The sequence below is a fragment of the Palaemon carinicauda genome, chromosome 29 (genome assembly GCF_036898095.1).
Source record: "Palaemon carinicauda isolate YSFRI2023 chromosome 29, ASM3689809v2, whole genome shotgun sequence".
Taxonomy (NCBI): Eukaryota; Metazoa; Arthropoda; class Malacostraca; order Decapoda; family Palaemonidae; genus Palaemon; species Palaemon carinicauda.
Window position 1 is genome coordinate 66513201 of NC_090753.1, and position 67955 is coordinate 66581155.

The 67955-nt window shown below is 39.4% G+C and overlaps 1 long non-coding RNA gene and 1 pseudogene across 1 annotated transcript; one reads left to right on the plus strand and one right to left on the minus strand.

The window, feature by feature from the left end:
• Positions 1 to 17606: 17606 nt before the first annotated feature.
• On the plus strand, positions 17607 to 19270 carry LOC137622630 (S-phase kinase-associated protein 2-like; annotated as a pseudogene).
• Positions 19271 to 24416: 5146 nt separating this feature from the next.
• LOC137622808 (uncharacterized) lies at positions 24417 to 60516 on the minus strand. The gene is made up of 3 exons (XR_011040481.1): positions 60410 to 60516; positions 51174 to 51318; positions 24417 to 25484 (listed from the first exon to the last, which is right to left on the minus strand). It is a non-coding gene; the product is annotated as an uncharacterized lncRNA (long non-coding RNA).
• Positions 60517 to 67955: the final 7439 nt, after the last annotated feature.

Here is a 67955-nt window from a genome sequence, read left to right on the forward strand (position 1 = left end):
AATGTAAATTGTCCCACTGAGGATACATGAAGAGTTTAGGTACATTTTTTTTATATTGTGGATGGTAGAAACTCTTTAGAAAGGAGTCCGGTATCACCCTATACATGTCCCAAGTTAAATTGGTGTTTTGTTTCTTGAATGTGCAATTGACCAAAGAAAAGTGCAACATGCAAAATGCTATGTCATTTCACTAAGATGTGATGTAGGAACCTTTCATTTTATTGATATGCTGTACATGTGAATCTATTCTCTGCGTATCTGTACCAAAAGATAAAGAAAACTGACCTTGACAAATAAGAGTGCCAAAGGTACCAGTAACTGAAAGTGGTATTTTGTCCTAATAGATTGCCAACTATGTCACATAGACTTCTATGCTTTTTTTGTTGGTGTGTATTGAGGTATTTTTTGTGAACAGGCTGTGGTATGCCTTTTCCTTTGATGTTTATTGAGGTATTTTTATGAGCAGTCCGTGGAAGGCCATTTCAAAAGCCAAGTAGCTGTTCTTGATAGAATTGTTCACCGGATTGTTTCCCAAATGAATGCTTTGGTTTATATTGTGAGAATCACAGGAAGTGGAGATGTCTTTATTTAGATATTTGTTCTTTCAGTTCCTTTTCGCCAATGGTGTTCGATAACAGAATTTGACGACGGTTCTTAGTTTAAAAAGTATCGTCAGGTTTTGCCCTAGTTCAGTGATTGTTCTGAATAAATTGGTCTAGCTGTTTTGAAGCACATTTTCATATTTGGAGTTTATAGAGTTGTAGGCTACTACTGAAGTATAATTTGTTGCATAATTTGTTACACTTACTCAATTCAGATTAAAGGGTGTTTTCTTGATTAATCACCGATGTTTTTGGAGATTCTACTGTTGCATTATTTGATCGGTTTACCATGAAAGTGCACAGTGTTTTGGAATTTTGAAATAATAAGATTTTAGCATGGAGACTTCAAGTTGTGTTCTTAAGAGGAGTCATATCCTGTAGCTTGAAACCTTTAGAATCCTGTATGCCATTTCATCTGGTTTTCAAGTCTGGGAAGTTGGTTGATAGAATTCTATAACTAGTATATCATACAAAGATTGATATTTAAGATCTCAAAAGTCCAGAATTTATGACAAATGAAATGAAGAAAATTTCTACTAATTCATTACCATGATACAGAAAGTATTTTTCTTGTAATTGGTGCTGGAAGTTGATTGTGAATATTCATAATTACTCTCGTAAACTCTTAGGTCCACATGTTAGAGATTTAACTGCAGTTATCATTTGGTATTGAAAGCCAAGTTTGATAACAAGATTATTATTCATTGCAAATTTAGAATTAGTGGAAATCAATGGAATGTTATTGGCTTCATTAGTGAAATATCACTACATTCAAGAGCAGTTCAGGGATATTCCTTACAACATATTTTGGCATTACATGTTTTCATGGTTCCACTACACATTACTCATTGTTGTTACCTGTTTTTTTTTCATTAAGAATCAATCAAGAAAGAAGGCTTTTATTGTGATTCTGTCTTTAGATTCGTTTTGATACTGAATTAAAGTAATAGATTGACATGACTAGGAATTCTAATCGGTCAGATTCTTTAGAATTTTGAAGATTCAGTAATGGAAAGCACTGAAGTTTACTGAATAATTTAGCTCTACTGTTCAAAATATATCAGATCTAGAGACAGTTTTTGTACAAGGGAAATGAATTTTCTCAGTTTTATTTATTCCCTTATTAATTTAACCTAATGCTAAAGGATTTCAAAGTACATGTACACAGTTTTTCAGATGAAATTGAAGACTGGAAATGAACAATATTGTTGAGACAGAGTTGCAATTTTGGCTGGAACTTTGAAATTACATAATCCTTAGGTTATTCCTCTTCTGAGAAGTTATTTTGTAATATTGCATTAAAATCATTACACCTGTTAACTTCTACCCTTTGAATCTGTACATAAGGTTCCATGCTGGATTTCTTCTGCCTTAATTTGAAGGATTTATTTTTGTGCATTTTACTCCTACAGTTATCCAGGATTTGTTTCACTTTCGTCTATACGACTTATAGATTTATTTGGTTGTATTCCTTGGTGCAGGGATTCTTCAGTGTCTTTCTCTGTTTGTAGGGTATATATTTTGTGTTTTTTATTTCAACATGTTGTGTAGGAAATACAAATATTTCTTGCACTGTTAAATCCAACACAAGTTTTTTTTCCATGAAGATTAATAGATGAGAAATCCCTTATTCCTGCTTTTTTAAATCCAATGTGGAGTCAATTCTGTCTTGTATAAAGAATCTCTATAATCTTAGCAGTGTAGAATCTAATTCAAGATTTTTCTTGAAATATCTTAAGGATTCACTATTTACTTTGCCAGGCGAGTGGCTAAACTTTTCTTGGAAGAATTGATATGAATCATATTGGTGTTTTCTGTCTGCAGCTGCTTCTATAAATATTCATGGACATGACCCCTTCTTGTGTCAATGATTTTGTCTTCTGAAAATCCTGTTTTAAAAAAACATGAAGTGAAATGATTTTTATCATTTCTGGTCTTTGTTTAAGAATTGTTCTGAACAGCTGCTCTTTCTGTAAGTGTTTACTTTGAGTATTGCTGACATTAGTATTGCTGTGATCTGTGTATCCTTATTGTCTCTTATATGAATCATTAAGTTTAGCCATCTCAAGAAGGAAAGTAATTGTCTGTTTCGTTCCATTTTCTTTTCAGTCTGAAGAAAATGGCTTTCAGTAAAACTGAAGATACTGTACACTATAACAATTATTCGGAGGCTTTCTTCCACAGGCATTTGATTGCTGTACAATCAATATTTCCTTGTTTTGACATGTTCTCTTGGAATTTTAAGTACAGAAGCATTTTCTACTGTTCTAATTTGATTAGTGATTTCCTTAATGGAAGCCTCATCAGCTTTATGAGATGTGTGAACTTATTTCTTTAACTGATCATCACAGTTTATCATGCCGAACTGCCAACCATTGAAGCGTTCTTTCATGAACATTAACTAAGTCAGAGTTGTTCAAATTATGAGATAGCGGCCATGATCGGAGAATATGATTGATGGTCTGGGTATTTTGGTATTTTCTACACATTTACAGGACTGGTCAGTTTTAAGGCTACATTTGACCAGATTGTCACCTGTTCTGGCCACTCCAGCTCCAGCTCTGTTGAGGGCACCAATCACGTCTGGGAAGTAGTGCCCCATCAGCAATTTCTTCAGGAGGTCCTGCACTGTATTGTTGGGGTTAGTCTCCTATCAGAGTCCCTCCATAAGTCCATTCTACCATTCTGTGCTGGTATTTGGACTAGCAGTCCTTCCTCTATGGCAAAGGTCTTCCTTAACTTTGGTCTACTTGGAACTGGCATGTGAGGATGTAGTGGGTGTTTTGAGTCCAAGGTTTAAATTTTTGTTGTCTATGCCTCCATATTTTTAGGGGGTAATACCAGCAAATTTGTAGGTGTTGGTGGGAGTGGTGTTGTGTCCATGTGGTAACTGCATGCCTCATTGAGCTTAGGATCTATTTTCTTGGCATGCGATGATCTGCTCCACACTGGTGCACAGTACTCGGCTGGTACATAGCACAAGGCTGAGGCAGTTGTTCCTAGTGTGCGAGCATTAGCTCTCCACGTGGTTCCTGCTAGTTTTTTTAGTAGGGAATTGCGAGAGCCAACCTTCTCTCGGAGCTTTTGCAGATGGATGGCAAATGACAGAGTTCTATCCAGTGTTACCCGTAGCTTTACTGAAAACGGGTGATGTTCTAGCTTTTTTTTTTTTCCACACCAGAGGATCTTGATTCTGCAATTGGCTTCTCTGTTTCTCAGGTGAAAGGTACATACCTGGGTCTTGAGTGGGTTTGGATTCAAGGACCACTTATCATAGTACTGCCTTATCTGCCCTAGAGCAGCTGATAGTCGTGTTCGAACTTTTAGAAAAGTGATGGCCTGTGTGTTCAGATGCAGATTGCCTGCGATGAATCTTGGGGAGGGTTGAAGTAGGTCATTCTTTTATGCACTCCATTTGCCATCCGTCTCTACATAAAATTTTTTAGTTTTCTATGAGGCTTAAGATTATATCCACTATAGTGTTGTTTTTCAGAGTTTTGGGTAGCTTCAGAAGCAGGCCTCTGAGATTCACTGTGTCGGATGCAGCTGTTAGGTTTACGAACACTGCTCGAGTGATTTGTCGCTGTTCAGATCCGTCCTCAACCTACAGGGTTATTGAGGGCATCATCGGCGAGGAGCATCCTGCTTTGAACCCAGCTTGGTCTGGGGTGAGGAAGAAGTTGTCTACTGTATTGGAAATTCTGTTTAATATTAATCTCTCAAAGGGTTTATAGAGAGTACGTAATAATGATATGGGCCTATAGCTCTTTGGGTTTTTAGGATCTTTGTTCAGTTTTTGGAAAGCATCTACTTTATTTTTGGGGGTGTTTTCTTTGTTCTTATACATGAATTAAAAAGAACAACCACTGTTGTGCGTTTGGCCCCAGGGGTTTCAGAAACTCAATCAAAATCCTATTTATTCCTGCAACCTTGTTTGACTGTAGCAATATGACTTCTTTCTTCAGTTCATGTAAGATAAAGGGTGGGAAGATGTCTTTCCCATCTGATAGAGTTTCCTTCATCTCCATTTTCTGTCTTCCTTTAGCAACAGCCTTTGTTCTTTGGTCAGCCATTTGTAATCAGTTTGTGTGCAATGTCATTGGGTTTTGTGGCTGCTACTCGTTGTGGTGGTCTGTTCTCGAAATTGAGTTTATGATTTACTATTGTGAATCATATCCAGGTTTTGTAGGTCATGTTATCGATGCAAACTCTTGGCTCAGTAGTGTTAGAACATTTTCTCCCATTTCAATTGTGTAAGCTAAATGGGTCTTCATCGTATGAAGAAAAAAATATCCAATGACTGGGCCACTCATTGTTTGGTTTCAGTTTGGCAAATATCCCAATTATGAACTTTTGCATTCTTTACAGTGAGGGAAAAATTCTTCACATGGAATTCCTATTTCTTTTATACAAAACTAGTGTTTGGAAAAGTCTTCTTGAATAATAGATAATACAATGTATGCCCCTCAATACTTTTCATAAGTTGTTCAACTTTGGAATTGTTTTTTTTTACTGCTGTTTTTTCTCCAATGTATTTTGTTCAGCAGCTCTTTTATGCTACTCAGTGCGTATTCTTACGGTTTTATCTTCTTTTTATTGAATCAGACACTGCTACATAGCCATCAACTTTTGTGTTTGTTGGTGTCTTTTGTCAAGATCAAATTCCAGGTTACACATCTGGTAATTATGTTAAACATTTGAGGAATTCAACTTTATATTTCTACTGTACTTTTAGTGAATTGAATGTTCTTTTTCCATTGCTGGAATTTTGTCAGGAAAATCTATTTCTCCTTGCAGAGTGACTTATGTCATTTTTGGGGAAAAAGGATCAGGTCTTCCTAATAATAGATTAGAAAGTAGAGTACAGTATTGAGTGAAGGCACACACTCCATTATTCAACCCTGTTCCAAGTCTTAAAGAAAGTTTATAACAGCAAATTCCAGCTGAAATTTAAAGACAAGCAGAACAAGTATGAGTTCAATTGTCTAAACTAAACTACATGACATATGGTACTAAGTAGTTTCTCTGCATCTTGGTTTGAGACAGCATTAAGTTGTAAGTCTGGCTTGGTGGCTAAGGACTTAGTGTAGAGATGAGCATTTTAGTTTGGACAGACAGTGAAGATTGGTTCATGTAATTTTCCCATTAAGATGAGACTATTTCAGTCATTTGGCTTCATTGTAAAGATGGAAGAGTCGGATGCTGCGTATAATTGTTCTTGGGTTCATGTTGAGTCATATTTGTGTTAAGAAGGAAAGTGTATTGACACTGAAGGAAGTAACACATGAATGGGTCTTCCATGATTTGCCTGCTCTGTGTTATTTCGAAGTTTGACACAGCCCATTGTAAGCCAGTAATCTATTAATCCTATGAAATGTGACTGAAGGTTTTTGCCTTCTGTATATGACTTTGCAATCTTTCTTCTTATTGCAATTGTTGGAATTAAAGTTGTTTGTTTATTCACCCATAAAGAGAGTTTGTCTTGTATGCTAGTTGCCAAATAGTTAAACTTCCTCATGCCACTCTTACAGTTTTTCTAATGCTAAGAAAAAACCCAATTTACTCAAACTTTTGTATGTTTTGGTGTTAATTTCATGAACCTCAGATACATTTCAATGTACGCCTTCTTTATGTTGGTTTTTGAGACTATTTTAAATGCTCTATCAGTATCAAGCAAGAATTGTTTCATCATCTTATTTCCTGGCAAATTAGTTTCTATTAGTTCGTTCTGTTATGCATTCGAGAAATACTTGGTCACAATCCAGTTACCTTTAAGAAAGGAAAAATATGTCAGGAGTTTGCCATAGTTTTTCCTAATAGGTGTTATTCAATTTACCATTGCAATGCCTTTTGTCGGTGTTTTCATCTTCCCCAGGGGACACTTGTCTTGTTTCCTAGGAGTAAAGTATGCTTAATTGCTATAGGGATCTTTTCATTTAGTCAGAGATTTTGTCATATGGTATTTCAATATTTCTGTTGGATAACTTTAGTACAATTCAGTGTTACCTTTCACTGGTTGCAAAAGTGTCACCATGAGTTCTGGGAGATTTTAATTTTTCAGGCTGATCATCAAGTGGTAAACTTTTTATGTATCAGTGATTAGAGGCTCCTCTTGTTTTTGGCTGGCGTCTATTTCCGTGGGGTTTCTTCTTTCATGAGTACTCTCAACAGTTTTATTTCTCGTTGAACAGGGATATGCATATTTGGCATCCATGTTTCAAGAGTTTGTATTTCGTTATTTGATGTACAATTAGTTGTAAAAGTTCCAAAGTACAGTAGTTGAACTTTATTGTGTGAAGAATCACATAAGATGGATGTACTTTTGGGAATGTAGATATATCTTTGTGTAAGTTTGGCTTGGATTAACATAATACATATATCCTCAATAAAATTGTTTGCTGAAAAGAAAATAGCGGAGAATACTTCCTTGTGATTTCGTCTTGAGAACAAATGTATTCTTTGATTTTTGGCCTTCTTATTTCGATGCTAATTACAGTCTTTCGTTTCCTTAACACATTGGTGGATCAGTCAACATTATTTGCTGGTGAGTTGTCAGAGTGTAACAAGTGATAAGTTTGTGGATTTGATTTCCAGCAGTTGGAGCAGCTGTATTTTGTTTTTAAATGTGGATTTATCAGTGAGTTGAGACAGAGTGTAGGATCTTGAAATACCTTAGAATAAAAGTAGCAATCACTTTTATCTTTATGAATTAAAAACTAGATTTGGAGACATCCATTTGTACGAAGATGCAGTTAAACAGGCACTTTAAGAACTATCTTAAATATCTTTTGGTCTACAGAATATGCAGAAAATAAATTTACTATGTACAGACATTTTAATTTAATGCAAAGGTCAGGTAGTTACTCTCCAAGGGAGGTACTGACAGCTATATTTTGGTATTTAGGATGACCTTAGTACCAATGCTATGTCTTTCAGTCCCACCTTGAAGGGTGTTCTGCCTGAGCTAACTCGTCAGGTGTAGGGGAATGCGACGTCAGTCCGATCTGGCACATAACTGGCTGGGGTGAAGCCGGGGTGTCAGGGTAGTACCCTGCATTTGATGTCATCCCCTTTTCCGAAGTCTTTTGCGCATTTGAGGAGCATAGCATAATGTTAATCTTAGTTGTGTATATGGTCTTACTGCTTTCTTGGGAGCTTCTATCATCCAGGTATAATGAACTGTACTCGAAACAAGGACTCCTGTCTTCAGTGGTGACTTGCGACACTTAGGTAAACTATAAATATCTGAAGGTTAATGATAATTCATTCACATTCAGGGTTATATTAGGACATTTTTTTATGAGGGACAGCATTGACAAGTTGCAACTTTGATGCTGGCTATAACCAAGGTAACGTAAGAGACAAGTTGAAAAGCAGTTAAAGTTTTCAAGTTTGAATACAGTCCTGTAAATCTTAAGGGGATTGCAAGTGGTAATGTTCTTAACTGTAAATATACTATAGATTTACTTAATGAACTAATCATATCAGTCAATATGACATTACCAACTTCTTGAGTTCAATCGAGTTAATGCCCAAAGCTGTTCCTTCTCAGGTAGAATTAGAGAGATATATCTGCTAGTATAATATGGTGATAATTTCCTTCTAATCAAAACGATCTTAAATTCAGGTTAACAATTGCTTGACATGAAAAGTTGCATTTAAGATACATTCTTACTTTGACCAAATTTGCAATTAAATATGTTTCAAGCCATAATGTTAAGCAAGTTAATTAAAAAAATTAAGTTAAATAAAACCAATTTCAGATGTTCTCGGTCACCAAAATAATTGAAACCTTGATTCCATTCGTTTCTTTAGTCATGATTTTACAAAGAAAATTTGCTCTCAGAAAAATGGAACTGTCAAAAAGCTAATAATTGGTAGTTGCAACTCCAAAGAATTTTCTCAAGTCTGATGTCCAAAAATATCGTTCGGTACTGTGTTATATTGAAACACCTTTATGAATTGCCATAATAACTCTATCAGTAGAATATAAATTTCCAACAGCGAGAGTTCAAATTGTTATATTTCTAGACTTTATCATGTTTTTTCAAAGATAGCTATTTCAGTTATTAACCAAACGAGGTGTCTCAGTGACATGCTGCTTCTAGTCAGCAATCCGTTCTAACACCATTTCAACTTACCATTAAGGGACAATGGCCACCATACCAATCACATGAGAGATTCTGGGACTATTCAACTTCTATGTAGGTTCTCTGGTGAGCTGGGTAGTAGGAAAAGCACTCGTGGCCCAGAAAATGCGAGTTCTGAGGTCAGCCCCTTATTTGGGGGGGGACACTTGGATGTTAGGAAATAAAAAATTTTAAAATGTTGTTTTATGGGAAATAAAAGTTTGTTATAAAGTTTAGTTCTTTATTATTTTCCTCTTCAGTATGTCTTTAATACATGGCATAAGTTTTCTTGCATAGTACATTATTTAACAACGTGGAGTGCAAGACCTGTTCAGAATTTTTGTGTTGAAATGTCTAACCTCTCAAAAATAAATAAATACGAGTTTTACATACAAATTATACATAAATTGCAATGAAAATACAACCATACTTTTGAGGAATATATTTCCTTCACAAGAAAGTATTGAGACCACATCCCTCATGATTTACACCATAATGACTCAAAAATCCACTATATTCACATTCCTCAGACTAAATTTCACAGAAATTATAATACATTTTTTGGTCTGAAAATTACTAACCACCCATGCTTGATATCTCAAAATGCTTTCAACAATACTAGTATAAAAATTGCAGCCCTTAAAAACTTCTCAAGTTATTATTTGTGAGCACAAGTTCATCACTTAATCACACATGTTCTCTAACCTGTTTGAAAATCACTACATAAAACAAACAAAAAATTCAGTATAAAGCAATTTTTGTGAACACAAAAAGTTGGGACACAACCAAGTGTCTTCTAATAACATCACATTTTAGCAAAAAATTAAGGAAATTATATTTATATACATGGCTTAAAAATATTTAATAGTGCAGAAACCAATTTAATCTAAACTTTATACAATGAATAATTCACAGAACTAAATATGCAATATCACTAGATTGGATAAAAATGGTCCACCTTTGGTCAAAAATATGATCCCTCACAGGGTCTACACTACTTTTTCCATGACTAAATGCTTAGACTAAAAAATTATTTCAAAATGGAACTTTTATAACCATTACACTTTATATTTCATTTTATCTTTGCCCTGGATTCCTTATATTTGATGGTAAATGTCACTTGAAAAAACATAGTTTTAACATTGAATAACATAAAACACCACAAAATTACATTTGTTTAAAGTAATTGCTTCTTTAGGACTTTAAATGTTCAAGCTAAATGTATCTTTCCCTACCACCAAAATATACTTTTCAAGCTGAGAAAAGTGTATAAACCATGTCACATCCTTAGCTAACATCAGATTGAAAATTTGACAATTACAAAACAATGCAACTCTTTTTAGTTAAATCTACAGATAAATGGGAAGCATATATTCTGATACAGTCATAACTTCATAAGTTTTGAAAAGGATTTATTTCTATACTCATCTGATGTTCATATTACTTCTCTCTCAAAGCTCGGCTTACATTATTTACCCCGCCCAAGAATTTTTGTTTGCTTTCCTCAAGTTAGTATCGAGATAACCAAGCAGTTATTATTATTATTATTATTACTATCCAAGCTACAACCCTAATTGGAAAAGCAAGATGCTATAAGCCCAGGGGCTCCAATAGGGAAAAATAGCCCAGTGAGGAAAGGAAATAAGGAAATAAATAACTGAAGAGAACAAATTAACAATAAATCATTCTAAAAAAAGTAATGTCAAAAGAGATATGTCATATATAAACTATTAACAACGTCAAAAACAAATATGTCATATATAAACTATAAAAAGACTCATGTCCGCCTGGTCAACAAAAAAGCATTTGCTCCAACTTTGAACTTTTGAAGTTCTACAAATTCAACAACCTGATTAGGAAGATCATTCCACAAAGAAGCTGACGAGAGTACACCGTACACCATTTGTCCTAATTTAAAGTTGAAATTAATCTACCCTCTTGACATTACGAGTCAGTGGGAATGTATATGAAGATTTAGTAAATGATATTGCTGATTACCATACACTGCTGGAAATGGCCCAATAAAGTTAAGATGGGAAAAGTCCTAAATTAATCTAATACCTGAAAACTCTATTCTTAGTCTAGCAGTACTTCAATATAAAAAAAAGTGTGTTATAACTTGATTCCACAGAGTTCCAAAATACAAAACCAATATCCACCTAAACACAATACTGTAAATAATTTATCCAACAGTTTTCCAAATGAATTAATAAACAAAATGTATTAAATTTACTAAAAGAAAAGAATTCCTAATATAATTAAATCACCAGCAGCAACTGAAGCCTAGCAATCTTGATATGCAAAGGAGGATTCTTTAAGATTATGCTTAGCGATAACTGATTTAGAATGACACTGAGCTGCTGCTAAGACTTTCCAAAGAAAGGTTCCCACAAAAATTTAGAGGTAGCTACTCTCCTACCAGAAATCCTTGCTCGACTTTTATCCGACTTGGATTCATTTCCCTATGACCAACCTTCCAACAAGAAAGGGCACTATTTATGAACAGGACAATTTCAAATCATAACCCCACAAAGCAAATTAGGAACATTAACCCTTTTACCCCCAAAGGACGTACTGGTACGTTTCACAAAACTCATCCCTTTACCCCCATGGACGTACCGGTACGTCCTTGCAAAAAAAATGCTATAAAAATTTTTTTCTGCATATTTTTGATAATTTTTTGAGAAACTTGAGGCATTTTCTAAGAGAATGAGGCCAACCTGACCTCTCTATGACAAAAATTAAGGCAGTTAGAGCAATTTAAAAATATATACTGTACTGCAAAATGTGCTTGAAAAAAAAAATAAGCTCTGGGGGTTGAGAGTTGGAAATTTCCAAGTAGCCTGGGGGTAAAAGGGTTAACACTGATATCTACAAATCTTGTCAAAATAGCTCTTCAATAGTCCACAGGAAGAAACCTTTTCTCTATATAACATTAAAACTTCCTGTTACAAAAGAATATAAAAGAATTGAGGCAATCCTTACATCTTAAAATCATTCTTAGCTCTAAATGTAAGCAGAAGTGACAATATGATCCCATTTTCACCAAATTCCTAATTTATAAGCTTGTGGTTCAGTAACCCTTCACTTGATGGTACCTGCAATGGTCAAAGTATTAGCTGTGAGACCCCTACTCGAAATATCTTCCATAAGTTCACAGGGCCTAGTAATTATATTCTAATACAGTGATACCTCTGGATACGAAAGTTTCTGCTTACGAAAAATTCAGGATACGAAAAGCGATACAAAGATTTTAATGCCCCAGTATACGAAAAAATTTTCAGGATACGAAAAGCTTACGAGATCCTAACTCGTCGCCGAGAGTACAGTACCTTTTTTTTCAGGGTATCAACCCTTAATTTAGGTGTACAGGTAACAATACACCTTCACTGATCCAAATGCTTTACATACAGTACCGTAACTTTTAAACAGTAGTAAAGAAAATGGACCGTTTTTTTTAGGGCTTGGAGGGGATAACTAGGCTACAACTACATTATTGAATAATCTCATGGTGGTTTCTGGAATGGATTAGGCTGTTTTTAATGGTTGGGTTAATTACAGAATGATAGAAATGGCTGCATTGCATGTTTGTTACTACAGTTTAGTGTGTTTATGAAAGAAAAGGTGTCTTTTCGTAAGGCTTGGAACGGATTAGGCTATTTACATGTAAAACGCGACTCAGGATACGAAACGGTATCCTGAACGGATTACTTTCGTATCCTAAGGCATCACTGTACTGTACTAGGAAAGAAAGCTCCTGACTTCCTGGGGTTTCTCCATATTAAAAGTCCTAAATACACCCATACCTTAAAATAGGTGAATCAAATCTTAAGATTATGAAACCTAAATATATCTGTAACAATAGCTTGAATCAACTATTTCTACAGTTCAAGGTATTGTTACAGATATATTAGGATCATTAAGTTCAGAGTATAATTCTAAAGGTATTAAAAAACTAACAGTAATTACACTTTCAGTTTTATCAGGCTTAATAATGCGAACATTCTAACTAATGGCCAATAAGTTCTAGATTTGGAAGGTAATTTAAAGAGAGCAATTTCCCCTTCTTCCCACTTTCTTGGAGGCTGAAAAGATCTGTCCTTTTCTTTCAAACTTAATAGATATTCAGAAAGCCACCTTTCCTTGAAGCTTTCGTAAAGTTCATCCCTAGTTTCCAATGTACGAGCAAGGAGAGAAGAATACTCATCCTCCTCACCATACTCTCACTCAGGAACTTGTTCAGAATCACCAAACATTAAAGAAGGAATAAATCTGCCAACCAAGAAATGATTAGGACCAAACATTAAAGAAGGAATAAATCTGCCAACCAAGAAATGATTAGGAGAAATTATATCTAACTCATTTTCACAAGATCTATAAGTTAAAGGCCTATTATTCAAAATTTTCTGAATGTCAGAGAGGAAAGTGACAAATTCAGAGAATGAAGGAGTATATCTACCAAGAGTTTTAAAAAGGCAATACTTCACTGTTTTAATTAATCTTTCCCAAACAGCACCATACCACGCTGCATACACAGGGATAGTCTTATGAGCAATTGAAGCGCCCCTAAACTTCTCCTCAAACTCAGAAGAGGTAACTTCAATTATATTACCAGCCTGAACAAAGGATTTGGCATTGTCAGAATAAACAGCGACAGGAACACCAAACCTATTAGAAAATCTAATGAAAGCCAATATAAATTCTGAGGTTGACATAGACTGGACAACTTCCAAATGTATAGCTCTTGTATTGAAACAAGTGAAAATAAGAATGTACACCTTAAATTTTTCTCCTTCAACCATAAGTGGCCTGTATAATCCACACCAGTATGAGAAAAAGGCACACTCAAATTAACCCTGGAAGGAAGCGAAGAAGAAGGATACTTCACTGTTCTAGCATTATAACGCTTGCATACAATACAATCTTTAAGGACAGACAAAACTGCTTGCCTAGCCTTTACAATCCACAAACCATGCATGTGCAAAAAACTAAGAGTGGATTGCAAACCCATGTGCATAGACTTACAATGGGCATAATAAATCAACAACCGAGTCAAATGATGCTTCTTGTCTTACAATGGGCATAATAAATCAACAACTGAGTCAAATGATGCTTCTTGTCTTACAATGGGCATAATAAATCAACAACCGAGTCAAATGATGCTTCTTGTCTTACAATGGGCATAATAAATCAACAACAGAGTCAAATGATGCTTCTTGTCCACAAGAATAGGATTGACAATATCAAATTTTAAAGTAATATTTTTGTCAATCCAACCTTTAGTTCGCATTATACCATTATCATCCAAAAACAAATTGAACTGCCTAACTAAAGGTGGAACTTCAACTGAAGCATCTCTACTCTTTAGATAAGATAATTCAAGAGGAAAAGCTTCCTCTTGCATCAACCTTAGAAGGTAATTAGAAGCTGCCTCAACAGGGTCAGCTTGAATCTTAAGTGTTTGAGTGCATATATCAAACATGGATTTATAACCCTTAGTAGCCGAATTGTACCGGGTACTTTTATTCTCATCAAAAAAGGATATGAAAAATTTTAAAACATCCTCCAAAGTAGGTCTAGTGCGACACATTCCTCGTCTTACACCAATTAAAATAAACATGCCATTACCTTTGAAACAGATTATTAGTAGATTGTATTTTGGACAGACAATCTGCAGTACCTGCCTTCAAAATCCCTTTGTCTCGGAGAATACAGAGGACATTCAAAACCCCTTTGTCTCGGAGAATACAGTGGACATTCAAAACCCCTTTGTCTCGGAGAATACAGTGGACATTCAAAACCCCTTTGTCTCGGAGAATACAGTGGACATTCAAAACCCCTTTGTCTCGGAGAATACAGTGGACATTCAAAACCCCTTTGTCTCGGAGAATACAGTGGACATTCAAAACCCCTTTGTCTCGGAGAATACAGTGGACATTCAAAACCCCTTTGTCTCGGAGAATACAGTGGACATTCAAAACCCCTCTGTCTCAGAGAATACAGTGGACATTCAAAACCCCTTAGTCTCGGAGAATACAGTGGACATTCAAAACCCCTTTGTCTCGGAGAATACAGTGGTCAGTCTCCATGCGGTTAGATACAATGCCCTCCAGATTTGTAAACCACTTAGAGGGCAAAAGGCAGCCATCAGTCATCCTGCTATTTGTAGACACCCTGAACTTCAACCTTATCCAAGGTCAAATAATAGAGAATGGTGTTTAGATCCAGATTCGACCAACCTCTCAACAGGATTGGAAGCCAGTAAACAAAAACACCTCTATATTTTCGTTAAGAAATGTTGCAAACACATTCAAGTTTGGTCATCAAAAGAATCTATTTTCTCCTGCTTAAACGACATGCTGTGTTTGATTTCCTCACAATAAACTGAGGGAGAAAGAATATTCCTCTAAAACTTGTCGAAGTCAAAGGCACTTATACTACGCAGAAGAGGGATTCTGACCTGATTTCCTCATTTCTGGACAATCTAATACTGCCAAGTCAGAAAACACTTTCATATTACCAGCCATTCATGAAATTCCAGGCGACTGATAGAGCAGATTTTCACCATCCACTTCCCTGACAAATGGAGAGAATATTGTTGAAACTTTGAAGTATGAAATCCTTAATTTTAGGGAACCTCTGTGATAACCGACGCAGACTGTCCAAGGAGTTAAAGTTGGTTCTTCATCACTAAACCAAAAACTACTGTCTAGATTGCCTGTTCCAAATCAATCCATGATTATATTGGAACGCTCATCTTTAGGTGGTCCATTGAGATGAATTTCTCTAAGAAGTGAAGGTCCCTTGCAGTCACGTCCACATTTGAACAGAAAATGACTTTATCCTCTTAAATTTTTTCACAAAAGAATAATCCTAGAGTCAAGGACCTTAAGCAGATCAGACAGACTGCATTCTGTCTGGAGGGACTGGACGTGGTCGGTAGAGACAGTGTCATGTGAGGTGACAACGAGACAGGAGCTGGAAGTGTCACTACCAGAATCTTCACTAATAGACTCCTGTGATGATGACGTCATTTTGGGTATGGTTGGTCTGGTGGTGTCCTTGGCCTGGCATTTCCACTTTGAGATAGCCCCTGTCTGGGAAAGAACTGCCTCAACAGTAGCTGCTGGAGCCTTTTCTGGCCTACTGGCTTCACCCGTATTGTCCAGGAACTGCTCCCCGTCTACTGGCTGCAGGCTCTGGTGGACTAACGAGGTTAGTTGCCAGGAGAAGCGAGGAAGCAAGCAGTCCACTCACAGTTGGAGCCTCCCAGAAGCCTGGTACAGGGGGGAGTAACGGTGTGAACCCTGGAGGGGGCTGGAGACCTCCAGCCACTGGCTCTGCTCCAGTCACCGGGATTGCCAGACCATTGTAATTTGGCCAAGCAGGGGGCGTATATGGAGCACTGGTGGTCACTGTGGTTGTGACCCCAGTGGCAACGTGGCACGTTGGTGACAGCTCAATAGTCTTCAGGGCCGCCACTTGAAGTGTCAGGGACTGGACATGAGTTGTCAGGTCACCGAATATCTGGATAAGACTCGTCACATCCTGGCTCAGGCTCTTCTTAGTCTTTTGGCGCTTACTTGGTGATGATGATGCTATACCTACTAGAGGTTGGTGTTCTCGGGTCTGAGCACCAAAAATTATGTAGTGGTTTGTGGACTGTGGCCAGAGGTACCACCCAAACTGCATAGTGTCTGAATGCTGACCACAACCCAACGTTCACTGCACAACAAATATACTACAGTGGAATACCCAAAAACCTAAGCTACAGGTCAAGAGAACAGAACATTGGGCACCACCCCTTGATTTATACTTGGCAAGGGGACCCAGCTAGAATCCTAAAACCATCTTACCTAAAGAATATAGAGCTATATCTATTAATGCTGCTAACTTCCCAGAAATGAATTAACGATCATCTTACATTTTTATTCAGCCAGCCCAAGGCAAGGGAAGATAAGAAGGAAGTAAGATTCTAGCTGGGTCCCCTTGCCCAGTATCAATGAAGGGGTGGTGCCCAGAGCTCCGTTCTCTTGACCTGTTACTTAGGTTTTTGGGTATTCCACTGTTGTATATTTGCTGTGGAGTGAATGTTGGGTTGTGGTCGGCATTCAGACACTAGGCAGCTCGGGTGCTACCTCTGACCACAGTCTGCAAACCACTACATCTTAGGGCCCATGTCTTCGATAAAGTAAGTGTGTTGTTGCCTGTCAAACACTTGTGGGAGATGATTTAGCAATGAAGTATGCAAAGGAGAGGGAGAGACAGGCAGCCAGAGCAGTGGTGTTGAGCAGCTGGGGAAACTGCATGAAGACCAGACAAGAAGCGTGGGATATTTGGAAAATGACTGGCCGTGGAGAGCAGTCCTAACAAAGACACTGCAGTGAAGATCTACTGAGAAACTAAAGATGTTTCAAAATATGTTGCAGATCTCTATATGTGGAATATTGAAACCGTGAAGACAGAAATGCAAAGGCCTTACTGTTCATCTTAAGGAAAAGTATGGTCATATGGTTGTTGACCATATTGAAAGTTCCAGACATAAAAGAAAACCAAAAGGCCAGCACAATGAACAATCTCTTCCTAAACTTGCTTTCTTAGTTTCCCGGCGGAGTTTGAGCAGTACTGTACCTGCAAGATAAGGGGTAGGAATTCAAGGCCCTGCTTACCTATGATAATGCACTATGACACCCAACCTCCTCTAAAGTACTGCATTACAATGTGCAGAAGGTGTTCTTTTCTCCCATTTCCACTTCCCACATCCAGCTGATGAATGAAGGAATCATTAAAAGTACACTGAAAACGTATGTGACCCGAGTATGGACGATTTTCTCGGATTCAGTCCTAAGGTGTTTAAACAACGCCAAAGAGGATCATGACCTTGGCAAACCGAGTGACAGCCAAAGGCTTACAGAAATTGGCTGAGGATGTCATCTCAACAGTTAATGGGTATAAAGGCTGGATTAGACAGTTCAAAACATAAAGGCAGAGGTTCATCTAATGCGTCTCAAGGACTGAATCATGCATTATGAGACTTCGCTGTGTAGAACAACTTTATGAACTGGTGGTGTAAGTGCACCGTAGTGTATTTTCATCTATGTTCATTGAAAAAGAATTGCCAACGGTGTATCTACAGTACAGCATAGGAAATCTGTATGGGAGCCCCTACGCCAACTCCTCCAACAACAGAAATCTGTTCTAGTAACCTTCCCTTATGTCCAAAGGTTCTCCAGCCTTGTAATTAGAAGATGGAAAAGACTTTCATTTGACGAGTCTTTGGAGAAGACTGGATCTTGGTGGAGAGTCCTTGAAGCCTGGTGTTGTTTGCCGCATTATTTTGAGGGGTGCAAGCATTCTTTGATTGGCGAAGGCAGAGATTAACAGTCCTATATTTTCTCTCCAATTACATCATCTGCCAAGCCTTCCTCCAGTTCGAAGTAGATTGCAGTATTTAGATCTCAGTATGGCGGCTATTGAGAATCAAGCTTTGGAAGAACTGCCAAGAGTTCGCTTTGAGCTCAAGAAACTTAAGTTTAGAACACTGCAGTTTCCAAGATAAATTGCTCCCATATTTCAAATAATGTTAGGCTGGAAACACTTAACCTAGCTATAGTGTATGGGCGGAGTCATTCCGGTGTAACCCCTATGCTACTTCTTGTCTAAATCTTTTCCCACTTCTATGTGGTGTTGATGTTTCTGGTCAGCTTCTCCATCTACCTGTCCCACACCTCATCACCGGTTAATTCCTTTGATCGAAGGTCATCCTTGATACAGTTCACCCACCTCCGCTTTGGTCTCCCTCTTCTCCTCATTCCCCGTACCTCCATTTCCATTCTGTAACCCTTATGCTAACAAAGTGCAAAAAGTTGCAGTCTTTAAATTTAGCGTGGACTGGGCTGTCTTCGGATGATGTTCGTATTATATGCTGTCGTTTGCCCTCATCCTTAGAACGTTTGAATTTATCGTAGTACCTTATCAGATTTTCATATAAAGCTATTGGCCGATCAAGCTCCTGGACTTATTGAACAAGAGGTGAGCGATGGAACGCAACTCGCAGCAGCGGCAGTTACAACTATCATTAGTCAGCTTCGCAATGTTGAATACTTGGCCTTCTCACGGTGCTATACAATACAGCCAGATGCATATTAAGAGTTGAAGATGATGCCCTGCCTATTGTATATTGATGTTTACTGAATATTCAACGAGCATACCTCAGCAACCCTAAGACAAAAGCCTTTCATTGATCCATGTCAATAAGTATCTATTTTCGTTGGTTGTGCGGCCCACTCTCGGAATTCGCTGAACTTCAATATGGGGACTTAGGATGCGGGATTAATGTAGAATTATTGCATGTAGGTATTTATGAATAACTATCTTGTCCGTGAAGTTTATTGAATTTTCATAAGTGCATTGTGATAACTTAATACTTCTGTGCTGCACTGCCATTATTTATAAATTTATCATAGGTGCATTTGTTAAAAGTGAGGTAGTTGCTCTATGTAGTGGGTTTTTAATGAGGACAATGGTAGTGAACGTTGGGTTGTGTTTGGCATTCAGACACTAGGCAGTTCGGGTGCTACCTTTGGCCACAGTCCGCAAACCACTACATAATTTTTGGTGCCCAGACCTGGGAAACACCTTTAGTAGGTATGGCATCATCAAGTAAGCGCCAAAAGGCTAAGAAGAGCCTGAGCCGGGATGTGACGCGTCTTATCCAGATTGTCGGTGACCTGGCAACTCAGGTTCAGTCCCTGGAACTTCAAGTGGCGGCCCTGAAGACCGTTGAGCCGTCCCTGGAACTTCAAGTGGCGGCCCTGAAGACCGTTGAGCCGTCACCAACGTGCCACGTTGCCACCGGGGTCACAACCACAGTGACCACCAGTGCTCCATCTACGTCCCCTGCTTGGCCAAATTACAATGGTCTGGCAATTCCAGTGACTGGAGCAGAGCCAGTGGTTGGAGGTCTCCAGCCCCTCCAGGGTTCACACTGTTACTTCGCCCCTGTACCAGGCTTCTGGGAGGCTCCTACTGCGAGTGGACTGCTCGCTTCCTCGCCTGTTCCTGTAACTAACCTCGTTAGTCCACCAGAGCCTGCAGCCAATAGACTAGGGGAGCAGTTCCTGGATAATACGGCTGAAGCCAGTAGGCCAGAAAAGGCTCCAGCAGCTACCGCTGAGGCAGTTCTTGCCCAGACAGGGGCTATCCCAAAGCAGAAACGCCAGGCCAAGGACACCAACAGACCAACCATACCCGAAATGACATCATCACAGAAGTCTACTGGTGAAGATTCTGGTAGTGACACTTCCAGCTCCTGTCTCAGTGTCACCTCAGATGACACTGTCTCCACCGACCACGTCCAGTCCCTCCAGACAGAATGCAGTCTGTCTGATCTGCTTAAGGTCCTCGACTCTAGGAGGAACCCCAAGCCTGGAATCTTCCAGATGGAAATTGGCCTGAGTTCTGCCCGATGCCTGTGGGATTTCGAGTCCTACTGTGCGAGTAAGTATACCACAGGAAGCTCTGGCCAGTGGACTGTTTATCTCGGGAAGTTTCTAAACGGATAAATTCAGGAGGAATTCTCGGCCATGGGGGGTCCCCGAGATCTCATATCCCGACACGAAGAAACGCCTCCTCGGCTAGTGCTGATAAGCCCGAGAGAGGCGTGATGCGGGCAGGATAGCCTGGTTCAGCAGTGCCACCTATGGCGAGGGCGAACTGTTGAAAATATACGCCGTCCGGTTGGCCTCCCTGTACACGTCGGCCTTTCCTCGCCGTAGTTTGGACCGGAGGGAGCTTAAGTGGAAGCTCCTCAGAACTGTTCCGAGCTAAGTGGAAGCAATATTGACAAAGTGACCTTAGAATATTAAGATTCACAACTGGATAAGGTTGGAAGATCTGAAAATGAACAAAGAACTGACAGAGATGTAGCCTAATATAGATTCTCAAAGTTGGGAAAACCAGCCATGAACTCTCAAGATTTAATGGTTTGGACGTGAGCAGGAATGGTCATGAACAGTTTCCAAAAACCAGCAAATAGTCTATATATATGAAAATTTAGCCCTGATGGGAGTTAACAAAAAAAAAAAAAAAAACACATTACAGACACAGTAGAGGCTAGAAGAATGTATAAAACTTACGAAATGTTACATCCCATAAAGGAAAGAATTGACATTAAAAATTTTTGACAGTTTAAGGGACCTAGTTCTCTATTTGACATTAAAAAAAAAAGGGATTTAATTTCAAGAGTAAGACTGTCAGCACTAAGTAAATATTTTCTTAAAAATTCAACACAATAAAATTCTACGGGCCCTGTTTGACAGAGGAAATTACAAAAGATCTACTGCTCATAAAGCAGAGAAGTTCCTTACAAAACGTTATAGGGGACACTTGCAATGATGACAGCATTATAAATTTGAAATTTCAGCAGACTCATTCAAACACAATAACGCCTCCATGGTATGTGGCCAGATAAAATTAAATTGTGAGCTTTGTACTTCTGAAGATGCATAATTAAGAAAACACCTGGATTTTGGTACATAAAAAGGGATAGTGACATGAGTATGACAAGTGTTGTCATGGAGTTGAGAGGACTATACAATACAAAGTTCAAAAACTATTAAGCAAAAAGTTGCATAAGAAACACAACTTCCAAAGTATTTGAATATACTGGAAACCTATTTCGTCTTCATCCCAGAAATATCAAGTCCAACAGAAAAACTTACACAAAATCATAAAAAATGCCAAATTACTCCAATTTCAAGACCACAGCTATCATAAGAAATAAACTAACAAACTTATTATTACAATCTAAGAATTTGCCAACAAACTATACCATCGCATAAGCCAAGCAAGAGTGAAGAAACCAAAACGGTACACCCAGCAACAAAACCGGTGTCGCCTCGTCAGACCCGACTTGGATACATCCTGCCCTTCTTGCCCTGAAAGGTGGTTTGGCGTTTAAACAACCAAAACATCTTTACAGTGGTTCGAATGTGAGGAGGAGAGAAATTACGATATCAGTCAAAGAAGTGCGAAGATTAACGATGTATGTATGTAAATTTATTTATGTATGAAAGAGATAGAGAGGTCTTATCTGTTATTCTTTTAAGAAATGCAATCCTTTTTGAGAATAGTTATCGAAAAATATAATCATACCGATATATTTGAAATCCTTATTACATTTTTATATGGAACATCCTTGACTATTCCAATTAATATGCGTCAGAATGATATATCCTTTGTTTGCATTATCCTAAAAGCTGCTCTCTCTCTCTCTCTCTCTCTCTCTCTCTCTCTCTCTCGTTCGAGAATAAGTTTGACAAGATCATAAGAATTCTCTAAATGCATAAACTAAATCGCTCTACCAAAGATCAAATGGAGTATTTGCGGATGGACTGAAAAGTCTTTGAGACATCCAAAATCCTTGTAACACACGCATCTCTCTCTCTCTCTCTCTCTCTCTCTCTCTCTCTCTCTGTATATATATATATATGTATATATATATATGTATATATATATATGTATATATATATATATATATATATATATATATATATATATATATATATATATATATATATATATATATATATATATATATATATATTACCTGTATCTAATATATGTTATTTGGATGTGCCTATGGATCATACAAAACCACGAACTCCTTTGCAAGATTGCGTTGGATTTCTATTTCTTTTAGGTGAAGATTCCATGTTCCAAAGATGTTCAGTGACCTCCTAAAAACAATGCTAGAACGATATATGCCCATTTTGATGGCGAGTTGGACTCATTATCATTAAATGTTATCAATAAGGTTTTACCATCATCATCATCATCACTTCTTAAATGTTATTAAGCAAACCTCGTCAAGCCATATATCAAGATCACCCAATTGCCACCTCTCCACCATCAGCTTTAACCCCACCTGGTTATATCCGTTTTCCCCCATCCCCACATATTCGAGGTTAAAGGTCTCACAGTTATGATGAGATCCTTTAGGTAGAAGTTTGTTTGTTTGTTTGTTTTAAATAAAAAACAAAATACTAAGATAACAATATTTTATACAGTTTGCTTTCCAGGTGTTTACAATTATGTCAAAACTATAAATAACGAAGTAAATATGCAAAAGACTGATTGAACAGATATCGAGAGTAATGGATTTCTTGAAGAGCTTATCGAGGGGAACACTTTTAAGGTGTTGGACAACACGACATGAAACGACAAATAAAATCGTTAAACTACGATGAGTCAATCCTAAGGAAATATTTCCTTTTGCCTTGGGGAGGGTGAAGCCAGCTATACTCGGACCTTTGAGAATTGAGCAATCGTCACCAGGGTAAGGGGGTTCGCTTGGAAGTGAGCGATTTGCCCAGATAATTTTATTGATTGATTGATTGATTGGGAGTTTTCTGTAGTTCTGACGCCGAATCATATAATTTGAATAAACAATGTGTTAATAATATAATATTTAATACCGTACATCCTATATACCACAACATCACTATAATAATGCACCTATAAACACTTTCATTGCATGTTATTTCACATATTTTATTTTCACCAAACACTTCTGAAACAATATAAATTGTGTTAACTGATGATTCATTTTCAATCTCCAACCTTAAACTAATATAATTGATATAGCAAATAATACTACTTCCTCTAAGAGGGCCGGAGCCAAGTAGCCCGTGACAAAAGCTGACCCCAACCACACCGAGCTACGTGGCTCATGATTGAAATAAAGGAAAAACACTGAAATCAACAACTAAACCTTTAAAACTCATTACCTTCAAAATTTTTAACAAAGGCCATTTATTACTGATTGGTGACCCATGGGTGCTATTTGAAACGATACATTATGAGCACCTACATATAATACGCACAGTGTGTATGTATGTGTGTGGAGAGAGAGAGAGAGAGAGAGAGAGAGAGAGAGAGAGAGAGAGAGAGAGAGAGGAGAGAGAGAGAGAGAGAGAGAGAGAGAGAGAGGAACTGCTTAGGAAAATTTATACAAAGGATATTTCCGTGTTATGAATATTAATATGAATAGTCAGTTCTAATGTTATTTAAGAAAATTTTATACAAGAATAGGATAGAAAAATTCAAATAAAAATTTACGATAAAATCTCTTGATGAATTAGTTTCGAAATAATCTTGGATTACATTTCTTAAAGAAATAAAAAAGTTCTCTCTCTTTTCATATATATTTCAGTCATCATCGCATTTCTTTGAGTGATGACGGTAATCTCCCTCCTCCTAACATTCAAACTAACGATGTCTCGGTTGTTTAACGTCGGCCACCTTTTCAGGGCAAGAAGGACATGATCTCTCTAAGTCTGGTCTGGCCAGGCGACACCGGTTTTGTTGATGGGTGTACTTCACAATACAACCCAGTGGAAAACCATACATATAAAAAGGATATTTGGGACCAACCAAATGACAGAAATATAAACACCAGCTCAAGTTGGGAAAGGTCTATGAGCTTCAGTTAATACTTGAATACACTTTAGTCCTTTTATCACCAAACTAATAAATCAAATATATATTCTGACATCACATGTTATAGGGCCTTAAAAGTGCCAGCTTATACCTTTTTAAGTGAAAAACAAAAATGGAAATGAGCTGCCAAAATGCCAAATGGTATACAGAAGTTCCTCAACTTAAAAGACTTGACTGGTTCCAAGAAGCTGCTTGTAAGTCAAAATTTTTTTTTTTTACATTTTTTACTAAGATAGGCCTAAGCTGAATCCAATGCCTATGATTTCCAGCTACAAAAGGCAACAAATAGTCAGGTGTCATATGAAATAAATAACAGGTTATTACAAATATCTTTTGCTTACTGTAATAAATATAAAGGGATTTTGATGAAGGAAAAATCTATTTCTGGGTGAGGGACCTGTTTCGCCCAGTGAAATGCTCCCTAAAGCACCATTTCTAAGGTATAAATACTGCAAAATATACCAGAGAAAAAAGCTAGATTATCTTTGTTATTTTCCATTGGATTTGTGTTCAAGTTGAAGAGCTTCTGCAAAGGTTGTCATAAGTAAAACTTACCCTATAAATAAAGACCAAATACTGTACTGTACATCTCAAGAAATTACTCCATTTGCAAGCAGCTTTCCTACAGCATGGAAATATTTCAAAGGCATTACATAATATAAGTAATTTCATTAGGGGCAACTATGATGTACAGTACTGTACCTCAATGTGACTAGATTACTTTTATAACTATGATATAATGACCCTTATGTTATGAAATTTTACCGTATTATTTTGAAATCTGATATTTCAAAGGCACAAAAAATAGCATATGCAAATATTTTTTAAAGAATTAGGCTTTGATAATTCATCTTGGGGTAAATAATTCATTAAAACGTTTGACCAACAATAAAAAATTATTTTACGTTTACATCCTGAAGTAAGATGAATTAATATAAAACACCCAAAAAAATGAGCTAATAATTTCAAATTAAATTATTAATAATGAACACTGAAATAACACGCTAAACGAGGTATTCCTGTTTTAAGCGATGGGGTCTTCTTTTGAAAACGCCAAGAACGAGCGAGTTCTTCATTCCCATGTTCTCCGTGGATGTTCGTGCAACAGCCTCTTGAAAATGTCCCTCTTTGCACAGGACGGCATCCAGAAAACCAAATCTTCAATAAAAAAATTATGAAAGCTGCCATCGTTCCCTAACTTTCTCGGTTTATCAATGTCAACATACTCCATCAAAGTTGGAAGAATCCTTACCTGTAATAAAAAGAAAATGTTAATTATGTTGTTTTTCTCACTTGGTAACTTTTTAAAATTAAGTCTAGGTTTTCAACTTGTCAAAAGGACTTAAACTGAACACCTTATATTAATCATACTGGCAAGATAACATATATTCATCTTATCTTTACATAAAGGGGGAACTTAAGGCAATTTATATGAAAAGCTAAGACTTCTATACAGTATAGAGTTGCTATATTTAATATTTCCTTTCTGTAATTTGCTATTTTTCCCAGTTGAAGCTCTTGGGCTTATAGCATCCTGCTTTTCCAACCAGGGTTGTAGGTTAGGTAGTAGTAGTAATAATAATAAAAAACAATAACAATATAAGTAAAAAAAAATTAGATTAAAACTAAAAAGAATCAGCCTGTTGAATACACATACAAATGGCATGAATACAAAAAAAAAAAAAATTAATCCAACACAAGTTCTCTCGTCATTCTTTCTGCCTTGTTGAATGCAACTCAATTTCTCTCTCTCGTCATTCTTTCTGCTTTGTTGAATGCAGCTTAAGTTCTCTCTCCTGTCATTCTTTCTGCCTTTTTGAATGCAACTCTAGTTCCCTTCCGTTACTCTCTTTCCTTTGTCTTTCTGAACCAGCATCAGCTAGTAGATGGCAAGTACATTAACTGAATAGCACTAGAGGAAATTTATTATAGAACTGTCCCAGTATAGTCCTCTCTTGTCAATAACTATAGACAAGCTGGTAAGATATATATCAAACTGAAAACTATATTTCTAGATACAATAACCTAGTTTCCCATCAAACAACAAAGATATGATCAAAGAGCAACTTGAGTTTTTGAACAAGTGCAGAAAAAACATGTGGGGTACCTTAGATAACCGTAGATGTTCATATCGCAATGATATCATTACCTGTATACAGTATTGCAAAGCAAGAAAATACAGGTAACCTTTGGGTTCTTTACCAATAATTACACTGATTAACTCATACACCCCTTAGTATGAGTCTCCAGCACTTAGCATCAGCAACGACTCGGTTAATACACAATAAAGAATTTAATAATGTGGCAGGAATATTTTTCATTCTTGCGAATGCATTACTGAAAGTGTACACTTCAAGAAGAAATTCTTGATGAGTTTCAAGAGAAACTTCTATATACTTTTCAAGAAAAAATTCTGTATGAAATACTTTAAGAAGACATCTGAATGAATAACTGGTTAATTCAAGGTACCATCCTTTTCCCAAGTGGCATTCAAGACATGCTACTTGGCACCCAGAGACACATTTGAAATCCTGAACTTTTCCAGATTTTGAAACAATGTCCTTTCTATGACCTAAATCCTGAACTATTTCAAACCATGAACAAATGACCCTCCTGTCAATGATCTTTAAAGAAACACACGTTCAAGAAAAGGTTCTTCTCTTTCATCAACTAGGTTTAATTTACTACTGATGAACTACACATACAGTATTGGGCATTTCAATTGATGTATTTTACTCGATACTGAAGAACTATCTTGCTAGCTATTATTACTAGGATGAAAAATGTTATTTTCATTAGTAAAATAAATTTTTGAATATACTTACCCGATAATCATGTAGCTGTCAACTCTGTTGCCGACAGAAATCTACGGTCGGGATACGCCAGCGATCGCTATACAGGTGGGGGTGAACACCACAGCGCCATCTGTGGTCAGGTACTCCAGTACTTCTTGTCAACACCACCTCAATTTTTTCCTCGGTCCACTGGTTCTCTATGGGGAGGAAGGGTGGGTCAATTAAATCATGATTATCGGGTAAGTATATTCAAAAATTTATTTTACTAATGAAAATAACATTTTTCAGTATTAATCTTACCCGATAATCATGTAGCTGATTCACACCCAGGGTGGTGGGTGGAGACCAGCATACATGTTAACAAAGAAGCTAAGTATCCCGTATTTTATTTTATTAGTTATTCAAAAATAACATAAAATAAATAAGTACCTGGTAAGGAAGACGACTTGAACCATTACTCTGCCTTTATTAAGTACGTCTTCCTTACTGAGCGTAGCGGTCCTCTTAGGATGCTGAACGACTCTTAGGTGCTGAAGTATAAAGGGCTGCAACCCATACTAAAGGACCTCATCACAACCTTTAACCTCGGCGCTTCTCAAGAAAGAATTGACCACCCGCCAAATCAACAAGGATGTGGAAGGCTTCTTAGCCGACCGTACAACCCATAAAAAGTATTCAAGAGAAAGGTTAAAAAGGTTATGGGATTATGGGAATGTAGTGGCTGAGCCCCCGCCTACTACTGCATTCGTTGCTACGAATGGTCCCAGGGTGTAGCAGTTCTCGTAAAGAGACTGGACATCTTTGAGATAGAATGATGCGAACACTGACTTGCTTCTCCAATAGGTTGCATCCATAACACTCTGCAGAGAACGGTTCTGTTTGAGGGCCACTGAAGTAGCCACAGCTCTCACTTCATGTGTCCTTACCTTCAGCAAAGCAAGGTCTTCTTCCTTCAGATGAGAATGTGCTTCCCTAATCAGGAGCCTGAATAGGTAAGAAACTGAGTTCTTAGACCTTGGAAGAGAAGGCTTCTTGATAGCACACCATAAGGCTTCTGATTGTCCTCGTAAAGGTTATGACCTTTTTAGATAGTACCTAAGAGCTCTAACTGGGCAAAGTACTCTCTCCAGTTCGTCCCCCACCAAGTTGGACAGGCTTGGGATCTCGAACGACTTAGGCCAAGGACGTGAAGGAAGCTCGTTTTAGCAAAAAACCGAGCTGCAAGGAACATGTAGCCGTTTCAGATGTGAAAACTATGTTCCTGCTGAAGGCGTGGATCTCACTTACTCTTTTAGCTGTTGTCAAGCACACGAGGAAAAGAGTTTTTAATGTGAGGTCCTTAAAAGAGGCTGATTGGAGAGGTTCAAATCTTGATGACATAAGGAACCTTAGGACCACGTCTAGATTCCAGCCTGGAGTGGACAACCGACGTTCCTTTGAGGTCTTAAAAGACCTAAGGAGGTCCTGTAGATCTTTGTTGGTGGAAAGATCCAAGCCTCTGTGGCGGAAAACCGCTGCCAACATACTTCTGTAACCCTTAATCGTAGGAGCTGAAAGGGATCTTACGTTCCTTAGATGTAACAGGAAGTCAGCAATCTGGGTTACAGTGGTACTGGATGAGGAAACTGCATTGGCCTTGTACCAGCTTCGGAAGACTTCCCCTTTAGACTGATAGACTCTGAGAGTGGATGTCCTCCTTGCTCTGGCAATCGCTCTGGCTGCCTCCTTCGAAAAGCCCCTAGCTCTTGAGAGTCTTTCGAAAGTCTGAAGGCAGTCAGACGAAGAGCGTGGAGGTTTGGATGTACCTTCTTTACGTGAGGTAGACGTAGAAGGTCCACTCCTAGAGGAAGAGTCCTGGGAATGTCGACCAGCCATTGCAGTACCTCTATGAACCATTCTCTCGCGGGCCAGAGCGGAGCCAACCAACGTCAGCCGTGTCCCTTTGCGAGAGGCGAACTTCTGAAGTACCCTGTTGACAATCTTGAACGGCGGGAATGCATACAGGTCGAGATGGGACCAATCCAGCAGAAAAGCATCCACGTGAACTGCTGCTGGGTCTGGAATCGGAGAACAATACAACGGGAGCCTCTAGGTTATCGAGGTAGCGAACAGATCTATGGTTGGCTGACCCCACAGGGCCCAAAGTCTGCTGCAAACATCCTTGTGAAGGGTCCACTCTGTGGGGATGACCTGACCCTTCCGGCTAAGGCGATCTGCCATGACATTCATATCGCCCTGAATGAACCTCGTTACCAGCGTGAGCTTTCGATCTTTTAACCAGATGAGGAGGTCCCTTGCGATCTAGAACAACTTCCACGAATGAGTCCCTCCCTGCTTGGAGATGTAAGCCAAGGCTGTGGTGTTGTCAGAGTCCACCTCCACCACCTTGTTAAGCTGGAGTGACTTGAAGTTTATCAAGGCCAGATGAACCGCCAACAGTTCCTTGCAATAGATGTGAAGTGTCCTTAGCTCCTGATTCCATGTTCCCGAGCATTCCTGTCCGTCCAAAGTCGCACCCCAGCCCGTGTCTGATGCGTCAGAGAAGAGACGGCGGTCGGGTTTCTGAACAGCCAAAGGTAGACTTCCTTGAGAAGAAAGCTGTTCTTTCACCACGTGAGAGTAGACCTCCTCTCTTCGGAAACAGGAACTGAGATCGTCTCTAGCGTCATGTCCTTTATCCAGTGAGCCGCTAGATGATACTGAAGGGGGCGGAGGTGGGGTCTCCCTAACTCGATGAACAGGGCCAGCGATGAAAGTGTCCGTTAGACTCATCCACTACCTGACTGAGCATCGGTTCCTTCTCAGCATGCTCTGGATGCAATCTAGGGCTTAGTAGATCTTTGGGGCCAACGGAAAAGCCCGAAAAGCTCGACTCTGAAGATCCATACCCAGGTAGACAATGGTCTGGGATGGGACGAGCTGGGACTCCTCAAAATTGACCAGGAGGCCCAGTTCCTTGGTCAGATCCATAGTCCATCTGAGAATCTCCAGACAGCGACGACTTGTGGGAGCTCTTAAAAGCTAGTCGTCTGACGGAGCCGGACACAAGATCATGGTACTGCTGCACAGTCTGTGAACTGTTAACCATGGGGAAGCGAGGAAGTACAGTGACAACCCGAAGCTGTCTAGACTGTCTGGGTCGTACAGACAACTCCTTATCGGGTTGCTGAGGTTGCCGCACTGCGTCACAACAAGTCACTTCTGCTGGTTGTTGAACGTCTTCCCAGTGACACACCGACTCCGTAAACAAAAAATCCTCTAACGAGGACTAAGCTTGGACTGCATGTCTTGCAACACAGCTCAAGGTCTATGGGAGCAGGTGTGGTAACAGACGGGGTTAGCGACTGAAGTGGAACCATTACCCTCCCTGGAAGCATGTTATGCTTAAATAAAAGTCCATAGGAGGCTAAGCAGCTAAAGGCTCCTCTCCAAATGACAGAGTCCTCAAGGGAATATCAGAAGGAGGGAGAATAGCACTTTCTCATCTACAGGAACCATATCCGAGAAAAGCTAAGTTCTCTCAGTGAGGGTTTCACTGGTGCAAAAGCAGCAGACTAGAAGGCAACGTTATGAAACTGCTTGACAGTCTAGTGAGTTGGCAACAACCAAAGATGTGTGACTGAGAAGCATGCGGTAAGGTATGCAGAGCATGCTGTATGCAGAGCATGCTGTATGTAGAGCATGCTGTAAGGTAAGCAGAGCATGTTGCATGGCGTGCGGCTTATGCTGCATGGGATGAGGCTCATGCTGCATGGGATGAGGCTCATGCTGCATGGGATGAGGCTCATGCTGCATGGTATGAGGCTCATGCTGCATGGGATGAGGCTCAAGCTGCAAGGGAAGAGGCTTATGCCGCATGCGTTGAGGAGGATGCCGCATAGTATGAGGCTCCTGCCTCATGGGTTGAGGCGGTTGCCGCATAGCATGAGGCTCCTGCCTCATGGTTTGAGGAGGATGCCGCATAGCATGAGGCTCCTCATAGCATGAGACTCCTGCCTCATGGGTTGAGGAGGATGCCGCATAGCATGAGGCTCCTGCCTCATGGGTTGAGGAGGATGCCGCATAGCATGAGGCTGCCTCATGGGTAGATGAGGAAGTCGCATAGCATGAGGCTCCTGCCTCATGGGTTGAGGAGGATGCCGCATAGCATGAGGCTCCTGCCTCATGGTTTGAGGAGGATGCCGCATAGCATGAGGCTCCTGTGAGGTTCCTGCCTCAAGAGTTGCGTCTGCCTCAAGGGTTGAGGAGGTAGCTGCGCAGAGAGAGGCTCATGCTGTGAAGAATGCGGCTGTTGCATGCGTTGAGGCGGCTGCCTCATAGCATGAGGTTCCTCAAGAGTTGAGGCTCTTGCCTCAAGAGTTGAGGTTCTTGCCTCAAGAGTGGAGGTGGCTGCCGCAAGAGTTGAGGTTGCTGCCTCAAGGATGGTGGAGGTTGCCGCAACGCAAGAGGTTGCTGCATAGCGCTGGTAACTGGCAACTCCCAATGCGGCAGCTCACGCGTGGAGGTAGGTTGAGGAACCTCAACATCATACGTCTGGCAGGGTGGACTGCGCAGAGGTGGAGTTGAGGTTGCTGCCTCGAGGATGGTGGAGGTTGTCGCACCGCAAGAGGTTGCTGCCTCGAGGATGGAGGAGGTTGTCGCAACGCATGAGGCTCCTGCCTCAAGGGTAGAGGAGGTTGCTGCAAAGCATAAGGCTCCTGCCTCAAGTGTTGAGGAGGTTGCCGCGTGGCAAGAGGCTCCTGCCTCAAGGAAAGTGGAGGTTGCTGCACAGCGCTGGTATCTGGCAACTCCCAATGCGGCAGCTCACGCATGGAGGTAGCTTGAGGAACCTCAACATCATACGTCTGGCAGGCTGGACTGCGTGGAGGTGGAGGAGCGCTCGCAGGAGGAGGTGTGTTAACCTTCTCTGCCTGAAACTCCTGCATCAACACCGCAAGCTGAGACTGCATTGTCTGCAGCATAGACCACTAGAGTTTAAGAAAGACAACAACAAACGGAGCTACTGTCCTTTGAGACTGAGGGTCTAAAACAGCTGGTGCGGCAACAGACGGAGTTACTGCCTGTTGCGATACCACCTTGCCTCTCTGGGAGGTGTGCAGTTGTCGTACTGCAGCAAGTCCGAACTGACCCAGTGCTAATGGCATCACCTAGGAGTTGGACTTGCGCGGAAGGGACCGACTTGCACTTAAAAGCTGCAAGATTTGGTCCATGGTTTCTGCGAGAAACCTCTTCCGCAGTCGAGGAATAAAAGGGCTCTCTCGTCTTTGTGTGGGTGGGGTGATCACGTCGGCAACGTGTGTAGATACACCCGAAACCACGGAGGGAAACGTCTGTTTGTTGATCAAGGCCTGCTGAACCCATAAGTCCTTCGACATTACTTCTCCCCTGGGCTTGGGAGCTTGTAAGAGGTCCCAGACTAGGCGAACAACTGGCACGAACAGACGAACCCTCGAACGCAACACTGTAACACTTTGCGCTTATCACTTTATCACTTTTGATTTTCTGTTTGCACTTATTTCACTGAACTCGAAACTTTAAGTGATTTGTACCTGAAACACGCAATCCTATCCTTCATTAAAAGGTAGTAATTGCGAAAACAGTTTTACAATGTAACAGAAAAATATAATGAAATAAATAATTCAGTGGCTGGAAAGAGACTAAACACTAGATCAAATAAACTACGATTAAAATCTCTCACCGCATAAAGCTTGAGAACAAGAATAAAACTCTAGAAACGTTTACCTTCTTCCCCTAAAGAGACTAGGGAGAAGAGCAAAAACGATAACAACGTTACTCGCTTGAACGAAACGTTAATCCTCCTCTCTCTCCCTCCGTCTCTATCTCTCTCTCTCTCTCTCTCTTGACTTAGAACCTGAGAGATGAGCCCAATTATATATATCGTTAAAACATATTATTGTTAAAGGAAAAAAACTGAAAGATTTCCCAAATAAAAAGTTCCTTTATTAGAATTAAAACCATTAAGCTAAGAAAGAATGAACAAAACGCTAGAATCGGTTTACTCTTACTGCAACATGACACCGTGAATATTCTCTCTCTATCGTAACGATAGAGCGCAAGTTGAACGTTCTGAACGTCAACAACTGCAGAGACAAAACAAAACGTTAGTTCAACTTTGAAAACAGTACGAGACTATCAAAGAAATTCTTTCAAAAACATTAAAATAGCATAATATGTTAACAGGTAAAAACGAAATGACGGGCTCAATGTTAATTAACTTCGGTTCCAAGAAAAGACCGCCTACTATTAGGAAAGGTCGAATATAAACAAATATAAAAATTAATTTTAATAAGTTTATAATAAAAGGAAGTTAATCGAAGAGGCCTATAAAAGGCGGAGAGATATAAAATAAATCTATAACTTTTGTTAAGCAAAATTAAGAAAGAGAGTCTATACTCTCTTCGACACCAACACTTCCGTCTAAGGGAAGGGTCGGCCATTTAAAAGTGAAAGAGAGTTCATACTCTCTTCGTCACCATAATTAATCAAATTAATTCCAAAAGCTAGCTAAGCTAATGATAAAACTTCCTGAATAGCGAAAGCTAAACTCTAGAGCAAATACATCACCAAATCGTGAGCAATAACTCCAGAATCAACAGCGTATCCATGTAGGTCTAGCCGGAGGCACGACAGAGGAAAAATTGAGGTGGTGTTGACAAGAAGTACTGGAGTACCTGACCACAGATGGCGCTGTGGTGTTCACCCCCACCTGTATAGCGATCGCTGGCGTATCCCGACCGTAAATTTCTGTCGGCAACAGAGTTGACAGCTACATGATTATCGGGTAAGATTAATATTGAAAAATCAAGGGCATACAAACCAACCTCTTTGTACACTGTATTTAAAAAGGTTGGCTTCATAAATTTGGTTACTAATCATGACAGACAACAGATTCAAGGGATGTACAGGGTAAATTTGGGTACTCAAACCATTGTTCTGTAACCTTATAGTAGTGCCATAGCTTCTGTACCATGGTCTTCCACTGTCTTGGGTTAGAGTTCTCTTGCTTGAGAGTAGACTCAGGCTCACAATTCTGTCTATTTTTTCTTCTTTTTTTGGGGGTATTTATAGCTTATAAATTCACACATACATACATATACCAAGGCATTTCCCCTAATTTTGGGGGGTAGCCGACATCAACAAATGAAACAAAAACAAAAAGGGGACCTCTACTCTTTACGTTCCTCCCAGCCTGACAAGGGACCGAGTTCAGCTGGTACTGCTAGGGTGCCACAGCCCACCCTCCCCCGTTATCCACCACAGATGAAGCTTCATAATGCTGAATCCCCTACTGCTACTACCTCCGCGGTCACAGGGAACTTTTCCCTGTTGGAGCCCCTAGGTTTATAGCATCCTGCTTTTCCAACTACGGTTGTAGCTTGGCAAGTAATAATGATACTACAGAGACCCATTGCAAGATACAGAGTAAGTTACTTTATCTAAAATTATGAACTTTATTTTATCTAAAATTATGAACTTTACTGTGCAGTACCTGAAAATATCAATAAAATAACTTACTTAACCCTTTTACCCCCAGGCTCTTTGGAAATTTCCACCTTACCCCCAAGGGGTTATATTTTCCCCAGCACATTTTGCAAAATATTTTTTTTAAATTGCTCTAACAGCCTTAATTTTTGTCATAGAGAGATCAGGTTGGTCTCATTCTCTTGGAAAATGCCTGAATTTTTTTCAACAAATTATCAAAAATATGAAAAAAAAAATTTATAGCATTTTTTTGCAAGGACGTAACGGTACGTCCATGGGGGTAAAGGGATGAGTGTGAAACGTACCAGTACGTTTTTTGGGGGGTAAAAGGGTTAACGACCATTACAGTGCAACATGGTAAAATTTGTCTCAAAATGTTAACACTGTACCTACTAATTCACAGAGTTGTAAGATGTCTTCTTAGATTGCCATGACGTGTAGAAAAATTCACAACGCGGAGTATAAAGAAAAGTAATTGAGAAGTGTTGATTGCCTAAAATCCCTGTCTGCCAAACACCTTAAGGTACATCTTGGGACAGAATTTGTTACCCCTTTTTCATCATCAAGATATACAGGTTTTTGCCAAGATACTTTTTTCAGACATGATGTATTTCGTTGCTAAACCTCATGAATTGAATGACTTGTGTAAACAGCACTTTAGTTCGAAGACCAAGAACAGATTCTCTTTCACAAGGTGTTTCTGTAACAAGAGATCTCGGTACTATGATTTAGATTTCGCAGTCTTTCATTTAGTATCCTTACAAAAGTAACATTCAAGCACATATTTTACCTACTTTAACTCTTATTTTTAAACTTAGTTTGATTGAAAGATCAGAGCCATAATCATTTACAATCATAACCATCTTTTTGTTGCTACACAAATATAAATACTGCTCTACATTCTTTTCCAAATGATATTTAAATCTGTGAAACTCAAAAGGAAATACATGAATCTGATGTCTAGTTTTATAGAAACATACCATATGAACCTGGATTTCATAATATTATCTAATAAGCAAGCTCCTTCATCTACACTATTCACTCAAGTAACAAGTCTTGTCAAAGGAATCAAGGGGATTTGTGTTACCTTAAACATACTGGGACCTGGAAGGGAATTTAGCACCATGTTGCAAAAAGAAGAAAACTCAATACTTACAGAGAAAGAGTTAGAAGCCTGGAATGGTAGATGGAGAAACTAAGTTGGGTATAGTTAAGTCTGAACAGTGAAAGCTCCTGACCAGTAAAGACCAAAGTAATGCCTAAGGTGCATGTTTTAAGGTGCATTCATACCATTAGCCCTCAACAGTTGTGATGGCCAATTGGAAACATCCCAGCCTAGCGACGGCCAGACGGGAGATCGAGTCCCACTCAAGCACGATGGTTTCTTGTAGCGTCTGCAACCTCACCATCCTTTTGAGCTAAGGATGGGGGGTTTTGGGGAGCCTATAAGCCCCCTTCTGAGTTACTAACTACCTTAGCCTGGCCGTCCCTGGTCCTAGCTTTGGTAGAGAAAGGAGGATTAGGCACTGATCATATGTATATATGGTCAGTCTTTAGGGTATTATCCTACAAACTAGTTGTAGTGATGACCTCAGAACTGACGTGATGAGAGATTTACGAGGTGATGTTACCGGGATGCAAAAGGCCGATCTCCTAGCTGACATCAAACATCTCGCACTGAAAGAGGAAAGCATTCTGGTGCACAGGATCAAGCTGGGCAAAGTGGTATAACCACCAGGGACAAGAATCAGAACCTTACCCGCTACCTTACGAGGTCAAGCCTCACTGTGTCAATTCACTATTAAATGTACACAGCCCGGATGCACACACACCTTTGGCTTCAGTAGCGAGATCATCAAGGCCAATCTCGTCCGTGGAATTGCTGACCCTAAAATCTTTTCAGACATCCTTGGAGACCCCAAAACTAATCGCATCTTTGACAAGATTGTATCATTCATAGTTCAGGAGGAACAGGGTGAAGCCACAAGAACCGCTGTTGGAGACACAGGTCCAAACAAACCAACTATTCGACTGCTAAGTGCTGGGCATGCGGTGGAGCAAGTCATGGCCTGCGCAATGACAGGATTACTAGAGCTAAACAATGCCCAGCATGGTCATCAACATGTGTAAAGTGCTCCATTAAAGGACATTACTCATCGGCATGTAGCAAATGTTCAACTTCCAATAAGCAGGGACAGAGACAGCTCGTCCAAATATTGCACTCACAGCAAGGATTCAACGACTGCAATCTCACTGGGGATCCAATGATTAGGATAACGTTGATGCATGTCATGCGGAAGATGAGCTGCTAGTATTTGACCAGTTGTGTAGCCCAAGTCTTCACGAGAGCAGTGACCAACGGCATCCAAACCGATCACCGATAGCCCCCGATATCTTCGATGATAGACGGATTGAACGTTCCTCAAAAGCTCATCCCACAATTGTAGTTGGCTGATATTTCGATGATAGACGGGTAGACGGATTGAACGTTCCTCAAAAGCTCATACCACAGTTGATCTGATACCCGTCTGAAGCCAGGAAGAGCTTGGTTGTCACATCAGTGACAGCTCAAGACTCAAGAAGCTATACATCCCTACGGTCGCCAACTCCGAATGACAGAGCTCGGTGATTCCTCTCAAGTCTGCTTTGGCGATGGGTTACACCAAGAAAGACATCATGCCAGAGAAACTCGCTATGCTTGGCGTCATTAGGGAGGACCTGGGCATCGAGGGAGGTATCATTGTTCACTCTTGCACTCATGATCAGACAGGATCTGTTAGGTCAGACAAACATTTGGTATACGTGTCTTTAAAATCTAAAAAGCATTCTTATGCAGAAAAGTAATGAAGACGCTGGGTGTCATTCCCGCAAACTTCCCACCTGACATTCTTTCATCCTTAAAGAGCGCAAACAATTTGGTGTGTCATTGCCCCAAACGAAGCCAAGCACCCCAACCACAGCCAAAGTCGTCACTCACGAGGCTAACAGCTACAGCGGAAGATATGCTGGCACTCAAGGATTGGCTCCTGGACTATCATGGTGACATGGCTTTCAAACTCTGCGAGCATCAATCTCTCCCCAGGAAGAAATGCAAGCCCTTGCAACTACGTGTTGACTCAATAGCCAAGGCTGTAACTGTGCACAAACCTGCTCTAGTGAACATACATTGGCATGACAAAGTTCTCAAGACTTGGAGCGTGATGTTAGTATTGGAGTTCTTGAATGGGTTAGTACTAACCCAAACACACCTGTCACATGGTGATCGATAATAGTTGTCACAGCTCAAGCTGATGAAACCCCAATCGCACAGTTGACTTACAACCACAGAACCGTCACGCTGTACGACAGGACCACCATGTCCCTAGTCCATTCCATCTTGCTGATCGAATCCCTCAGAACACTAAAATGTCTATCACAGATACATGGAACGGATATCACTCCGTACGGATCCATGAAGAGGACAGGCACATCACCACCTTCATCACCCCATGGGGTAGATTCCGGTACAAGATCGCAACCCAAGGATTCCTTCCCAGTGGTGAAACATACAGCATCATAGCAGACTTCCCAGAAAAAGTGAAATGTGTTGATGATACTTGTATGTGGGCAAAATTAATGGAGGCATCTTTTTTCCAAACATATGAGTTGCTTGAACTCTGTGCACAAAATGGCATCACCCTTAACCTGAGAAAAATGTTATTTTGATAATAAAATAAATTTTTGAATATACTTACCCGGTGATTATAATAGCTGCAACTCTGTTGCTCGACAGAAAACTCTACGGAAAAAATTCGCCAGCGATCGCTACACAGGTAGGGGGTGTACTTCAACAGCTCCATCTGTCGTCCAGATACCCAGCACTCATTGTAAACAAAGAACTCAATTTTCTCCTCGGTCTACTGCGTCTCTATTAGGGAGGAAGGGAGGGTCCTTTCATTTATAATCACCGGGTAAGTATATTCAAAAATTTATTTTATTATCAAAATAACATTTTTCAATATTTAACTTAGCCGGTGATTATAATAGCTGATTCACACCCAGGGGGGTGGGTAGAGACCAGCAATATATGTTTACATCATTATGAGCTAAGAATTTTTTATTTCATTTTAGAAGTTATCAAAATAACAAAAACAAAATAAATAGGTACCTGGTAAGGAAGTCGACTTGAACAATTACTCTGCCTTTTTAAGTACGTCTTCCTTACGGAGCCTCGCGATCCTCTTAGGATGCTGAGCGACCCCTAGGATCTGAAGTATCAAGGGTTGCAACCCATACCACAGGACCTCATCAAAACCTCTAATCTAGGCGCTTCTCAAGAAAAGAATTTGACCACCCGCCAAATCAACCAGGATGCGAAAGGCTTCTTAGCCTTACGGACAACCCAAAAACAACAATAAAAAACATTTCAAGAGAAAGATTAAAAAGGTTATGGAATTAGGGGATTGTAGTGGTTGAGCCCTCACCCACTACTGCACTCGCTGCTACGAATGGTCCCAGAGTGTAGCAGTCCTCGTAAAGAGACTGGACATCCTTAAGATAAAAAGACGCGAACACTGACTTGCTTCTCCAATAGGTTGCGTCCATTATACTTCGCAGAGATCTATTTTGTTTAAAGGCCACTGAAGTTGCGACAGCTCTAACTTCATGTGTCCTTACCTTTAGCAAAGCTAGGTCTTCCTCACTCAGATGTGAATGAGCTTCTCGTATTAACAGTCTGATAAAATAGGATAAAGCATTCTTTGACATAGGCAAAGGTGGTTTCTTAACTGAACACCATAAAGCTTCTGACTGTCCTCGTAAAGATTTAGTTCGTCTTAAATAGAACTTAAGAGCTCTCACAGGGCATAAGACTCTTTCTAGTTCATTTCCAACCATATTCGATAGGCTTGGAATATCGAACGATTTCGGCCAAGGACGAGAAGGTAGCTCGTTTTTGGCTAGAAAACCAAGTTGTAGAGAACATGTAGCCGTTTCAGATGAAAATCCGATGTTCCTGCTGAAGGCGTGAATCTCACTGACTCTTTTAGCTGTGGCTAAGCAAACCAGGAAAAGTGTCTTTAAGGTGAGATCTTTAAAGGAGGCTGATTGTAGCGGCTCGAACCTTTCTGACCTGAGGAATCTTAGTACCACGTCTAAATTCCAACCAGGTGTAGCCAAACGACGCTCCTTCGTGGTCTCAAAAGACTTAAGGAGGTCCTGTAGATCTTTATTGTTGGAAAGATCTAAGCCTCTGTGACGGAAGACTGATGCCAACATGCTTCTGTAACCCAATAGTGCGAGCTGAAAGAGATCGTTCTGTCCTCAGGTATAAAAGGAAGTCAGCTATTTGAGTTACAGAGGTACTGGTCGAGGCTATAGATACTGACTTGCACCAGTTTCGGAAGACTTCCCACTTCGATTGGTAGACTCTAAGGGTGGATGTCCTCCTTGCTCTAGCAATCGCCCTGGCTGCCTCCTTCGAAAAGCCTCTAGCTCTCGAGTGTCTTTCGATAGTCTGAAGGCAGTCAGACGAAGAGCGTGGAGGCCTTGGTGTACCTTCTTTATGTGTGGCTGACGTAGAAGGTCCACCCTTAGAGGAAGAGTTCTGGGAACGTCCACTAGCCATCGAAGTACCTCGGTGAACCATTCTCTCGCGGGCCAGAGGGGAGCAACTAACGTCAACCTTGTCCCTTCGTGAGAGGCGAACTTCTGCAGTACCTTGTTGACAATCTTGAACGGAGGGAATGCATATAGGTCTAGATGTGACCAATCTAGGAGAAAGGCATCTATATGAACTGCTGCTGGGTCCGGGATTGGTGAGCAATATATTGGGAGCCTCTTGGTCATCGAGGTTGCGAAGAGATCTATGGTTGGCTGGCCCCATGTGGCCCACAGTCTCTTGCACACATCCTTGTGTAAGGTCCATTCTGTTGGAATGATTTGTCCCTTCCGACTGAGGCAATCTGCCATGACATTCAAGTTGCCTTGGATGAACCTCGTTACTAGTGAAATGTTTTGACCTTTTGACCAGGTGAAGAGGTCCCTTGCGATCTCGTACAACGTCATAGAGTGGGTCCCTCCTTGCTTGGAGATGTACGCCAAAGCCGTGGTGTTGTCCGAGTTCACCTCCACCACTTTGCCTTGAAGGAGAGACTTGAAGCTTTTCAAGGCCAGATGAACTGCCAGTAGCTCCTTGCAGTTGATATGCATTGTCCTTTGACTCGAGTTCCAAGTTCCCGAGCATTCCCGACCGTCCAATGTCGCGCCCCAGCCTGTGTCCGATGCGTCCGAGAAGAGAACGTGGTTGGGAGTCTGAACAGCCAGGGGCAGACCCTCTCTGAGGCTGATACTGTCCTTCCACCAAGTCAGGCAAGACTTCATCTTCTCGGAAATGGGGATCGAGACCGCTTCTAGCGTCTTGTCCTTTTTCCAGTAAAAAGCTAGGTGATATTGAAGAGGCCGGAGGTGAGTCTTCCTAACGATACGAACTGTTCCAGGGATGATAGTGTCCCTATCAGACTCATCCACTGCCTGACTGAACATCGTTCCTTCTTCAGCATGTTCTGGATGCATAACTGGGCTTGGCTTGTTCTGGGGGCCGACGGAAAAGCCCGAAAAGCTAGACTGTGAATCTCCATCCCTAAATACACAATAGTTTGGGATGGGACCACTTGAGACTTTTCCAAATTGACAAGGAGACCCAATTCCTTGGTCAGATCTAGAGTCCACTTTAGATCCTTCAGACAGCGACGACTGGAAGAAGCTCTTAGAAGCCAGTCGTCCAAATAGAGGGAGGCTCGGATGTCCTCTAAATGAAGGAATTTGGCTACATTCCTCATCAGCCTCGTAAACACAAGAGGAGCTGTGCTTAGGCCAAAGCACAGGGCTTGAAACTGGTAGACAACCTTTTCGTAAACAAATCTCAGAAAAGGTTGGGAGTCTGGGTGGATGGGGACGTGGAAGTATGCGTCCCTTAGGTCTAAAGAGACCATCCAGTCTTCCCTTCTGACCGCTGCTAGAACGGACTTTGTGGTCTCCATGGAGAACGTCTGCTTTGTGACAAAGACATTCAGCGCACTGACGTCTAGCACCAGCCTCCACCCTCCTGTCTTCTTTGCCACTAAGAAGAGACGGTTGTAGAAGCCCGGGGTTTGATGGTCCAGGACTTTGACTACCGCTCCCTTTTCTAGTAAGAGAGACACTTCCTGTTTCAATGCTCGTCTCTTGTCTTCCTCTCTGTACCTGGGAGAGAGATCGATGGGAGACGTTGCTAGAGAGGGTTTTCGTACAAACGGGATCTTGTACCCCTCTCTGAGCAACTTCACAGATTGTGCATCTGCGCCTCTCTTCTCCCAGGTCTGCCAGAATTTCTTGAGTCTGGCTCCCACTGCTGTCTGAAGAAGCTGGCAGTCAGACTCTGCCTTTAAAGGACTTGGTTCCTTTCTTCTTTCCACGTCTCCTTTCGGCACGAGCACCTCCTCTGCTGGAGGCTCTGCCACGAAAGGGCGGAATAAATCGGGACGCTGGAGTGTCCATCCTTGGTCTAGCTGACAAGGTAGGCAAAGGGGTGGCTTTGCGAGCAGAGGACGCAACCAGATCATGAGTATCCTTCTGTATCAAAGAAGCAGCAATCTCCTTAATCAGGTCCTCTGGAAAGAGGCACTTAGAAAGAGGAGCAAACAGAAGTTCGGATCTTTGGCAAGGTGTAACTCCAGCTGACAGGAAAGAGCAAAGGTTCTCACGCTTCTTGAGGACTCCGGACACGAATGATGCAGCAAGCTCATTAGATCCGTCAAGTACGGCCTTGTCCATGCAGGACATGATGAGCAAGGAAGTCTCCTTCTCTGTCGGAGAGATCTTCCTGCTTAGAGCTCCCAGACACCAGTCTAAAAAGTTGAAGACCTCGAAGGCTCTAAATATCCCTTTCAAAAGGTGGTCTAGGTCCGAAGATGACCAACATATTTTTGAGCGTCTCATGGCTAGCCGGCGGGCAGAGTCTACAAGACTTGAGAAGTCGCCCTGGGCAGAGGCAGGAACTCCCAAGCCGAGAACTTCTCCCGTGGCATACCAGACGCTCGATCTAGAAGAGAGTCTAGCAGGGGGAAACGTAAAGGCTGTCTTCCCTAGACTCTTTTTGGACTGCATCCATTCTCCTATCACTCGTAAAGCTCTCTTGGACGAGCGTGCGAGGACGAGTCTAGTAAAGGCAGGCGAGGATGACGGCATACCTAAAACAAACTCTGACGGAGGAGAGCGCGGAGCCACAGACACAAACTGGTCCGGAAACATCTCTTTGAACAGAGCTAAAACCTTCCTAAAGTCCAAAGAGGGTTGCGTGGACTTAGGCTCGTCAAGATCCGAATGTGGTTCATCAACGTGTGCAGCACCATCATCATCCGAAAGTCCATCATCCGAGTATTGAGGAGGAAGCGGCAATGGAGTAGGTAACGGCTGGTTAGCCGAGTCCGGTCGCACGGGTGCATGCGTGACTGAGCCGGACGCAACGTCATGGAACTGTTGCCCAGTCTGTGAGCTGGCAACAACCATAGCAGCGCGGGGATGCACAGCGTCTACTCCAGACTGTCTAGCCTGATGTGGGTGAGCAGTGGCAACCACACTGGGTTGCGGAGGTTGACGCACCGCGTCAAAACAAAACAACTCTGACGGTTGCTGTACCTCACGAACGTCAACGGAAGGCTCCGTGCGTCGCTGAACGTCAACATGCGGCTGGCAGGGCACACTGGAACGCATGGGTGGCGGAACTCTCTCAACTGGAGTGCGCAAGAAGGTCGCCTCAGCGTCCACAGGACGCACAACCGAGTGTGTGGTTGGTTGTAGGCAAGAGGCTGTACTAGCTGGTGCAGCAGCAACCTTCTCCGCACGCAAGTCCTGCATCAGAGACGTTAATTGGGACTGCATGCTCTGCAGCAAAGACCACTTAGGGTCTGCAGGAGCAGGTGCGGCGACAGACGGTGTAACTGTCTGAGGCGGTACCGCTTTGCCTCTCTTAGGAGGTGAGCAGTCATCGGAAGACTGCAGCGAGTCCGAACTGACCCAGTGGCTACAGCTGGGCCGTTGGACTTGCGCGGAAGGGACCGACTTGCGTTTTAATGGTCGTGAGACCTTGGTCCATTGTTTCTTGTGAGAAACACCTTCCGAAGACGAGGAATAAATGGGCTCTCTCGTCTTTGTGCGGCAGGGGCGATCTTGGAAAGATGCGCCCGGTACCACGGAGGGAACATCTGTTCGCTGATTAAAGCCTCTCGAACCCATTGGTCGTACGACATTGCTTCTCCCCTGGACTTGGGAGCTTGCAAGAGGTCCCGGACTAGGAGGACGACAGGCACGAACAGACGAACCCTCAATCGCAACACTATCCACAACACTATCACTCACTTTAACACTTCCCACTGCACTTTTACACTTCAGCTCCTTGACGTCCGCCATGAGCTGGTTACGGTCACTAGCCAGGGACTCAACTCTCTCACCCAGAGCTTGGATGGCACGCATCATATCAGCCATCGAAGGTTCCTGAGTGCCAGAAGGGGGATTAGGAGCAACCATTACAGGGGAAGGAATAGGTTGTGTGGCATGAGGAGAGGAAATTTCAACAGAACGAGAGGAACTTCTCCTAACTCTATCTCTCTCTAGCCTACGTGTATACTTTTGGAATTCGATTTTATCAAATTCCGAAAGCCCAACGCATTCCTCACATCGATCTTCCAATTGACAGGTTTTATCCCGACAATTGGAACAAACAGTGTGAGGGTCGATAGAGGCCTTCGGAAGACGCCTTGAACAGTCCCTAGCATTACACTTCCTAAATTTTGGGACTTGAGAAGGGTCAGCCATTTTGAATTGGTCAAAGGGGAATTCAAAAACTATCCAAAGTCATCAACAAATAATCCGTAATCAAAAAAAAGAATGCAAGGATTTATTGAAGAGAAAGCCTGTACAGTACAGCGAAAGCTCAAAACTAGAATAGTGTACTTCACCAAATAGTTGTGAAAACAAATCCAGTTAGCAACAGTGAATTAGTAGGTCTTGCCGGTAGCACGACAGAGAGAAAATCGAGTTCTTTGTTTACAATGAGTACTGGGTATCTGGACGACAGATGGCGCTGTTGAAGTACACCCCCTACCTGTGTAGCGATCGCTGGCGAATTTTTTCCGTAGAGTTTTCTGTCGAGCAACAGAGTTGCAGCTATTATAATCACCGGCTAAGTTAAATATTGAAAATTTCAGTTTGCCCAAGATTCAGCGGAGTTTGCCGTGCTTACGGTGACAGCTACAAATGTCAAAGAGAGTTCAAAATTATTTAACTTTTCTAAATTTCCCAATACCCAAGAACATACCTGAAGCAAGAGCATGGTTTGGACTGGTTAACCAAGGAGCATATGTGTTAGCTGTGGCCAAACAAATGACACCTTCTCAAACCATCAAAAAAATTTCACCTGGACTTACTTAATAAGCTGTTTGAACAGTTGAAGGAAGCCATTGAGTCAGAAATGAAGGACAGCATCACACTATTCGATCCATCCCGTACTACATACCTACAAACCGACTGGTCTTTTGAGGCAGAAGTATTGTCTGTGCACATCCACGGGCCCATCATGCTACCGTGATGGCTGGAAACTTTGTTTGGTAGGGAGTATGTTTAAAACTCCAGCTGAGAGTTGTTATTCCCCCATTTGAAGGAGAGGCACTTACAGTGGCTTTTGCACTTCACTAAAAGAGATACCAAATCCTTGGGTGCGCCAACTTCATTATAGCCACGGACCATAAACCATTCCTCAGGATTCTTAATGACCGCTCTCTCGCTGAAGTCAGTAACAGAAGACTTCTTAACCTGAAAGAGAAAACATTAGCATACTGGTTCACTGGTATTGAAGAATAAAGGAACAGATGCTGTGTCATATCCCCCACAGCACTGGAAGAGGAAACCTTCCATGACAATTTGCCTTCTGTTCAACCCTTTGTCCTCGATGCTATGGATGTTGTGAACCTTGCAGAAGACAACCCTGAACATACTGCAGTATTCCTTACAATCCACTCAATCTCCAACATGGTTACATGGGGAAATGGTCTGGGAGGCGACGTCTTCAGATGAAATCCTATCCGAACTTGCAGACATTTCGTCAAGGTGCCAGGATCTCCCAACACCCCTTTACAGCTTTCATCGCTACGCACGAAGCCCCTCTTGTCTTAATGGTGACATCCTGATGGGACACAGATTGAATGAATGATTTTAAGTTTTCTGGCATCCTGACATCAAAGGTCATTGACGCCTGAAGGGACACAGAATCGTCATACCAACTTCGCTAAGGAGAAGCATCCTGACATACCTACATGCCGCCCACCACGGAGTAAACGCTATGTGCAAACGGGCTGCAGACTCTGTTCTGGCCAGGTATCTCAACTGACATTAGCAGAGTAAGGGTAGAATGTGCCCTGTGTCACAGGATCACCAAATCAAATGCAATGCAATCACCAAGTGACATCAAGACAAGTACAGTGAACCCTCGTTTATCGCGGTAGATAGGTTCCAGACGCGGCCGCGATAGGGGAAAATCCGCGAAGTAGTAACACCATATTTACCTATTTATTTAACATGTATATTCAGACTTTTAAAACCTTCCCTTGTACGTAGTACTGTTAACAAACTACCCTTTAATGTACAGAACACTTAATGCATTTAATACAGTACCCTAAACTAAAACAGGCACAAATATTAAAGGCGACTTTATATCATGCGTTTCCTAAACACGCCAAAAAGCACGATAAAAAATGGCAACCAATGTTTTGTTTACGTTTATCTCTGATCCTAATGAAGAAACAAACGCATTTACACATCTGTTTATAGGTTAGTTTTTGCATCAATTATATTGATTATTCAGTACAGTATGTTGATTTGGTTATTACTAATGTTTTACTTAATTTTTCTTAGGACTTCCAAATGAAATTTTTTTCTTTATGACGCCGCCTGAAACGACGGCGTCATAAAGTACGCTCAGTAAACAAACTAAGGAATTTAACCCGCATGATGAAAGTGATAAATAATGATATTACAGTAAAAGCTTTTATAAAATGTTATTACAAATATTATTTACCGTATCTATATAAAATCATACATACGTAGCAAAGCAGGAAAACAATCTACGAGAGAGAGAGAGAGAGAGAGAGAGAGAGAGAGAGAGAGAGAGAGAGAGAGAGAGAGAGAGAGAGAGAGAGAGAGAGAGAGAGTTGTTTTACATACGTAAATGTAAATTTTAAACAAAACAAAAATAGCCCCATTTCATATAAAATAGATTACAAATATTTTACTTTATCATATTACAGTAGTCTGTATAATACTGTAAAGTTCAGTACAGTATGTTGTTGTTAAAGTCGTGGCGATGAAATTCTCACGAAACAAAAACACGCCATTTGATTACAACAGCTGATTCTCTCTCTCTCTCTCTCTCTCTCTCTCTCTCTCTCTCTCTCTCTCTCTCTCTCTCTCTCTCTCTCTCTCTCTCTCTCTCTCTCTCTCTCGTGTTATACAATACTTACATTTAGATGAAGAAACTAAAATTAGTTTTCTTAGTGTCAATTAAATACGAAACGAAATAATTAGGCCGAGTCTACATCCATTTCAATCATAGCCAAAAATACGGCATCCGATTTCATCAGCAAACCACTTTTTTTTGGGAAATATCATTTTATTCTAGAAAATTGCCACTCTTTAAATAGTTAATTGCACATTAAGAAAGCGTGTACTTTTGTTTTTAAATTTCGGGTGTGTTTTAAAAATCAAGTATTGTTGACTTTTTTTTTTTTTACTTTTGACTGTGATTAGATCAGCTGTCATCTAGCTGCCGCTCTTGAGTGTGTACGAATACACTAACAAAGTATCATTTATACCATTTCTTAACTTATTCAAACAGTCTACAGTATACAGTTGATATTACATAAGCACCAATGTGTTATAACCTATCAAATTTTTTTGTTTATTACATTTAAACCCTCTCTCTCTCTCTCTCTCTCTCTCTCTCTCTCTCTCTCTCTCTCTCTCTCTCTCTCTCTCTCTCTCTCTCTCTCTGTGGGCTACTTTTCACTACCTCCCATTCCTTACCTCTCTCTATCTCTCTAACAAATGATATCTTTGTTGCTCCTCAAAGTTTCATTTATATTGAAAATCAATTATGATTCAATTTTCCTTACTTTCTCCAATCTCGCACCATCGGTCACATCGCGGTATTTTCGATATTTCCGGAAAATCCGCAATATATGTATAGACATGGGTTATGAAAAAAAATCCGCGAAGTGGTGAATCCGCGATGGTCGAACCGCGAAGTAGCGAGGGTTCACTGTAACATCAATCACCAAGTGACATCAATCACCAAGTAACATCAACCTGCCAGATTACCTAATCCAGAAGGTCTGCTGGGACTACTTCCTCCACAATAACACTAAATACTTGGTCCTGGTAGATATTCTAATAGGCCCATAGTATTCATATCTCACTCAGGAGCAGATGGTCTGATAAAGCATCTATGCAAATCATGTCACATTTGGAATCTCAAAAGAGCTAATTTCAAATAGTGGACCACAATTCACATCTGGCAAGACTCAAGAATTCCTGTCATCTCGGGGTATACATCACCGTCTAACCTCTGTCGCCAATCCCCAAGCCGAGGTTGCATAAGAAAACCTTCAAGAGGATGCTCATTGACAACACAGGACCAGCTAGCTGCCTCAACATTGACAGATTCCAGAGACCAATGCTTATTTACCGGAAATCAGTAGACCCGGAAATTAAGACCTCGCCCCCCAAGGGTCCTCTTAGGCTGACCTATCAGACACCCCATTCCCATTCCCTTAGGTAGATATTGACCTCCCAACACATGGTAAGAAACAATGGAGAACAGGGAAGTTGCCTTGGCAAAGCGCCACTCAAAGGAATGTGTGAAGAGGGCCTTACGAACCACACAACTACCACCATTGAAAGCTGGGGATCATGAATATTTACAGAACCAGGAGGGCAATCAGGCTAGACGCTGGAACTGCACTGGTGTGGTTATTGAGGTCCGCCAGTTCCATCATATGCTATTAGGGTTGATGATTCTTTTAGTGACACTAAGAAACTGCCAACAACTTAGGAGATGCCAACCTTCCCAGCCTCCTACTAATAGGATTGACCAAGTACTTCGCACACACCGCAGAACCGGCTTCAACCAGTCTGTGAACACTGCTCCTACCATGACTGGAGTCCACCCGAGCCAGAAGCTGCACCAGCTCCAGTTGAAGTCCCATATACAGAGCCAACGACTTCACAGCCCATAGCCCACAACCCCAGGGTCGATAGCTGCAACGACTATGCAGTTACCAGATCAACAGGAACCAGTCACCACTCTATCGGGTCCATACTCACAGAGTTCACAACTGTGCCACCAGTTACTAAGCTACCATTACCCCCAAAGCGTCTTATGCCTCATAACAAACTAAGCTACCATTATCCCTGAAGCATCTTATGCCTCATAACGAACCAGGCGTTTTGGAACAGTGCCTTTAAGACAACATTTTATGGATTAGTGTGACTTCACTTCAAGCCCAGGGTCTTCAGTGGGTCACATAATAACCACCCTGAAATAGAGATAGTCTCTCTATATTAAGTGTATAGAGGTGCCAATGACGAATGGCCTTTTAGTCACTTATATAATTTCTAATTAGGCTATAAAAACTGATCAAGTCCTCCAAAAACTACCAATGTTTTTATATATTGGCAATCAAGCCAATTAAAGAACTTTCAAAAGTTGCTGTTTCCAGAAAACTTTCACAAGTTGCTGTTTCCAGAAAACTTTCACAAGTTGCTGTTTCCAGAAAACTTTCACAAGTTGCTGTTTCCAGCCCGACAAGTTTTATTTGTGCTCTTTAAAACCTTCCCCGCCCCCTAGGGAAGGGACATAGATATATCATTTACCTCAGTTTATCTATTACTTATATTTGTATCTTCTGTGTTCCAGGCGACTCACCAGTCATCCTTTTGACTAAACAAAAATGTTATAGGAGGAATGGAGTCTTCTTCCTAAGAATGTCAAGATTAGTGGCCTGAATATATTAAGGTTATACTGTATCAAGACTGAAGAATCGGTGGAGCTGTGATTGACAGAACCTAAAGGAAATAAAAAGGCTGAGAACTCAAAAGACTGAATTAGTTTGAGCTTGTGCTGAGGAACTGTCGGTCTAAAAGGGGAGTGTGTGAATGAAGAAGGGAATTATTTTCTCTTGGACAACTATGTATACTTACAAAAACATATTCCCTTTGAGGTCTCTCTCTACCAAATAGAACCACTGTAGCTACTTACATCAGATATATAAGCTTTAACCTGATACCTGGTAGCAATTAAGATGCCATGTTTGTTGGGTACTAAATAAGCTGCTATTGTATTTTCATTATTGTCCAAAGCACATGTAGATTCAATGTAAAATTTCACAACAACAAACCTGTAACAACCAATTCTGCTTAGAATAACTACAAGCGATGTAATTGATCATGATATTTCAAGACTAATATGCACAAACTAAGATTTGTCATTTTTACATTTTTCTTTACTTACTGTTTAACATACAATTAGACTTGACAGTTTGATTTCTCTAATAAATTGTTATCATATAATGTTCTATCAACACAACTTGCTCTTTGACATAAGCTGATCTCGAGCTACTGTTATCAAGAATATATGCACATGCAAATAAACAGTATAACTTCTCTCCTCACTTTAAACACATAAATATTGAATATGTACATGTATGTTATAGCCAATCACAACTTTTAAAGAGGGTCTTTTTAGCTTCTTAGCAATTACTACTTTGGGGCATGAATCACAGCCTTAAATGTAAGAAAACACTCGTATTCAGTGTCTCTCCCTATACTGTATATGTAAAGTCATGCAATACACACATATATACCTCAAAACAAGGTTTGATATCATCATCATCTCCTCCCACGCCTATTGACACAATGGCCATCAATTAGATTTCACCAGTCGTCTCTATCTTGAGCTTTTAATTCAATACATTGTCATCTCCTACTTCACACTTCATAGTCCTCAGTCATGTAGGTCTGGGTCTTTCAACTCTTCTAGTGCCTTGTGGACCCAGTTGAAAGTCTGGTGAACTAATATCCCTTGGGAGTGCGAAGAGCATGCCCAAAACCATCTCCATTTACCCTTTACCATGATCTTGTCCACATATGGCACTCAAGTAATCTCTCTAATTGTTTCATTTCTAATACTGTCTTGCCATTAACACCCAGAATTCATCCGAGGGCTTTGTTCTCAAATCCACAAAATCTGTTTGATATTGTTTCATTCTTATACCACAATTCATGTCCATAGAGTAACATCGATCTCGCTAAATTACTCCATAGCTTGATTTTAATATGTAATTTCAGGTTTCCTACCATTTAACACCCAGTATTCTCCTGAGGGCTTTGTTCTCATATCTACAAAATCTGTTTGATTTTGTTTTATTGTTATAACACAATTCCTATCCATACAGTAACACCGAACTAACTAAACTACTGTATAGCCTGATTTTTATATGTAATTTCAGGCAATTTGATTTCCTGGTTTGATATAGGTACTGTAATAATATAATTATATACGACTAAGATTAACTTACTGTGTTGTATTATAGGAAGGATATAGAGGTAGGATGTGTTTGCAGTGTTGTGCGTAGATGATCAAAATTCCTTGAAAATATCTAGACAACTTTTTCGACTCCACCAGGACTCCGTCGGTCATCTTCCCCGCTTTGTCCAGAAAACCTGAAATATGGTAAATCAATGGTTTAGTAGAGGGACAATGATGATAAAGTGGAAACTTGGTCATGTTCTATTTATACTTGGAAAAAAAGTGCAATGGACATTTACCAATCTCTAATTATTTAAAGAAGAGAGTATGGCAATTATCTATTCTAAAATAAAACATTTTGAAAGAAAATTTTCTTAACCATACAAATGGGAGGAACATAGAAAGGAAAGGTCTCCTTTCTTTCATTTGTTTGATATTGGCTAACCCCCACAATTGGGGGAAATACCTTGGTATATGTATGAAAGTACAAATTTGAGTCCTTTAACAGGAGCTGGATACGCTTCTAAAAACTTTAAAAAGGTGGCGGTAGTTAGTTTGAGTGGTAGTGGGGTATCCCAACCCGCCAGACAACAGAGTCCTCGCTTTGGCAGAATGTGAGACTCGAGTCAAAAATACAAATTACTTTGCAATAGATGCCTACACAAATACAGATCCTTGTCTTTTAGTAGGAAACTCAAGTCCTTATGACGAAGTCCCTATAAATTGGCTGGTTTTCTATCCCAGGAAATATCCAAGGCACCTTGGTTCTGCACAGGGAGTGACAACTACCGTCAACCTTCCAAAAACCTGGGCATGAAGATGCGATGCCTTATGCTACGCCACTACCTGGAACTGGTAAAATCAAGGAGAAATATATATCTGTAGAGGATATATTGTAATACAGAAAGACCTCAACTTGAAAACTTAAATGGGTTCAAAGGGGCTGTTTGCAAGTCAAATTCTGCTAGATTTTGCTTAGGGTAGGCTTCAGCTGACTCACATAGCTGCAATTTTTAGTTGCATAAGTCAACAGATGTCATCTTTCTTACTGCATCAAACTAAATTATATATTACAGTTCTGTTGCAGTATATCATTGTCATCTCTTGATACAAAATCCGAGATTCGTGATTTGCTAGCTTTGTTTGTATCTCTGAATGTTTGTAAGCCGAGAACCATCTGTATCCATATAGAGGATAGGATATATCATCGGAATACATTGTCATTATGAGAAACGGGTTTCATACACTTGCCCATCCTCACCATTATCTGGGAGGATGTGGGAACAAATTCTAACCCAACTTCAGCAGTCATGCCTGTGGTCAGTGCTGTTGTCGTTGGATCGATTGGAAGGGGTAATGGAACAGCTTTCTCTGGTAGAAAAAAAGCTTGTGGCAGTGAGAGGGCTGGAGGTAGGAGCTTGGTGGACCGCCTTAATCGGAGAGATTTCTTGGGTCTCGAAACCTGAGCGTACCTTCGACCAAAAGAGGGGTGTGTGTGTACACCTATTATTATAATTATCATCACCTAAGCTAAAACCCTAGTTGGAAAAGCAAGATGTTATAAGCCCAAGGGCTCCGGCTCCAACAGGGAAAAGAGCCCAGTGAGGAAATGAAATGAGGAAAGTACATGAGAAGTAATCAACAATTAAAATCAAATACAGTACAGTACTTCAAGAACGAGCAAGTGATCATATTCGTCCCTGGCCATGAAAGCGAATAAAGCATAGAGTGTCGTCCTGACCAGTAGTGCCTATGGAATGTCTGCTAGATGTTACAAGTTCCAGGATAGTTTTACAATGCCTATAGAATGTCTGCTAGATGTTACAAGTTCCAGGATAGTTTTACAATAGCAATCTGTTTCCCGTACGCTTCGGTTCCATCGCAAGACGAGTTCCAGGACGGTTTTACAATAGCAATCCGTTTCCCGTACGCTTTGGTTCCATCGCAAGACGAGTTCCAGGACGGTTTTACAATAGCAATCCGTTTCCCGTACGCTTCGGTTCCATCGCAAGACGAGTTCCTGGACGGTTTTACAATAGCAATCCGTTTCCCGTACGCTTCGGTTCCATTGCAAGACGAGTTCCAGGACGGTTTTACAATAGCAATCCGTTTCCCGTACGCTTCGGTTCCATCGCAAGACGAGTTCCAGGACAGTTTTACAATAGCAATCCGTTTCCCGTACGCTTCGGTTCCATCCCAAGACGAGTTCCAGGATAGTTTTACAATAGCAATCTGTTTCCCGTATGCTTCGGTTCCATCGCAAGACGAGTTCCAGGATAGTTTTACAATAGCAATGTTTCCCATACGCCTCAGTTCCATCGCAAGACATCTTCCACAGGGGAATTCAATATATCTTATCTCCAGTATACAGAATAGCTTTGGTTGCTCATATGAAAGTAAACCATTCATGAAAAAATGACAAGTTAGTTTTGCGTAGCTCATTCACGTAGGCTACCTCTTTATTGAACAGAAGCAGGGAGCTAACATTTCTTAGTGAGCAAAGCGACCTCCGCCCGAACAAAAAACCATTTGAGGGACATGATATACAGGTAATTATGTAATTATGACTTTTTAATGCAGTAGTAACCAATGCAGAAGGTGCGTGCAACCCGTCAACAAATTGCTTAACAGAAGAGAGAAGCACAGGCAATGTTTGTTTGCAGGCTAAACAAGCCACAGGGTAAAAACCATTTGATGGATTTTTTTTGTTTGTATGGTGTTTTTACGTTGCATGGAACCAGTGGCTATTCAGCAACGGGACCAACGGCTTTACGTGACTTCCGAACCACGTCGAGAGTGAACTTCTATCACCAGAAATACATATCTCTCACTCCTCAATGGAATGGCCGAGAATTGAATCTGTGACCACCGAGGTGGGACGTAAACACCATATCGACCACGCCACTGAGGTGCTATTGATGGATATGATATGAACCATAAGTAATCATACTTTAATTTCGCTCCACTTACACGAACATTAAATTTTCCCAATTAGTTATCTCGTGTTTATTATATACTAGTATTTTTGGTCACTGCTGTTGCAGCAAATCAGTTGTTTTTTCATGTTCCCCTTCCCAAAACCATGATTTCCAACTTGGATACCCCATAATTATCAATATAGAGGGGGTAGGAGAACTTGTGAAAATGTGGTGTGCACCAATATTCATGGTCAGAACTGGATAAAACAAAAGATAAAGAGGAAAAAATAATATATGTTAGACACTGAAATATATATTCACCCATCGGAATTCTGATTGGCCAATTCGAGGTGAGGCTTAGTCAAATCGTCATGGTGAGACTGCCAAACAAGTCTTCTTCACTCAAGAGGTAACTACTGCACTGTAATTGTTCAGTGGCTACTTTCCTCTTAAGGGTATGGGTAGAATAAAGACTTTAGCCGTGGCGATCGGCTCTAGGAGAGGGACACTCCAAAATCAAACCATTGTTCTCTAGTCTTGGGTAGTGCCATGGCCTGTGTACCATGGTCTTCCACTGTCTTGGGGTAGAGTTCTCTTGTTCAAGGGTACACTTGGGGAAACTATCTTATTTCTTTCCTCTTGTTATTGTGAAGTTTTTATAGTTTATACACGATAGATTTAATATTGTTATTATTCTCAAACATCTCATGTAGTATACAATATTACCTTTCCTCACCGAGCTATTTTTCCAGTGGGGCCCTGGGGCTTATAGTATCCTGCTTCTCCGACTAGCATTGTAGCTTAGCAAGTATTAATAATAATTTACCACGGGTATTGCTTTTTCATTGGAGCACCGTGAGCTATTGTGTATGTATGTAGGAAAAAATTGTCACTGTGAACAATTTATTTGGTTAACTAGAGTTAGACACCAATCACCTAAGCTCTAAGTTATATTTCCCTTGTGTAAAACATGTGAAAATAAAAGTTCTAAATATATTACCTGTGCAAATGCATAATATCAAAGTACAGTAACAAAACACGGTAAGTACCGCAAAGTACGATATCCATTCAAGTTGTTCGTTGAAGTTTAGCACGTCACACCGAGTATCTCTCGGTACGTTCGTATGTTTGTTTCCACCCTGACTGACCTCTTCCCATTGACCATGGTAACAATTATTGCTTAAATATACATGAGCTCCACCCAACGAGGATGGCGCTCCAATGAAAACGCCTACCTCTAGTAAATGCATTACCATAGGCTAGTGGTCTTTGGCCGTTTTCAAAGGAAGAGTTTAAAGACCATGGCCAGCTTCATATGCGTTGCACTTTACCCATCTCTATCTGTGATTAACCGAATAAGCCTTTCTCAAATTGGCCAATCAGAATTTAGATATATAGTAATACCTCAGGATACAAAAGTTTCTGAATAAAAAAAAACTCATCATATGAAACGACATAAGATTTTTTAGCCTCATTGCGAAAAAATATTACGGATACAGAACGAAATTCATGGTGTTAGGTTAGGTATATTGAATGGTTCCAATGTATTTGGCTCTATTTCATCATACGAAAAAATCATGTTGCGAAAACCACTCTGGAATGAATTAATTTTGTAACTTGAGGTATTACTGTACTGTATTTAAATCAAGTTTATATTCATCTGTTCAGTTGAAATAAAAATTTCTCATTTCAGTCATGAGTACAGTATCATGACAGACACTTTAAAATTATGTCTTATTTTACACAATTCCGAAACTTTGGATATTTTATCGTAACCACATACATTTTCCAAGAGAAATCAAGTGTTTTCCAAGTGTTAAGCCCGTAGTTTTACAGTGATCAACATTACTGGCCTTATCACACCAAAGTTCGTAAGGCCAAACCTAAAAAATTTTTGTAAAATTATAGTTACGGGCAGAACAACACTTTGAACAGAAAAGTTTTTTTTTTTTCTATGGTAAATAATGTGCTTTAATTGAATTTGATCTTCATTTCAACAGCATATAACCCTAAAACCCATTGGACAGTCTAAGAACTGGGATAATTTTTATAAATATAACGGTTTTTACGCCGCTGTTCGCTAGCTTTGCTCGCGGAAAAAAAAAAATATCAAGCTCCTATGTCCTGGCAAGCGGTACATGTTAAGCTGCGCAATCTAACACCATTGATTATTCATTTCTTGAAGTTTTCATCTTCAGTGAAAAAGTGTCATTAAAAAAAAAAATGGATATTTTTCTGTAGGAAACACCTGTTTTCTAGTAGAGAGGCTTTTTCCGTATGTAACTATAATGCAACCAAATATCTTAAGGAGAAATTTGGGAGTTCTGCAACTACCGTTCGGTCAAATGCTATTGCTACGCGTCTTACAAAATACCACACTCCAAATGGGGAAACGAATAAAGCATCTTAGAACACCTTAATAATAATAGAAATGGTTAAAGGTAATCATGTTAGCTTGAATACAGACCCTCATGGGTGGAGTGCTTGCTTACAAGAAAACTGGTTAAAGGTAATCACGTTAGCTTGAATACAGACCCTCATGGGTGGAGTGCTTGCTTACAAGAAGAGAGAAGCATTAAGAGCATGTTTATTTGCAAGCGAAGTGAGCAAGGGAGGAGCAAAATACACTTGAGGGGACGTGAAAGGGTTTGTGTATCGCCCTGATTAGCAAAACTGTACGTTAGGCCAACCATATTAGTTTGGTTTTCTGTGAGCAATCAAACTAAAGTCTCTCACCATCACCAATCCGCAGCAGCCAGCGTTGCGACGAAATGGCCGAACCTTAGAAATGAATAAGGACATGTCTGAGGCCTTTATCCTGCAGTGAACAAGAAATGGCTACATTTGCTGGAGTTAAAATAATTCATAGGTAATATGGTATTTTCATTATAAAATAAATTTTTGAAAATACTTACCTGGTAGTTATATATAATTAAACCTATACAGTATATATATAACTACCAGGTAAGTCTTATGTTTAAAAATGTATTTTCATTATAAAATAAATTTTTGAACATACTTACCCGGTAGTTATATATAATTAAACCTATATATATAACTACCAGGTAAGTCTTATGTTTAAAAATGTATTTTCATTATAAAATAAATTTTTGAACATACTTACCCGGTAGTTATATATATATAGCTTTAATTATATATAACTACCGGGTAAGTCTTATGTTTAAAAACTGCTTATTAAAGTATTCATGTAATTACCTATGAATTAACACAAACAAATGTAGCCGTTTCTAGTCCACTGCAGGACAAAGGCCTCAGGTATGTCCTCAACTATATTTACCTGTGAACAATATTAATACCAACACCTGCGGCCGTTTCTCGTCCCCTGCAGGACAAAGGCCTTAGACGTGTCGGTAAAGTTTTGGATTCAACCAAATTGGGAAATGTATTATATTAATATATTTTCCTAGTAAAGCACGTGATAACAAAACACTTCTTCTCAATACATTATTGTCGCTAATGCATACTTACAGAGAAAAAAAATATTTCAGGAATTGAAGGTCTTGACTTTTTCTAAGTTTAGTGTATATCTTTCCATGGGCACGCAAGGTAGCTCTTGTTAGTTTGTATATCTGTTTACATCTTACTTGGCTCCTCCCCATTGCGCAATGTGACAATATTTGCTTGAATGCGCATTTGCTCCTCCCACTAATGTCGCTCCTCCAATCTAAATACTACTGGGTTCTTTTCAAGGGTTATTATTGGACGATTCATTGGTCTCTCAGTCTTGTTTCAAGGATCTGTTTTTCGTGCAATATAACATTGTAAACGATAGTATTTTGTTATTTTCCCTATTTCATTATGGGAGAAACCCGTGATTGTCGTTTGTTTTCGGTTTTCAAAAGTTCCGGTTTCTATATTTTCATCACACGTCACTTGACTGTCATGGATCCTCCGGTACGGTTGTGTGAAATATGTCGTTATTCCTATTTTGATGTGATCGGCAGATTTCATGGGAATTATAATGGAACTCCTGAAGTAGTGAATCGTTTTCTAAGGGAGCATTCCGTATTACCTTTATGTGTCCAGTGTGGTAAATGTGATTCGGCTTTACATTTTCGTGAGGATAGACATGTGTGGTATTGTACCAAATCTGAACGTATTCCAGTACTTGATGATTCAGAAGAGGGTCAACCACAACCTTCCACATCTTCATCGTCATCTTCCGTTTAAGGTAAGAAGTGATTTAACAAAATATATATATTCAAATTTACCCCTGGTTAAAGGGGGGGGTCGCAAGGGGGGCGAAGCCCCCCCCCGGTAGGGGTACAGGGCCCCTAGGTTAGGTTAGGTGGGTTTGTTAGGTTCTGTGGTGCCCTGAAAATTACTGTGGCCTTAAGGGGGGGGCGAAGCCCCCCCCCCCCCGGTAGGGGTACAGGGCCCCTAGGTTAGGTTAGGTGGGTTTGTTAGGTTCTGTGGTGCCCTGAAAATTACTGTGGCCTTAAGGGGGGGGTCGCAGGGGGGGGGGGCGAAGCCCCCCCGGTAGGGGTACAGGGCCCCTAGGTTAGGTTAGGTGGGTTTGTTAGGTTCTGTGGTGCCTTAAAAATTACTTTGGCCATAAGGGGGGGTCGCAGGGGGGGCGAAGCCCCCCCCCGGTAGGGATACAGGGCCCCTAGGTTAGGTTAGGTGGGTTTGTTAGGTTCTGTGGTGCCCTGAAAATTACTGTGGCTTTAAGGGGGGGTCGCTGGGGGGCCCTACCCCCCTCCCCCCGGTAGGCCTAGTTAGGGGTATGGGGGAGGGGTGCTGGAACATTAATTATTCATTTATTGCAAATATCATTCAATACCCCAACACCCTCCCCCCCTTCACCCACCCAAAACCCCGGTTCCCAAAGGGTGTCCCCCATAATTGGTGGGATGAACTAGGGTATACATAGTAAATCTCTAAATCGGTTGGTTTGCAGTCAAAATAAACGTTAAATTCATTGAAACCACACTATTTCTGATGCAACAAATATATTTTTATTGCATTTTTCCAAATTTGGCTGAAACTAAAAATTTACCGACGTGTCTTTATTCATTTCTAGTGTTTGGCCATTTCATTCATAGTTAATCATACTTTAATGATTAGCTCGCCAAACGTTCATCTGGGCTACACAGGCCATTAGAAGAGTTGGAAGACCCAGCACTACATGGCTGAGGACTATGAAGTCCAAATTAAATGATGAATGGAGAAGTACTGAATTAAAAGATAAAGATACAGACGACTGGCAAAATCTAACAGAGGCCCTTTGCGTTAACCCTTTTACCCCCGGGCTATTTGGAACTTTCCAACCCTTAACCCCCAAGGGGTTATTTTTATCCCATCACATTTTGCAGTATACTTTTTTTAAATTGCTCTAACAGGCTTAATTTTTGTCATAGAAAGGTCAGGTTGGTCTCATTCTCTTGGAAAATGCCTGCATTTTTTCAAAAAATTATCAAAAATATGAAAAAAAATTTTATAACATTTTTTTTGCAAGGACGTACTGGTACGTCCATGGGGGTAAAGGGATGGCTTTTGTGAAATGTACCAGTACGTCCTTTGGGGGTAAAAGGGTTAATAAACGTAAATGATGAATTATACTTTAATAGCGACTCTCACGGCTTGTGTGTGCAGTACATCCTAGCAAAGCGAGCTCCGGCCTAACAAAAACCATTGGAGTGGCGTAAATCACTCGCCATCAAGTTTTCTGTTGTGATAACTAATGATGTCTAGAAATTTAGCCACTATAGAACAGCGCCAGTAAAAGCTACCTTAACCTAAATTCGCACATTGGGACCCCAATTACTGTAGGGTTATATAGGGTGGCGGTTTTCAGAATATAGTTTGGGCAGAGTAGGATATTATAATTATTATTACTATTACTAGCTAAGCTACAACACTAGTTGGACAACAATGCGGTAAATGCTATAAGCCTAAGGCCTGTAACAAAGGAAAATAGCCCAGTAAGGAAAGGAAATAAAGAAATGATCGATGAGAATAAATAAAAATATTTTAAAAACGTTAATAACATTGAAAGATATTTTATATAGGTGGAAACTAACCCAATTTAACTAATTTTTTATTAACGAATTTCTAAATACGTCAAAGTGGACTTAGAACTTTGGGATATCTTCTAGCACTAGGGCATGGGAGGCCATTCATGTTATCCCATACAAAAATAGTGAATAATAGTCCTATTATTAATGGCTATTCATATAAAAAAAGTCCTAACTACTAGTCTAGCCATTGACGTAAGCTAACCGACATCAAGGTCTTGGCCGTCTCGGATATTTTTGCAAATAAATCCTCACAAAACACGTTTTTCTTCTTAAATTTTATGACTAAATAAATGTTGATTAACGAATAGTACCTTTGAAATACTTACATTAAGGTTAACACTAAAATAAGCACTTTAACACGGTCTACAATTCACTGTAGCCGGCAAGGAGTAGTTGGCAGGTGCGCCATATTTGTAACTTTGTTGTACTTGTTTGTGTAACGTCTTGGTGATGAAGAAGAAGCAGTGTTGCCACATATTTTTCTTAAAAAATCTGCATTTTTACTGAAAAACAAATGTGAATAAATCTGTACATTATAAAATTAATCTGTATAGAAAATCTGAGGAACTGGTAGGTCATTATAAGAAATAACACGTAATTTAGAGGAAATCAATTGGCTGAAGGAATTAAGAAAAAGAAAAAAAAATTCCTGTTTATTAAAGAAAACACTTCCACCATACCTCTTGTCATAATGATGGACTTGGAGTTGGCAACTTGGCCAGTTTATAGTGTTGGTAATACGATATATAATTGATTGGAAATTAAAGGAATCACTGGAAAATAACTCTAGGATTACCATTTCACATTTTGAGGTTTGGAAAATAAAGAAACATTTATAAATCTTATTTTCTACTTATGTCTACTTTCTATGATGTACATAGACCTATTTGTCATTTCCTGATTTCTTTGTTCTGGCTAAAAGTTCTGTAGAGACAGTTGAATTCGTAACATGATTTATCTTTAAGATATTGCTCTGTAATTGTTTCAGTAGATAGCCTATTTCTTATTTGTGTTTTCTTCCTGTTTATTGAAGAAAATATTCTTTCTACAGTTGCACTCGAGTGGGTTAAACATAGCAATGTTTGCAGAAAATTGGACAAATTTAAAAACATTAACACACTGTCCATATGCCTAGCTGAAGCTACTGTACTCCAAAATATCTGTTTTCATTTCTAACCTCACATTAATATCATCTTAAGAATTTCTTAGTAGCCTCCATTCTGTGTCAATGCTTTGAGTATCAGACTGTTGCATGACCAAAGGAGATGGCAATTCGGACTTTATAGGGGAAATGTACTATCTCTTAAAAATCTATATATTTTGCTTATTTAATATGAAAAATCTGAAAATCTTAATCATGTTTAAAAAACTGTATATTCAAGATTGATCTGTAGATGTGGCAACACTGAGTCTCACTGTCTCAGAGTAGGGATTAATGCCAAAGACAATTTTGTCAAAATTAGGGCATATTTGTTCATTTATATAAAATTTATCTATAAAATCCTACCTATGAATAAATTTCCTTTTGTTTCCAGTATGAATATATATATTCATAACTATATTACTAATAGATAAAATTAATTTCAAAAGGTCTCGCTGGCAATTTTAATATTTATTTTTTTAAATTATGAAAAAACTATATTGTCTAAACTTTGAAGTTTTGGATATAAAATATATTTACATAATATTATTACAATAGATATAAATATTTACCTGTAATAATAATGCTATTTTTATCTTTGAAATAAGCAATTTCAAAGGAATTTTGCCAAAGTTGATTGGTAAAATTTTCATATCGAACGGAAGTCAAAAGACACTAGACAATATAGCTAATACGATGAAATGGGAAACAGTTTTTCATATAATTTAATTTTAAATATATACTGTATTTCCAATCAAGTTATTTTTGTAAAACTAGCAACATATGTTATTTCTTCGAGATAAAATTTAATTTGCATTTTGGTCACACATTCTTAATAAAAGGGACATTAGGAAAATCTATTGAAAGTTAAAATAACTATAATTATTATAATAAAAAAATGTAACTGGAAGATTTTTATTGCTTACATCTACAATCTTGCTTTATACAAAAGTTCCTTAATCTTCTCAAATCAATGTTAAATTAATATGTAGATTAAATTTCTGTTTGTGAATTTTGATGCTGGACAATACAGACAAATTTGGGAGTATGACAGTTTTGCCATATATGGAAATTTATCCTTATATATGGGGATCTTGTGTGTCTGATGGGGATATTCAGTACAAATTTCTATGAAGAAGAAACAAAGATGAATAAACCTTTATATTATTGCGATTATTTTACCTGCACTTAGCATAGTAAGTAATTTCTATATTAGAAAAGCCTACATGATCAGAAGAAAATATATTTCTGGAAATAGGGATTTTATTTAGTTGTTTTGGGGATTTTTTAGACTACCCATCTGGTAGCACTGAGTATGAGAGAGAATAACTTACCAATCTCATCCTATTAAGCCCAAGTGAAATCTTGCAGCTGTAGTTCCTCGATTTTCAATTTGTTTCATGTAGCCGGATGCATCAGGATATGCAAATGTCGAACCTGTGACCCACACAGTTAATTGGTTTTACTCTGAGCTTTCTAAGGTCTATTAGATTCATCTCTCTCTCTCTCTCTCTCTCTCTCTCTCTCTCTCTCTCTCTCAATGATCACTGAAGTTATGATGCCAGATAAATAGAAGTCAGTCTCTCTCTCTCTCTCTCTCTCTCTCTCTCTCTCTCTCATCAATGACCACTGAAGTTATGATGCCAGTTAATTGCAAATCATTTTCTCTCTCTCTCTCTCTCTCTCTCTCTCTCTCTCTCTCAATGATCACTGAAGTTATGATGCCAGATAACTATAAGTCTCTCTCTCTCTCTCTCTCTCTCTCTCTCTCTCTCTCGTCAAAGACCACTGAAGTTATGATGCCAGATAACTATAAGTCTCTCTCTCTCTCTCTCTCTCTCTCTCTCTCTCTCTCTTATCAATGATCACTGAAGTTATGATACCAGATAAATACAAATCTCTCTCTCCTCTCTCTCTCTCTCTCTCTCTCTCTCTCTCTCGGGTTAGAGTTCTCTTGCTTGACGGTACACTTCTAGAAGGACACTTCAAAATATAACTTTTGTTCTCTAGTCTTGGGTAGTGCCATAGCAGCTGTACCATGGTCTTTCACTAGCTCGGGTTAGAGTTCTCTTGCTTGAGGGCACACTTAGGCACACTATTCTATCTATTTTCTTTATTCCTTTCCTCATTGGGTTATTTCCCCTTTTGGAGCCCTTGGGCTTATAGAATCCTGGTTTTCCAGTTAGGGTTGTAGCTTAGCTAACTAAAGAAGCTGACCAGCTTAGAAGAGACGCAATAAAATGAAGGAAATAAATGAAAGAAGAATCGAAGCACATGAATGAATAGCACTGAAAGAGCATTTAGTAAGTTTTTCAATATTCTCTGCTAGGTCCTCCTGGATATTATGGACCATTTATATTATTATTATTATTATTATTATTATTATTATTATTATTATTATTATTATTATTATAATAATAATAATAATAATAATAATAATAATAATAATAATAATAATAATAATAATAATAATAATAATAATAATAATAATAATCAAAAGTAGTTGGATAGTAACCAAACGTAAAAGGATCAAATGAGTACCTGAACAATTGTGCATTTAACTACTATGAAACAGAGTGTACACAAACACACACACACACACACACACATACTCACTTGAATTTTATCATATAATAAAATGTAACTTCTGAATTTTAATTATTTACATATCTATTGTCAGATTAGAAAAGTTTCCATACAATTAATCAAATGCATATTATTCTGAGAGAGAGAGAGAGAGAGAGAGAGAGAGAGAGAGAGAGAGAGAGTAGCTCATACTAGGATAGGGGTTCTCAACCATTTTCTGTTGCACCCCTTTTTTGGTAATTTTTACAGATTCCTGTGTACCCTAAAAATTTATTATGAAATATACAATGAAATTGATATTGTGATATAATTTCACTATTCAATTTCATCGCAGATTACCTCATGGGTATTCTCTCAGTTTCAATGTGCCCCCTGAAGTGTAAAAAATGTAATTGTACCCCAGGTTGGGAATCCCTGTTCTGAAAAAAAAAAATGCAACAATCCAGTGTTAAGAAATCTGAAGATAAAAAGAATACTTGAATTTCTCAGATGATTTCAAACGAGCTTCAGCAAATGACGTAGAGAGCAGTTTTAATTAAGCCCTGAGCCGATGTTTATCACCTGCAAAGGAGTTCCAAAGGGTAATTCTTGCAGGGAAAGTGGGCCACTTATCTGGAAGAGACCTGGAGAGCTGGGAAGGCCAGTCCTGTCCAGGAAGGGAATTCACCTGAGGATATACTACTACTGCTCTCTCTCTCTCTCTCTCTCTCTCTCTCTCTCTCTCTCTCTCTCTCTCTCTCTCTCTCTGGTAGAGAGGAAATACTTTGGTCTCACCAGGTCAAAGAGAAAGCTGGGTCAATTAACGGCTTAAGGATAATGTCAGTTATTATGAAGATTCTTGACAATGGGAGTTTTTGAGATATTGTTTTCCTCCCGGGATATTTATATAATTTCTCTCAGCTCGTGTTAGGCTATCACCAGGATATGAATGTACAAACATACGTACGTGTATGTGGATATATGAGGTATACTGTATACGTGCAAGGATTCATAGATGCATATGTAAATATTATATATTCAGGTGATGAATGTATAAACATACATATGGATGTAAATACATACATATATACACAATTATATATATATATATATATATATATATACAGAGAGAGAGAGAGAGAGAGAGAGAGAGAGAGAGAGAGTATACGTATATGAGTGGATGAATGTGAAAACATACATACGTACGAAGATACATATGGTACATACGTAGACGGATTTATATACATACACACACACACACACACACACACACATATATATATATATATATATATATATACATACACGCAGTATGTAGACCTATATAAATTGGAGACATAAACCTCCTACATGTGTTGTGGCTTAAATATCCTTTTTGATCTTAATAAACAGATTGAGAGAAGCTCTTGATAGAACACTAAGAGATGAATTTACAAAATTTACAAATGGTAAATGGGTGGATAGAAAAAAATTGCTTTAAGACAGATGAAAAACAACTTGATTTTCGTCAACATCTTGTGTTGATGATTTTTATTGAATATGGAAAAAATACTTTTAAAAGCGTGGCATAGAAATGCCTTGAAAGATATGTATATATGTATATACATATATATATATATTTATATATATATATATATATATGTATGTGTGTATATATATACATAAGTGTATATATATATATGTATATATACCGGTATATATATATTATATATATATGTATATATAAACATATATATGTATATATATATATATATATACACACATATATATGTATGTGTGTATATATATACATAAGTGTATATATATGTATATATACAGATATATATATATATATATATATGTATATATATAAACATATATATGTATATATATATATATATATATAGTGTTTGTGTGTATGTACACTCATTCACTCACACACACACATATATGTATATATATATATATATATACATACATATATATATATATATATAACTATATACATACATTTACACATATACTGTATACATATATATATATATATATATATAGTCCATCTATAGACATTGATATTAACAAATAGGTCCATATTCACTGCAGAAGCAGGGATGGAAAAGAAGACGATAGATTGACGAGCTAAGAAAATTTGCGTGTATACACTAGCATAGAAAGACCAATAACAGAAGTTAATGGAAAAAGAAAACATATCTGAGGCATATGTCTACAGTGTCCTAGCTAGAGATGATGATGATGATGATGATGGAGATGACATATACTTATATTAATATACATTGTTCAATTAGTTCATTATACATTCAGATCTTCCCGGACAGTTCCATCCTGTTCGTAATACTAGGCATGCAGTTAATTCTAATAGCCACGCCTTCTCCATCATGAGGCTCAATACTACTCTGTATTCTAGAAGTTTTATTCTAGCTGTGACCAAGTTGCGGAATGATCTTTCTAATCGGGTAGTTGAATCGGTAGAACTTCAAAAGTTCAAACTTGCAGCAAATGTTTTTTATGTTGAACAGGCTGACATGAGTCTTTTTATAGTTTATATAAGAAATATCTGTTTTAATGTTGGTGTTTTTTAAGTATTTTATTTTAGTTGTGCATTACTTCTTATATCGTTTATTTATTTCCTTATTTTCTTTCCTCACAGAGCTATTTTTCCCTGTTGGAGCCCTCAGGCTTATAGTATCTTGCTTTTCCAACTAGGGTTGTAGCTTAGCTAGTAATAATAATAATAATAATAATAATGAATCCTCTTATCCAGGGTTTAAACTCGAGCATGTAATATAGCCATTACCTTAAATCCAGCTGGTTTTTACCTTAGATTACCTTAAAACCTATTCAAATTTCCTTAAATGTTAAGCTAGGAAAACAAAAATTACCTTAGAATCACCTTAAAACCATGAAAATTACCCCAAACTAGGGTAAATACCTTATTTAACCCTGCTCGTATCAAGGGTAATGCTCTTCGGAGTTATGTAGCAACAAATGATATGCTAGAAATACCACGCAACGGATGATCGTGCTTCGGTCCCGAAGCTCCCAAATGAACAGTTGTTGGTTTAATTCCGCGAATAAACAGTATGGTTGGCCACTCATCCTTCCCTCACCTGCCCTGAGAAAGGGAGGAGAATAGGAAGAAGGGAAAGAAGAAGAATGGCAGTGAGGAAAAACGCTATTTGCTCCGCCATCTGTGTTCAACTCCACGAATGATTCGAGACTGTCTACATTGAAACCTTTGAATTTGGAGAGCTTTATATGGATAAATTACTACTACTACTACTACTACTACTAAAGGCTGTTCATTACTTTTTATTTCCTTTTCAAACTGGGTTATTTTTCCCTGTTGGAGCCTTTGGGCTTATAGCATCTTGCCTTCCCGTCTAGGGTTGTAGCTTAGCTAGGGATAATAATAATAATAATAATAATAATAATAATAATAATAATAATAATAATAATAATAATAATAAAGTCTCTCTTTATAGTTTATTTATGAGAAATCTGTTTTAATGCTGTTACTGTTCTTTAAATATTATATTTCAGTTGTTCATTACTTTTCAGATAGTTTATTTATTTCCTTATTTCCTTTCCTCACTGGGTTATTTTTCCCTGTTGGAGCCATTGGGCCTATAGCATCTTGCTTTCCCGTCTCGGGTTGTAGCTTAGCTAGGGATATTAATAATAATAATAATAATAATAATAATAATAACAATAATAATAATAATAATAATAATAATAATAATAATAATAATAATATATAAATAGAGGATCCAACTCAGATATCATCTTAGAAAATAACTGATTCTTTCTTTAACAAGAGCTCCAGTTCCTTGAAAATTTAATCTTAAACTAAGAAATCAATATTTCAAAGTGTACATTACCAACATACACACACATCACTCATACACACACACACACACACACATACACACACATTATTATTATTATTATTATTATTATTATTACTTGCTAAGCTACAACCCTAGTTGTAATAGCAGGAAGCTATAAGCCCAGGGGCCCCAACAGGGAAAATAGCCCAGTGAGGAAAGGAAACAAGGGAAAATAAAATATTTTAAGAACAGTAACAACATTGAAATAAACATTTCATATATAAATTCTAATAAAAACTTTTAACAAAACAAGAGGAAGAGAAATAAGATAGAATAGTG